This window comes from Oncorhynchus clarkii, chromosome 2 (genome assembly GCF_045791955.1).
Source record: "Oncorhynchus clarkii lewisi isolate Uvic-CL-2024 chromosome 2, UVic_Ocla_1.0, whole genome shotgun sequence".
Lineage (NCBI taxonomy): Eukaryota > Metazoa > Chordata > Actinopteri > Salmoniformes > Salmonidae > Oncorhynchus > Oncorhynchus clarkii.
This window is the reverse complement of record NC_092148.1, coordinates 71,973,818-72,034,765: the sequence shown is the minus strand read 5'-3', so window position 1 is coordinate 72,034,765 and position 60,948 is coordinate 71,973,818. Positions and strand designations below refer to the sequence as shown.

The 60,948-nt window shown below is 42.9% G+C and overlaps 1 protein-coding gene across 2 annotated transcripts; it reads right to left on the bottom strand.

Moving 5' to 3' along the window:
- Nucleotides 1–6,822: 6,822 nt before the first annotated feature.
- Nucleotides 6,823–55,512, bottom strand: LOC139373271 (inactive serine protease PAMR1-like). 2 transcript variants are annotated; one of them, XM_071113597.1, is made up of 14 exons: nt 55,257–55,512; nt 37,459–37,635; nt 35,299–35,424; nt 27,727–27,841; nt 20,533–20,750; nt 19,760–19,867; nt 16,398–16,568; nt 15,958–16,149; nt 14,268–15,722; nt 13,937–14,113; nt 13,650–13,716; nt 12,172–12,404; nt 11,480–11,856; nt 6,823–7,890 (listed from the first exon to the last, which is right to left on the bottom strand). In XM_071113597.1, the coding sequence occupies exons 1-14, from the start codon at nt 55,417–55,419 to the stop codon at nt 7,321–7,323; spliced, it is 4,149 nt and encodes a 1,382-aa protein (XP_070969698.1). In that variant the 5' UTR covers nt 55,420–55,512; the 3' UTR covers nt 6,823–7,320. The 2 variants fall into 2 exon arrangements, with proteins under 2 accessions (XP_070969698.1, XP_070969708.1); XM_071113607.1 differs by having other exon boundaries at nt 15,964–16,149; nt 55,257–55,505.
- Nucleotides 55,513–60,948: the final 5,436 nt, after the last annotated feature.

Genomic DNA, 60,948 nt, shown 5'->3' with positions numbered 1-60,948 from the left:
TTCCTCGGCGTCAGATCCTTGATGACGACCTGCTTCGTGACTTCTACCGCCTCCACCCTGGCGCTCCAGGTACTCCGCCCGGTGGCGTTCGTCGGAGGGGGGGTACTGTCACGAATCCTGCTTCCTGAGTCTGTGTTTGCCTGTGTTTCTGTCCTGGAGTGTGTTTCCGGTGTCCTGGAACGCACCCTGTCTGGTTGCCGGGCGAATTAGCTTGTTGGGAGATCGATGTTCACCCGCACCTGTATCCCATCAGTAATCTGCACACCTGTCCTGATCATCACCTCTCCCCTTCAAAAGCTCTGACCTGACGTCCATTCCCTGCCGGATCGTTAGCCATGAACAGTATGTTGTGCCATAGTATCAGCCTCAAGTTGGATAGAATTTGTTTTGTTGTTTTTTACGTATTGCTTGCCTTAAACTTACCTCCGTTTGTTCTGTCTTCAGTTACTCACCCGGATCATTTACCCCATTCCCGCCTGGTCGTCGGAGGATTCCGCTACCCCATTGGATCCACCTATTTACTCCCATCAACTCACCACCGCTGCCCGCTACGCCACCTGGATATATCTACCCATTCACATTCACTTGTAAATAAATACTCACCTTCTTCCTACTCTCCTTGTCCTGGTCTGCTTCTGGGTTCGATTTTGAAAGAACGTGACACTACCTTTTATACACAAGTGTAAAGGAATGAATAAGAATATGTGGATATAAATATATGGCCAAACGGCATAGGCAAGATTCTGTAGATGGGATAGAGTACAGCATATACATGTGAAATTAGTAATGTAGGGTATGTAAACATTATTTAAAGTGGAACTGTTTAAAGTGACTAGTGATACATATATTACATCCAATTTTTTATTATTAAAGTGGCTCGAGGATTGAGTCAGTGTGTTGGCAGCAGCCACTCAATGTTAGTGATGGCTGTTTAACAGTCTGATATTTGTTTTTCAGTCTCTCTGTCCCAGCTTTGATGCACCTGTACTGACCTCGCCTTCTGGATGATAGCGAGGTGAACAGGCAGTGGCTCGGGTGGTTGTTGTCTTTGATCTTTATGGCCTTCCTGTGACATCCGGTGGTGTAGGTGTCCCTGGTGATGCGTTGTGCAGTACTCACTACCCTCTGGAGAGCCTTATGGTTGTGGACGGAGCAGTTACCGTACCAGGTGGTGATACAGCCCGACAGGATGCTCTCGATTGTGCATCTGTAAAAGTTTGAGTGTTTTTGGTGACATGCCAAATTGCTTCAGCCTCCTGAGGTTGAAGTGGTGCTGTTACGCCTTCTTCACCACGCTGTCTGTATGGGTGGACCATTTCAGTTTGTCCATGAAGTGTACGTCGAGGAACTTAAAACTTTTCACCTTCTCCACTACTGTCCCGTCGATGTGGATAGGGGGGGGGGGGGGGGGGGGTGCTCCCTCTGCTGTTTCCTGAAGTCCACGATCGTCTCCTTTGTTTTTTTGACATTGAGTGTGAGGTTATTTTCCTGACACCACACTCCGAGGGCCCTCACCTCCTCCCTGTAGACAGTCTCGTTGTTGTTGGTAATCAAGCCTACCACTGTAATATCGTCTGCAAACTTGATTGAGTTGGAGGCGTGCATGGCCACGCAGTCATGGGTGGAGAGGGAGTACAGGAGAGGGTTGAGAACGCACCCTTGTGGGGCCCCAGCGGTGAGGATCAGCGAGGTGGAGATGTTGTTTCCTACCCTCACCACCTGGGGGCGTCCCGTCATAAAGTCCAGGACCCAGTTGCACAGAGTGGGGTCGAGACCCAGGGTCTCAAGCTTAATGACGAGTTTGGATGATACTATGGTGTTAAATGCTGAGCTGTAGTCAATGAACAGCATTCTTACATAGGTATTCCTCTTGTCCAGATGGGTTAGGGTGCAGTGTGATTGTGTCGTCTATGGACCTATTGAGGCGGTAAGCAAATTGGAGTTGGTCTAGAGTGTCAGGTAGGGTGGAGGTGATATGATCCTTGACTAGTCTCTCAAAGCACTTCACGATGACGGAAGTGAGTGCTACGGGGCGATAGTCGTTTAGCTCAGTTACGTTAGCTTTCTTGGGAACAGGAACAATGTTGGCCCTCTTGAAGCATGTGTGAACAGCAGTCTGGGATAGGGATTGATTGAATATATCCGTAAACACACCAGCCAGCTGGTCTGCGCATGCTCTGAGGACGTGGCTAGGGATGCTGTCTGGGCCGGCAGCCTTGTGATGGTTAATGCGTTTAAATGTTTTACTCACGTTGGCTGCGGTGAAGGAGAGCCTGCAGGGTTTGGTAGGTGGCCGTGTTGGTGGCACTGTATTGTCCTCAAAGCGAGCAAAGAAGTTGTTTAGTTTGTCTGAGGGCTGGTTTTCTTTTTGTAGTCCATGATTGACTGTAGACCCTGCCACATACCACTCGTGTCTGAGCCATTGAACTGCGACTCTACTTTGTCTCTATACTGAAGCTTAGCTTGTTTGATTGCCTTACGGAGGGAATAACTACACTGTTTGTATTCATGGTCATGTTTCCGGCCGGCTTGCCCTGATTAAAAGCAGTGGTTTGCGCTTTCAGTTTCGCATGAATGCTGCCATCAATCAACAAGGAGGCTCAAATGGGGACACCTACTACAGAGAGAAGCTCTCTGCCCCCCTGACACATCCCCACACACTCCTCCATGTACACAGGCCCTGTGTACCCCAGCCACAGACCATGAACGCACTAATCTGGTAAAACCCACTGAGTTGGCCATCCTCATTGACTCAAATGGGAAATTCATCCAAGAAGATAAACTCTTCCCCCACCACAAGGTGTGCAAAATATGGTGCCCATGGGCAACTACTTTGGTAACACAGGATCTAGACACGGTTGCGTTTGTGTCCCTGTCCATTGATGCGTCCAATCATGGACATGTAAAGCTGTTGCCAATAATAGTCAGATATTGTAAGATATATGATGGCAGCACATCTGTGGAAACAAAACTGCTTGATTTTGTTGAATTGAAAGGAGAAACAGCAGAGGAATTTGCAGCTGAGGTCCTGGTGGTCATCCAAAAATGTAACCTGGAAAACAAAGTTGTGGCATTCTCTGCCGACAACACAAATACCAACTTTGGTGGACTGAATAGGCTGGGGAGGGTCAATGTCCATACCAAAGTTAAAAATGCTCTGCAGCGGGAGGTGATTGGCTTAGGTTGTCCTGCCCACATCATTCATAACATGGCCAGAACAGCTTTGGATATGATTCCCCATGATGTTGAGAACCTGCTCACAAAGATATTTGGATATTTTTACCGTCAGAGTAGAAAGACTGAAGAGCTTTTGTGATTTTGTTGGCCAAGAGTACCATAACATTTTAGGACACAGCAATGTTCGCTGGCTGTCCATGCTCCCTGCTCTAGAAATAGTGCTGAAAATGTATCTGCCGTTGAAATCCTTTTTTATTTCTAAAGACAAATGCCCTGTTGTCCTGCGAACAATGTTCAAAGATCCACTGACTGAACTTTGGCTGGCCTTTTTCCATGGAAACCTGACCGTATTCAGTGACACGATCGAGATGCTTGAAGGCCAGGACCGCTGTGCTGTGGAGTCCGCAGCAATTCTGAGAAACATTGAGGCAAAATTGGATGCAAGACGTGATGACAACTTCATTCCAGTTTTGGTCAGAGGACTTCTGAGAGAGCTAGAGGACAATGGAGCCATGTCTAAAGAGAGCTTTCTCAAAACATCCCAATCATTCTTCACTACGGCTGTGAACCACTTGCAAGCATGGGGAAAGCACACAGATAATCTAAAAGATTTACATTGTCTCATTTTAAAAAGGCAACCTCAGCGTGAAGAGATCCAGAAGGCAGCAGGCACACTGCAGGAAAAATGCCCCAATGTGACCATCAATGAGGATGCATTGTTTGACGAGGTTACTGGCCTGCAAGAGTTCCTAAAGGGGGGATCGCTTGAAGAATGGAAAACATCTGAGACACAGCTCAGTCAGAGATGGAGCACGGTGGTTACCCACTTCAAAGAGAACGACATCCCACACACTAACATGGCTAGATTTGCGTCTGTTGTCATGTGCTTACCTGGAAGTAATGCACCAGTCGAGAGAGTGTTCTCCCAAATGAATGATCTATGGACAGCAGCAAGAAATAGGTTCACTGTTCCTACCATCAAGGCCATGCTTATTGTGAAGACAAACTTCAACCTCCCCTGCCAGGAGTTCATGTAGAAGCTGGCCAAAGACAGAGCAATCCTGAAGAAGATACATTCTTCTGAGAAATATACAGATTAGGTATACAATGTAGGTACCAACGTCATCATTGTCTTATTTCTTTATTATGTTGTTAAGTATTTCACATATACTTTTGTCTGTTTTTTCAATTTCGCTAATGTTCTCTTCTCCCTTTTTTATTTCATAGATAATAACATTGGATATTTTAATGATATATTGACCGCCGAGCTGGAAATGTCCCCGGTTTTAATTTCAGAAATCTGGTCACCTTAATATAGGTGCTTATGTGTGCAAGTACTCTATATGTGTCTGCACATGTATAGGACTGAATAATATGTGTTCTGTTTGCTGCCTAAAGCCCCTCATAGCTATGCATGGGGTGGACATGGAGATGGAAAGGGGAGAAAGAGAGGATGGGGTGGCAGGCAGGCAGGCAGGGTGAGTAGATCAGGGGCTAGGAGGGTGGGGGTGGTGGTGGTGTGGGTGTGTATGTGGGCTGTGTGGTAGGGATATCGAGGGGACGTAAACACGTCACCGAACACCACTGGGGAGGTTAAAAGTAAATGCACGGTCTCCATGGACACAGCAGAACCCTGAGAACATCACAAGACTAGTCCTATGTCTCTCTCATGTCGACAGGAAGGAAGGCGATCTCTTTGTTGTCTAATTCCCTCTCCCTGGAGTCTCCAACGAGTGAGTCAAGGCAGATCTCTTTTCTTTGCTCTAAAGAACACACAGCACTAGTGACATCCGTAGTACAGCTTGGTTTGACTGTGAAACTGGACTGTGATCGGCCATTTTGTCAGGTGTCAAGTGCCTTGCCCCTCTGCCTCTTCAGTGCAAACACTCTATAGCGCCCTCATCGCAGCACTTTTCTCAGCATTGTCAGGTGCTTTCCACTGGGCTCAGGGTCATACTCTAGTTCCCAGCAGAACAGTCAAGTTGTGGTGAAGTGTTGGCCGGCTATACTGATGTTGACCTGTGAACTAATAGGGGCCTGAGAATACGTCTGCTTTCAGCCGGGGTAGAAAAGCTCCCTACCCAGGGGAATTAAGGGCCTAAATGAGGACCTTGTCCATTTCCAGTAAACAGGAGGAGAAAGGGGACAGAAAAGCTTTCATAAATCTTGTTCCTGTGCGAAAGAGAAAGTATACTGTCTCTAGGATGACGTCCATCAAAAGATTTTATTGAACTTCGATCTCCCTCCACGTATCCTTTGTACAGACTATTCCTACCAGGGCAGTGAGTGTCCAAGGGAAGGCTATGGTCAGATTGTAATTGTTGCCAAGAGCAGATTTTCTACAATGTGATGTCTCTCAGCTTGCTAAGGCAATCTTGTAGATGTCATCGAAACACCTCCCAAGATGCTTCCTATTCCTGTACAATGAAAGATGGACATCTCACTGCCATTTTCCATTTCACATTGCCATGAGGCCACTATTGTATTTGAATCAGTATATATATATACAGTATATGCAATGATTGGTTGTTTACTCTTCATAAGCTTTGAAGTGCTATCACAATGATGGCACCCCAGCCTAAGCATCACCAGTAACACCAGCTCATTCTCCTTCCCAGAATCATCATGACACATAACCCAAGCGCCTATAACACAATCACAGACACAGCAGTTCCCCCAATGTGGTAGAAATACCCCTTCATCTGTTCATCTTTCAGACACTGTGTGTGTGTGTGTGTGTGTGCAAGAGAGAGAGTGTGAGAAGAAATAGCAAGGTGGGCTACAGTAGATGTGCTGCAATGTATAGCAGAGAACAATGGACACACACAGTACATCACACACATCACACAAATATGGTCATGATAAGTACAAGCTGATCAAAAACTGTGCTGGGCTTGTGGGCTTGTTCTGACTTCATATTTTGTAGATGTTGTGGACATTGTAAGAGATAAAGTGGAATTAGTACCATTTTGGTGTGTATAAATACCCAATCCCTCTGGTTGTGAGATTTGGGCTGAGCCTGTATCCTATATTTGACTTAGATAGTTTGTGTGTATGTATTGATATGTAGGCTACGTGTGCCTTTTTTAAATTGATTTAGTTCTTGTCTATTCATCTTCTGTATTATGTCATGTTTCATGTTTTGTGTGGACCCCAGGAAGAGTTGCTGCTGCTATTGCAAAAGCTAATGGGGATCCTAATAAAATACCAAAATACCAATACCAGAGCATCCCTCCACATAAATCCATATAAATTGACGTTTTAAAACTGCCACCCTGTGGCTAAATGTTCACACTACACTTTCTCCATTGATTACTTACCAATTGTTCTCTTTAGATGCTTGCAGAGGGGTCAACACTTAAATTATTATCTGCGTTATACACACATTATTAACTGTGTAGGCACATCAATTATTTTGTTAATGATTTCAATTTGCAGGTGTTCGATTGCAGCCCTTATACTTGATCTGGATTAATTCATAGGCTTTCTCTGGACCTGGCCAAATGGCTGTCTGGTTTACATAGCAAGCACCAGGTTCTCTCTCTCTCAACTCTGTTTAGTAGAATCACATGGGTATCCTTTGAATTAATGCTGGATGAAAGCTCACAGAACCACACTCAATGAACAACTCTAACCAGACCCCCATTTCTTTACACACAACCACATATCTTTAATTAAAAACAACATTACATTTATGTCCTTCTATACAATATGTACATCCCTTGAACCACGTGCAGAGCCATAATAATAATTCATTACATTATATATACATATCAAAGAATACAATGAAAACCAGCTTTTCCCAGGGAACTGGTTTTCGTTTTCAAGTCTAAGACCAAATTTAAGGTAAAACCTGAACACTGAAGTATTGTGCTGAGTGGAGGGCAGCTCTATCTGATCCGTTTGTGTTAGGGCCCCCTAAAGTAAGCTCAGAGCACTGTACAGTCCAGTGTTGCTCTGCTCTTTTGTGATCACACTCCCTGCTTGGGTATGACAAGAAGCAGGTAGATGGAAGGAGGGAGAATGGAGAAAGATGTCGGCAAATAAAAGTAAGAGGGGGAATAATGAGGAAGCAAAAGAGGGAGTTGTTGGTTGAAGAGAGGGAGGAAAAAGAGATACAGGGCGAGTCACATCCTGGTGATGTCACTTCATATGGCTCTCTATCCAGTCTTTGAAGTTGGCCACATGTGTGTACACTGTAAACAGGTCTGGGTCACACTCTCCCTGGTCATACCCGAAACTTACCAACCCCAGCAGCCGCCACTCCCCTTTGGATGTGTCCCGCCCCTCTGGAGAGGCAAGAGAGGGGTCCTGGGGGGAGCCTGTCTGGGCAGGAAGGATCAGGATACCCCCTGTGTCTGCGGGACAGATGTTAGATGGGCTGTAGTCGGGTCGCTGGCGGCCACAGAGCATGTTGTCCGTGACGCTCACGGGCACCCCTTTACGGGCATACTGCTGCTCGCAGGGCACCACGTCGGCCAGGTGCTGCACACCCACCCTGGCCTGCTCCTCTTCCCCGATCCGGGGATCTGGCAGGGGGGCCCAGCCCGTCACCAACCCTTCTCTGGAGGTCACCTCTCCCCCCTGGATGTCAGGTAGGCAGAGGGGCAGGACCTTCTCCCCGATACGAGCCTTGTCCAGGAGCTTGATCACTGCCAGGTCTGAGTCAAGAACCAGGGGGTCATAGTTGGGGTGGATAGAGATGGAGGCCACCTGAAGGAAAAGAGGAGGGATGGGAAGAGAGACAGAAAGAAATGATTATCAGGGAGTGAGAGAAAATAGACTGGTCAGAGAAAGAAACAGTACAGGTGGGAAGGTCAGAAAGCGAAGGGGTAGTCAGAATGAAGAAGGAATTGTCAGAGATATGGAGGAGGGATGGTAAGAGAAAGAATTGAGAGAGAAATGCGGTGTCAAAAAGGAAAAGCTGTAGAGAGAAGAGAGATCCTGTGCCAAACATAACAGCAGGGTGACAGCTTGGCTGTCAGTGGAATGACGTTAGCTTTGCTTGTTACCTGGCAACTCACTCACACTCCTCAATCATGTGCACATACACTATATACAGTGCCTTGCGAAAGTATTCGGCCCCCTTGAACTTTGCGACCTTTTGCCACATTTCAGGCTTCAAACATAAAGATATAAAACTGTATTTTTTTGTGAAGAATCAACAACAAGTGGGACACAATCATGAAGTGGAACGACATTTATTGGATATTTCAAACTTTTTCAACAAATTTAAAAACTGAACAATTGGGCGTGCAAAATGATTCAGCCCCTTTACTTTCAGTGCAGCAAACTCTCTCCAGAAGTTCAGTGAGGATCTCTGAATGATCCAATGTTGACCTAAATGACTAATGATGATAAATACAATCCACCTGTGTGTAATCAAGTCTCCGTATAAATGCACCTGCACTGTGATAGTCTCAGAGGTCTGTTAAAAGCGCAGAGAGCATCATGAAGAACAAGGAACACACCAGGCAGGTCCGAGATACTGTTGTGAAGAAGTTTAAAGCTGGATTTGGATACAAAAAGATTTCCCAAGCTTTAAACATCCCAAGGAGCACTGTGCAAGCGATAATATTGAAATGGAAGGAGTATCAGACCACTGCAAATCTACCAAGACCTGGCCGTCCTTCTAAACTTTCAGCTCATACAAGGAGAAGACTGATCAGAGATGCAGCCAAGAGGACCATGATCACTCTGGATGAACTGCAGAGATTTACAGCTGAGGTGGGAGACTCTGTCCATAGGACAACAATCAGTCGTATATTGCACAAATCTGGCCTTTATGGAAGAGTGGCAAGAAGAAAGCCATTTCTTAAAGATATCCATAAAAGGTGTCGTTTAAAGTTTGCCACAAGCCACCTGGGAGACACACCAAACATGTGGAAGAAGGTGCTCTGGTCAGATGAAACCAAAATTGAACTTTTTGGCAACAATGCAAAACGTTATGTTTGGCGTAAAAGCAACACAGCTCATCACCCTGAACACACCATCCCCACTGTCAAACATGGTGGTGGCAGCATCATGGTTTGGGCCTGCTTTTCTTCAGCAGGGACAGGGAAGATGGTTAAAATTGATGGGAAGATGGATGGAGCCAAATACAGGACCATTCTGGAAGAAAACCTCATGGAGTCTGCAAAAGACCTGAGACTGGGACGGAGATTTGTCTTCCAACAAGACAATGATCCAAAACATAAAGCAAAATCTACAATGGAATGGTTCAAAAATAAACATATCCAGGTGTTAGAATGGCCAAGTCAAAGTCCAGACCTGAATCCAATCGAGAATCTGTGGAAAGAACTGAATACTGCTGTTCACAAATGCTCTCCATCCAACCTCACTGAGCTCGAGCTGTTTTGCAAGGAGGAATGGGAAAAAATGTCAGTCTCTCGATGTGCAAAACTGATAGAGACATACCCCAAGCGACTTACAGCTGTAATCGCAGTAAAAGGTGGCGCTACAAAGTATTAACTTAAGGGGGCTGAATAATTTTGCACGCCCAATTTTTCAGTTTTTGATTTGTTAAAAAAGTTTGAAATATCCAATAAATGTCGTTCCACTTCATGATTGTGTCCCACTTGTTGTTGATTCTTCACAAAAAAATACAGTTTTATATCTTTATGTTTGAAGCCTGAAATGTGGCAAAAGGTCGCAAAGTTCAAGGGGGCCGAATACTTTCGCAAGGCACTGTATACACAAAATAATGTGGGCACCCCTTCAAATTAGTGGATATGGCTATTTCAGCAACATCCGTTGTTGACAGATATAAAATTGAGCACACAGCCATGCAATTTCCATAGACAAACATTGGCAGCAGAATGGCCTTACTGAAGAGCTCAGTGACTTTCAACGTGCCACCTTCCCAACAAGTCTGTTCATCTGTTCATCATTTCTGCCCTTCTAGAACTGCCCCGGTCAACTGTAAATGCTTTTATTGTGAAGTGGAAATGTCTAGGAGCAACAACGGCTCATTCGCAAAGTGGTAGACCACACAAGCTCAAAGAACGGTACCGCCGAGTGCTGAAGCATGTAGCGGGTACAAATTTTCTGTCCTCGGTTGTAATACTTACTAACGAGTTGCAAACTGCCTCTGGAAGCAACATAAGCACAATAACTGTTTGTCGGGATCTTAGTGAAATGGGTTTCCATGGCTGAGCAGCCACACACAAGCCTAAGCTCACCATGCGTAATGCCAAGTGTCGGTTGGAGGGTTTAAAGCTCGCCGCCATTGGACTCCGGAGCAGTAGAAACACGTTCTCTGGAGTGATGAATCGCTGTTCACCATCTGGCAGTCTGACGGATATATATGAGTTTGGCGGATGCCAGGAGAACTCTACCTGCCCCAATACATAGTGCTAACTGTTAAGTTTGGTGGAGGAGGAATAATGATCTGGGGCTGTTTTTCATGGTTTGGGCTAGGCCCTTAGTTCCAGTGAAAGGAAATGCTACAGCATACAATGACATTCTTGATGATTCTGTGCTTCCAACTTAGTGGCAACATTTTGGGGAAGGCCCTTTCCTGTTTCAGCATGACAATGTCCATGTGCACAAAGTGAGGTCCTTACAGAAATGTTCCAATGTTCCAACATCTAGTGGAAAGCCTTCCCAGAAGAGAGGAGGCTGTTATAGCAGCAAAAAGGGGACCAACTCCATATTTATGCCTATGATTTTGGAATGAGATTTTCGATGAGCAGGTGTCCACATACTTTTGGTAATGTGGTGTATATTAATTGACAGCCCTTTATAAAGCGCATAATGCACCATTAGACCATATTATTTACAATATACTGCAAAATGGCAATACGCTACTGTATATGTTGGTTAGATCCAGACTAGCCATGTCGCACAACCACATTGGTGATTACTTACAGTCAAAGTAGCTCTCTGGCACTTATTCAATGATTGATTGTAAAAAAAAAACATGGGGCTGTTTTACATGGCTAGATGTAGTAGACATGATGTCATTGTTGTGAAATTATACATTTTAATTGGACACTGGTTCAAAACCACCCAGCCATTGGTATTATATAGATGTAGACCTTGAGCTTTTACCATCTCATAAGGCTTGAAAATGTACCTATAGTGTGTAAAATCATGTGTGGTGAACTGTACACCGTAGCTGTATTTCAGTCTAATCATTGCAGTGTGTGGCTAAATACAGGTGGTCTCAGCCAACCACATCATTCATCATTCCCTACTCCTCTCCAAACTCACTCTCACTGCCCACCCCCACCCACTAACCCATTTAGCCACTCTCACGCTCTACTCCCCACCCTTAAGCCCTCTCCATCCCCTCTCTTACCCTGAGATGCTGCAGGCCCTTGGTCTCCCGAAGGTCACTGCGGTAATGTTTTCCCATCACCACCTTGACCGTGGCTGCATCCAGAGGGTACAGCTTCCCCAGCTCTGTCACACAGTGGGCTGCCAACACCACACTCCGCTGATTCACCAGGGCCCCGCTACACACCAGCTGCCAGCCTGAGGCCTCATCCTGCCCCTGGGATCCAACCCCAGCACCTAATTCAGCTCCAGTCCCCTTCTTTAGTGACCCCGCAAGGCTGGCCTTCTTGCCCAGCTTGGTCCCTGCTCCGTTGGTGGGGCGTTGGTAGATGGCGGCTAGCCAGGGCCAGTGGGACTCTGCCGGGCTCTGGGGGTCAAAGGTAGGGTGCTTCCCACACACTGGGAAAAGAGAAGGATGGAGAGACAAGTGTGGAAGAGAAGAAAGTGTGGCCAGGCGTGAGAAGGGTGGGAAAGAAGTGGAAGGAAGATGTTAAACCTCAGATCTGCCAGAGTGATAAAACAACACTTGATTATGTATGGAAACCTTATTCCACATCACACCCAACCTGGAATATTACTTTTTCAATCCAATTTTCTTGATTGCTTAGTGTCTAAGTGTGGTTTGAAAGTGCAATTCTAGCATGCCTAGGTGGCAAGACAAACCTTCCCCTATATTAAGACATACATCAAGTAATGTGGCTCTGCTGCCCTCACCTGGTGAACAGGAGACATGACGCCCGCTCCACTTGCCAGTCTTGAGGCAGGTGCGGCGTGCACTGCCTGAGTGCTGGTAAAAGGGAGAGGCACACTCGTACGCTATGTGAGTGTGGAGGTGGTGGAACCCCTGGGGCAGCTGGGATAGCATTGGGGGAACTTTGGTGGGGCCGACAGACTGGAACATCTTCACAAACCCAGAGGATGAGTAGAGCTTATGCACAGGGGTCTTCCTGAGAGATGAGAGGGTTCCATTGAGATTCCTTTACAGAAACAAACTAGTGTATAATATACCTAAAGAGGCTAGCAGTATGTATAACTCCTTTTAGGTTTTTAAACGTTTAATTTATAGGCAGAGGCTGTGGATCTGTAAGTAACCGCCCCATTCCAATCCCGTCCGCCTCCCCTGGAATCCCGGAAAGATCTGTAATCACGTTCTGCGCATGTGTTTCTTTACCTCTACTTAACGCCCCCAAAAATGTGTGGTCACTCTCCCTTCACATTTCTCACTGTCAATTGTGAACGATCTTCTTAGTTATGTACAGTGTTGTTTTGAATGAATTACAGTGAGCAAATTGTAGAGCAGGTAGTGTTAACAAACTGTAGTACATCCTACCTGTCTTGTTTCAATCAATGCACATATTTTGCCTAGTGGCACACTGTTTAGTTACGCGCGCATGAGAGAAAAATGCGACCATTCGCACAATCATCCTAAAATGTCATTGGAAATGAGGTGCTGTTTTTTGTCTTAAAGTAACGTTACACTACAGTATGCTATTATATTCAGTTCTGTTATGTACAATACTATCATTATGTGATCTTGCAGATATTGATTCAACTTTGATCGAGCACCATTTGCCAGAATAGAGAGTAGGGACTGTGCCTAAAGTAGAGAATCCTGCACATGCACAGAAGCTGTGTGACCTTTAGCTGTTGGGAAGAAAGATCCAGGAAAAGTCAGATCCGCAGCCGCTTCGTAATTTATATGTGGGCTTCACATGGTAAAGTGGTTCTGTCACACACAAAAAAGAGCTAAGTCATCTGTTGTGATGTGTGCATTATTCAGGGTCATACATTGTGTTTATGGTCTCTCTCGTGTGGTGTGCCAATGATGTTGATATATGATTATGCACATATACTATAAGTTTTATGTTGGACTAGTAAGAGTGTTGGACTAGTAACCGAAAGGTTGCAAGTTCAAATCCCCGAGCTGACAAGGAACAAATCTGTTGTTCTGCCCCTGAACAGGCAGTTAACCCACTGTTCCTAGGCCGTCATTGAAAATAAGAATTTGTTCCTAACTGACTTGCCTAGTTACATAAAGGTCAAATAAATAAAAAATATGATGATTTCGATGGCAATGTGGATATACAGTATAGTGTTGGTTAATGCTTACGTCTCGAATTAAATATAGACTATATAATGTGTATTATTATGTGTGCTCTCTAACATAATATATTATACATCGTTAGACATACCTGGATGGAGCTTGTGGAGGCAGAACTCTCTGTCTGACCAGCTCTGAGACCTTGGACTCTCTGCAGGCTGCAGACAAACACACACAGGGTTCCCATTAATACCTACTGACAGGCTGGCAGCTGCTTTCATTCTCAATGTTGGGTTGATTAGAGGCTGCTAAAAATAGTGCTCAACTGGCAGGTGCTCCAGTGTGTCCCTTGTTGATAATCACAAAGTTGAGGCACACACGCTCGCATGCACTCACACACACACACATACACAAACTCGCACACACATCAGTGCCTACCTCTCACACAAAGGGGTTGAGTGCCCCCCCAGGTTCCGCCAGGCTGGCAGGTGCGTCTGGCGTCACCACTCAGAGCGTAGGAGTGATTACAAAATAAATCCACTGTCTCTGGCACCAGCCCTGGCACTACCTGCTGGTACCCATGGTAGAGCTGTGGGAGAGGGGGACAGCTCTCCTCTGGAAGGAGAGACGAAGGGAAGAGAGGGCAAAGAGAGGAGGTGCAGAATGTAAGATAGATAGGTGGAGAGCTAGCGAGAGATTGAAGAACAAAATGTAAGATGCTGAGGGTCATTATAATATCTGTTTCAATAATGCAGTGTATTAGTCTTACCACTGATGCTTTGGTTTTCTCTCTTCTCATCATCAGACTCATCATCAGTTTTTTTGTCAGAATCTTTTCCAGTATTTTCCTCTTCAAGTTTGCTTGTACTTGCCATTGTATCTTTAGTTGAGCCTATATCTTTAGTTGCTCCTATATCTTTGTGTGGCTTTTCCACCAGCCTCTCGGTTTCCTGACCTCCTGATGAATATGGGGTGAACTGTGTGTTGTTGTTTCTAGTTGGAATAAAAATCTTCACAATGTCTTTAGACATTGTTGTATTCATACCCTGCTCTATGTCATTGGTGCCAAACACATCCGTAACAGTGTACTCTACAGCAAATGTGTCTCCCCTTGGTTTTAACTCGGTGTAATCTATGGCAAATGTGTCTCCCCTAGGTTTTAACTCAGTGTAATCTATGGCAAATGTGTCTCCCCTAGGTTTTAAGTCATTAGGATCAACTATGTTTGGATCACTGCTTTTATCTACTGGATCCTCTTTCTTCTTCTCTTCCTCCTGTCCTTTATCTTCCACCACCACCACTATCTCAGGGATCTCTGTTGTCTTTCCTATCTCCCGTACCACGTCTGTGTCTCCCCCAGTATCTGGACTGCCATCTATGTCTGCGATGGTTTTCCCCACGTCATTTTCTCTCTCTCCCTCCACTGTGTTTACAATGTCATCCGTTTCTTTACTGTCCACTTTATCCTTGGTACCTCCAGAAGGTTTATCTAGCCCAGTTTCTTTTTCTTTGTCACTTGTTTTATCCTCGTTTCGTCCTGGGATGTTAACCAGAGTAATGTCAATGTTTTTGTCTTTACCATCTGTTTTACCATCCACTGTTGTGTTCCCCAGGCCTGCGTCTGGATCTTTACCATCCACTGTTGTGTTCCTCAGGCCTGCGTCTGGATCTTTACCATCCACTGTTGTGTTCCTCAGGCCTGCGTCTGGATCTTTACCATCCACTGTTGTGTTCCTCAGGCCTGCGTCTGGATCTTTACCATCCACTGTTGTGTTGCTCAGGCCTGCGTCTGGATCTTTACCATCCACTGTTGTGTTCCTCAGGCCTGCGTCTGGATCTTTACCATCCACTGTTGTGTTCCTCAGGCCTGCGTCTGGATCTTTACCATCCACTGTTGTGTTCCTCAGGCCTGCGTCTGGATCTTTACCATCCACTGTTGTGTTCCTCAGGCCTGCGTCTGGATCTTTACCATCCACTGTTGTGTTCCTCAGGCCTGCGTCTGGATCTTTACCATCCACTGTTGTGTTCCTCAGGCCTGCGTCTGGATCTTTACAAGCTACGTCCTCTTTGATACCTGTATTATAGTCTTTCTCTTTGTCTTTGGGTTTTTCAATGTCTTTGTCAGTGTCTTTCTCTTTTTCTGCATGCTTTTCTTTGTCCTTTTCTGTATCTCTTGCTTTGTCATTTCCTTTGTCTTTGCCTGGTTCAGCAAGTGTATTATTCACTGTAAAAAAAAGAGAGAAAACAAGTGAATTTCTAGATTGAAATAAGTGTTGTTATACAGTTGGCTAACCATTCTGAATGGTTGTACACATTCTACTAGTGAAATATTATCAATTGTCTGGTCATGTAGAACATAGTCATTCCTAATAATAGTAGGTCCACCTTTGATGTCTATCAAAACCTGTTCCCACTGTCTCCAAACTCTGATTCCCATCATGCCTTGCTCCCATCCTAACCTTTACCACATGTGGGGGGTGTTCTGCTCCAGGTGTTGTTGGGCAAACAGGTCCTCTGGTGCGTCCCGCTCAGCTTGTAGGGCCGGTAGCACAGGTACTGCAGGGCTATGATGATATCATTGGGCCCGTACACTAGGAAGTGGTCTCCATGCACAGGCTTGGCTGGGATGGCACATAATTTCACCATAGGCACTGCAGAGGAACACAGATAACATGTAGGATCAGTGATGCTGCGATTCAGATTGTCAGACATAATTGAATTTGCAGATGAGTTGTAAATATGTTTATTCCTTAGAGGAGCTGTTGTGTTAACATGTCTCAAATGGTATTGTATAAAACAAACCTACAGTGTCAATGTCTCTAAGGTCAATCAGGTTGGATTTTTCACCAAGCATCTAAATTGTTCGTTGTGCTGTGCCCCTCTCTCTCTGGCCTCTTACCACACTGGGGGGCAGAGGTGCTCCAGGTGCCATCCTGGAGGCAGATGGCGGTGCGGATCCCCCTCAGCTCGAACCCAGGGTCACAGCGGAATGTGACTCGCGCCCCTGAGTGATGGAATATCCCCTCTGTGGAGCCATGGACAGGTACTGGGGGCCTCCTGCACCCTACAACTGGAAGGACACAAAAACATATGTACAAAGATATTAGGAGACCTCAGAATGTAGTGCTACACACAAACACTGAAATATAAACAACCCTCCTCACACATTCTTATTTAATTGGATATCACAATTTCGTGATATCCAATTGCGATCCAATTACGATCTTGTCTCATCACTGCAACTACCGAACAGGCTCGAGAGAGACATAGGACCACACAGCTACTGCTCACATAACATAAGTGCGTTTACTGCTGTGCGGTATTAGTACAATATTATCTAGTGTTAACACACCTCCTTCTGAACAGCCACCTACAGCTTCAGGGCTCTCAGAACCCAGTTCACAGCTCACAAACCCATTCTTCCTCCTCAGCATTACTTCTTTGAGTAGCTAGAAGTTATAAATACAGCCTCCACATCTTACCGCCTTATTAATAGATCATTTCAGCAGGCTTGGTAAGAGTGAGAACAGCTCAGAAGGGAATGTTAACACATTGTCTGTAACGGAGGAATAAATAGAAAACTCCCAGTAAAAAGAAGCTTTAGTTAAACTGTTCCATTTTTCAAGGTAGTGGGTGTTTTTATGATGTGGGTTAGTAGCATGCGTCTTGGGTTAGTCGACTGGAATGGAATAGTGTGTAAATGTTCAGACAATGCCCGACTGTGAAATAGAGAACTTGATTGACACAAATAGCACACATCAACTTGTAATTCACCATTGGGTCCCTTCTCTCTGATCTGGAACCAAGCTAAATACCAATCACACACATGTCTGCACAAACACATGCACACACCTACACACACCTACACAGACTTATTATGTTCATTCTATATCACTCTGGCCTTACTGTGGCTATTGGGGCATAGCATTGCAGGACCCGCCCCATGCCTCTCTCCCTCTCTCTGGCCGTGGTCTGATAGCAGTGTAGTCCAAAACCATCAGAGGAACCCTCCCTATAATCACTGTCTCCCTGCCTTCCAGTGTTTCCACCATTCAGTTGAGCCGCACGTGGGACGGGACAGGGGAAATTCGCTTGGAATTCGCTTGGAAAAACGTGCACAACCCTATTGAGTCATTTTCTTATTGGAAAAACAGCTCAAATGTATAGGGATGTTTAATTGAGAACCAATCATGTCCTCTGTTTGCCCACACCCAAGTCCTCCCATCCCAGTGTCTGTCTGTCTGTCTGTCTGTCTGTCTGTCTGTCTGTCTGTCTGTCTCCACCACCACCACCACCACCAGTATATCTCACACTGGGCTCTCTCTACTTGGATGAGTCATAGTGCCATTATGAAGGAATGCTAACAGAGGATGTTATGATTAAAGAAGCACAATTAATTCACCACTAAGTCCTGTCAACGTCTTGGAAACTATGGTTCAATATTCTTAGTCTAAAATGAAGACTGCATCGGAGATATACAGAGAGTTAGGAAAGAATCCTTTCTTGAAATCATGTCATTCTGACAAAGGTTGTATACGACATTAGTGTTATCCTAAATCTACCTCACAAACGAGCAGTCCATCCCTCCTCACGGGAATACCAGATGGACGAGATTCCATCCCTCCTCACGGAATACCAGATGGACGAGATTCCATGATGTTGGGTAAGGAAACCTAGGCCAGGCCAGGCGGCCATAAAGAAGCAGGGTTGTGGTGGAGCTGTGGACAGAAGGAGCTCCAGCTATACAGGGCCCTGTTGGAGCCCTCTCAGGACGAGGTAGAAGGCTGCCTGGCATGGTTTGGTTGGCAGGCAGGTGACTGACCCAGATTCAGATGGGCTGAGGGAAGCTTAGCCAAGCTTAGTCTTGCTTACTTATTTTCCACTTGCCCATATCTGTCATTCTCTCTCTCACTCTCTCTTCCTCTGCCTCTCTCTATCGCTCTCATCATTCGCTCTGGGTCGATATTTCTCTCCAAGATGTTTACAATCCATACATACAGTAAACTCAGATGGTGAGCTGCAGTTTCATGAAGTCAGAATTCTGTCAGGTGGTCATAGTGGTTTATGGTCCATCTGTCGACATGGGACACAGTTTCCCCAGATGCTGATTGCACAGGGCTAGAGAGGGAGATGACATCAGGGAATAGGGAGATGACCAGTAGGAAATAGGGAGGTGACCAGTAGGGAATAGGGAGGTGACCAGTCGGGAATAGGGATGTGACCAGTAGGGGATAGGCAGATGACCAGTAGGGAATAGGGAGATGACAGCAAGGAATAGGGAGATGACCAGTATGGAATAGGGAGGTGACCAGTATGGAATAGGGAGATGACCAGTAGGGAATAGGGAGATGACCAGTAGGGAATAGGGAGGTGACCAGTAGGGAATAGGGAGATGACCAGTAGGGAATAGGGAGATGACCAGTAGGGAATAGGGAGATGACCAGTAGGGAATACAGAGATGACCAGTAGGGAATAGGGAGGTGACCAGTAGGGAATAGGGAGATGACCCGTAGGGAATAGGGAGGTGACCAGTAGGGAATAGGGAGGTGACCATTGGGAAATAGGGAGGTGACCAATAGGGAATAGGGAGAGGACCAGTAGGGAATAGGGAGGTGACCATTAGGGAATAGGGAGGTGACCCGTAGGGAATAGGGAGGTGACCAGTAGGGAATAGGGAGGTGACCAGTAGGGAATCGGGAGGTGACCATTGGAGAATAGGGAGGTGACCAGTAGGGAATAGGGAGGTGACCATTGGGGAATAGGGAGGTGACCATTGGGGAATAGGGAGATGACCATTGGGGAATAGGGAGGTGACCAGTAGGGAATAGGGAGGTGACCAGTAGGGAATGGGGAGGTGACCAGTAGGGAATGGGGAGGTGACCATTGGGGAATGGGGAGGTGACCAGTAGGTAATCGGGAGGTGACCATTAGGGAATAGGGAGGTGACCATTAGGGAATAGGGAGGTGACCCGTAGGGAATAGGGAGGTGACCAGTAGGGAATAGGGAGGTGACCAGTAGGGAATAGGGAAATGACAGCAGGGAATAGGGAGAGATCAGTGAATGTGACTTCCTCATTGTTGTAAGCACTATTTGGACTCTCTGAAGAGATTGTCATGGGAGAATTCTAACTTACAATAGAACATTCTACATGCTTGTTGTCTGAGGTCTTTGTTTTAACTGTTCTGTACAGCTGGAAGACACCAGTAACACAAGTCACATCACCTCTGTGAATAGTTTGACCCAAAGTTTAGTGTACTCACCATTCTCACACCGCTGTCCAGTGTAGCCAGCCAGACAGCCACAGTGGTAGGACTGGGACGTGTCCAGGATACAGGTTCCATCATGGAGACAGGGGGAGGAGCTGCATGCTGAAAACACAAGGAGCAGGAAGGATGCTTAGACACGTTACATGGGCTACATAACAGTAATTAAAAAATATACAAATAATTGCAGGCTTTCCTCGCTCCCACCCTTCATCTGCACTAATCAAAGGAGACCAGGAGAGGAACCATTGATCTCTCCTGAGTATTGATCTGAAATACAGTCAAAGTTTGTAGTGGATTGTTTATTTTGGGGATATGGCAAAAAATGTATGAACTGTATATAGGTGAGAAAATACTTTGGTGTTTAAATTCACGCCTACTCTCCAACACCCATCCCCAAAATGTACAGTATCCTGTGGTAAGTATTTGTGGCTTGAGTAGAGTGCTTGGAGTACTATGTTACCATGTGTGTTCATGGTGATTGGGTTTGAATGAGGAGCTGAGTGACAGGTTAAGTTGGTACTTATGTGGTTTCTCTCTTAGGCTGCCAAGCAGGGATTCCCTGGAATGAGTTTGATAAGGGTGTGCTCTGCTTAGTTATCATAACAGCCATAAGTTAACATTCAGGTTGCTACCGAAGCCCTCAAGTATTTTTCTAAACTTTCTCAACTTATGATGGGATATTTGCAAACCACAATATATTTCCAGATCTTATTCATGAATTTGCCAACTTTCGGTACAAAATCTACTCTGGGAGGTACTGTTCCTACCTGAGCTTTCTTGGAAGGTGGCGAAGAAGCCGTCAAAGTTCTTATAGCCATCGGCTACAAACAGGACGTGTAGGGAGTTGCCAGAGCTCTGGATTGGAGCAGGCCTGTTGTTCCCACAGAACCGACCAATCACACGAGAGTTGATACTGTCACCATCACGCACCTCGATGTAGTCGTAGCGACAGGAATGGTCAAACTCCAGGCTCAGCATCATAAACCTGTGGGTGGAGAGGGAGGGAGGGAGGGAGGGAGGGAGGGAGGGATGGAGGGAGCTGGTTAGAAGTATCTTGGGGAGACTGTTCTAAATGATTTTATTACTGAGTTTATTTAGTGGTATTGACAGTTTACCTCAATGTGAAGTACTAATGGGAGTATAGGGTTTGGGGGGTTGGTTTGCGACACAAATCCACATAAATTGATCTCCACACCTTGAATTAACCTGGAAATATATGTGTCTACAGCTAAAATATTGCAAGTGAAAAAAGTATGTATTTTGAGAACGTACCTATTCTCTTGCAGTGACATTTAAAAGGTGTGTATACGGAAGCCAATTGGCACGGTTTGTTTCAGCTAGTCACTTATACCATTCACTCATCCTGTCACTCCTCTGTTTATTCCAGCCAGAAAGTTTTCATTGCAGTAGCCAGGCCTGGATTTTCCATTTAAAACCAATTAAGAGGTTTCTCACGTGGTATACATAGTAAACATGATGTAAATGGTGTGTTATTGCACCTCGTTGCCCCCCTTGACTCTGAGTAGGGAGACTTCTCTTTTTTTCCTGCTAGAGCCCTTGTTTTTACTGGAGCGCTCTGAAAGGGGTCGCCTACCTGGCTTTACTGGTGCTGCCATCCTGGCTGGCACCATCTCACACCCCTGACTTTTACTACAGCCAGCAGTAGTGATTGGAACAGTTATTCCACTACTTTGCACAACTCATTTCCTTTTAAATGGAGGTGAGAATTGAATGTTTAAATTCCTCCCATTGTGGTGAAAGCGAAATCTATTACGGATATGGAATCTTTTCACGAAGGCAACACTGATGAGTACTTTTTCATACAGTCATCTTTTTTTAAGCTTCCCTCGCCTGCGAAAGAGATCAATGCTAAAAAAAACAATTGACTCAGTCGTTATAAAAAATGTATCTGCAAGGCTTTCAGCTGAGATCATGTCTAATGCTATCCAATTTGAGGCAACAAAGCTACAATTGTTACTAATGGGACAATAATGCACAAATATATAATGATCAAAAATGTAAAATATGACGATACAATTGTTAGTGACACGGGCTGCGAAAACGGAACATATTTTAGACATACATTTTACAACGACGGATGTTTGAGTTAACACATGTCCAGTTATAGAAAACATACGCTATATTAGTAGTCAAGCTTCAGTACTATTAGAAACATCTTAGGGATACTTGATGTGTTCACCCTAACTTTAACTTTAAGAGTAAATTTGCACATAACACTCAATACGGATCCCCACAGTTTTCCATCAGAGTTGTATATTTTGAACACAGTGACAAATGTATGGCATGTGTGTTTGATGCCTGTAAATATCTGATCTCATTCTTCAGAATCAGTCATCAAATCAAACATGTGTGACTGACTGTATTAACACTGGTCTGATTGTAAGTGATTGATTGTAAGTTGTTGAAGTGTCATTGATGTATGATTGCTTATTAACTCAAAATGTCACACTGCCAAGCTAAATAGTATGATTGGTGAATACACTGATGTCAACTCCCACCATGCTTCGTCAGCTTTCCCTGTGAATATAAGGTCATCCAGAGGTCTGTGTGGCTTTGGGACCTATTTTAATTGGAGTTTAAGGGAATAGGATACTTGGTGAGAGAAACATATTGGTATATCCTTTTAATGAACAAGCTTGGATTTTTGTTGGGACAGAACAGTGAGTGATGCCAGCTGGAAACAGTACAGGGAATACAGAAAACAAGGATTTGGATGGAGTGTGAGTTTACAATCTATATTGGTAGATTTAAGATCTTTGGCTCAACATATAAAGGACGATTTTACTTCATATTTTAAATCAGACTTTGTCACAATGCCAAGTTTCCCTAAGTGTTATCAAAGTCTCGGACCGGAGACCGTCGCTGGGGGCCCCGGACCGGAGACCGTCGCTGGGGGCCCCGGACTGGAGACCGTCGCTGGGGGCCCCAGACCGGAGACCGTCGCTTTGGGCCCCGGACCGGAGACAGTCGCTGGGGGCTCCGGACCGGGGACCGTCGCTGGAGACTCAGGACTGGGGACTGTCATTGTAGGCGTCGTGCCATAACTCCTCACTGGAGGCTTCGTGCCATGACTCCTCACTGGAGGCTTCCTGCCAAGAATCATCACTTGAAAGTTCTTGCCTTGGATCATCACTGGAATGGAGAGACACACAGGAGGCCTGGCTCTGGGAGCAGGCACAGGACTCACCAGGCTGGGGAGACATACAGGAGGCTTAGTTCTTGGTAGAGGCACCGGATACACTGGGCCGTGGAGGCGCACTGGCGGTCTCGAGCGCAGAGCTGGCACAACCCGTTCTTGCTGGATGCCCACTTCCACCCGGCAAATGCGGGACGCTGGCACAGAGCACGCCGGCCTGTGAATGCTCACTTGAGACACCGTGTGCATCACCCCATAGCACGGTGGGTGATCAGTCACATGCTCGCCACGGTAAGCACGGGGTCTGAATCCTGACTCTGCCACACTCCCCGTGCACCCCTCCCAAAAATTATTTTGGGGCTGCCTCTCATGCCTGCTTCGATGGTTAGCCTCCTCATATCACCACCGCTCAGCTTTAGCTGCTTCCAGTTCCTCTTTCGGATGGCAATATTCCCCAGCCTGCCTCCAGGGTCCTTTCCCGTCCAGGATTTACTCCCAAGTCCATGAATCCTGAACACGCTGCTCTTCCTTACCACGCTGCTTGGTCCGTTTGTGGTGGGAAGTTCTGACACGGCCGTTGAATGAAGAGGACCAAGGTGAAGCGTGGTGTGAGTACATGTTTTCTTTATTGGAAAAAGATGCCAAACAAAACAATAAACACTACAAAACAAACCGCGATGCTTAAGGAAAAGTGCCATAAACAAAGTCAACTTCTCACAAAGACAGGTGGGAAATAGGGCTACCTAAGTATGGTTCTCAATCAGAGACAACGATAGACAGCTGTCCCTGATTGAGAACCCTACCCGGCAGAAAACATAGAAATACAAATAATAGAACATACAGTGCCTTGCGAAAGTATTCGGCCCCCTTGAACTTTGCGACCTTTTGCCACATTTCAGGCTTCAAACATAAAGATATAAAACTGTATTTTTTTGTGAAGAATCAACAACAAGTGGGACACAATCATGAAGTGGAACGACATTTATTGGATATTTCAAACTTTTTTAACAAATCAAAAACTGAAAAATTGGGCGTGCAAAATTATTCAGCCCCGTTACTTTCAGTGCAGCAAACTCTCTCCAGAAGTTCAGTGAGGATCTCTGAATGATCCAATGTTGACCTAAATGACTAATGATGATAAATACAATCCACCTGTGTGTAATCAAGTCTCCGTATAAATGCACCTGCACTGTGATAGTCTCAGAGGTCCGTCAAAAGCGCAGAGAGCATCATGAAGAACAAGGAACACACCAGGCAGGTCCGAGATACTGTTGTGAAGAAGTTTAAAGCCGGATTTGGATACAAAAAGATTTCCCAAGCTTTAAACATCCCAAGGAGCACTGTGCAAGCGATAATATTGAAATGGAAGGAGTATCAGACCACTGCAAATCTACCAAGACCTGGCCGTCCCTCTAAACTTTCAGCTCATACAAGGAGAAGACTGATCAGAGATGCAGCCAAGAGGCCCATGATCACTCTGGATGAACTGCAGAGATCTACAGCTGAGGTGGGAGACTCTGTCCATAGGACAACAATCAGTCGTATATTGCACAAATCTGGCCTTTATGGAAGAGTGGCAAGAAGAAAGCCATTTCTTAAAGATATCCATAAAAAGTGTTGTTTAAAGTTTGCCACAAGTCACCTGGGAGACACACCAAACATGTGGAAGAAGGTGCTCTGGTCAGATGAAACCAAAATGTAACTTTTTGGCAACAATGCAAAACGTTATGTTTGGCGTAAAAGCAACACAGCTGAACACACCATCCCCACTGTCAAACATGGTGGTGGCAGCATCATGGTTTGGGCCTGCTTTTCTTCAGCAGGGACAGGGAAGATGGTTAAAATTGATGGGAAGATGGATGGAGCCAAATACAGGACCATTCTGGAAGAAAACCTGATGGAGTCTGCAAAAGACCTGAGACTGGGATGGAGATTTGTCTTCCAACAAGACAATGATCTAAAACATAAAACAAAATCTACAATGGAATGGTTCAAAAACAAACATATCCAGGTGTTAGAATGGCCAAGTCAAAGTCCAGACCTGAATCCAATCGAGAATCTGTGGAAAGAACAGAAAACTGCTGTTCACAAATGCTCTCCATCCAACCTCACTGAGCTCGAGCTGTTTTGCAAGGAGGAATGGAAAAAAATGTCAGTCTCTCAATGTGCAAAACTGATAGAGACATACCCCAAGCGACTTACAGCTGTAATCGCAGCAAAAGGTGGCGCTACAAAGTATTAACTTAAGGGGGCTGAATAATTTTGCACGCCCAATTTTTCAGTTTTTGATTTGTTAAAAAAGTTTGAAATATCCAATAAATGTCGTTCCACTTCATGATTGTGTCCCACTTGTTGCTGATTCTTCACAAAAAAATACAGTTTTATATCTTTATGTTTGAAGCCTGAAATGTGGCAAAAGGTCGCAAAGTTCAAGGGGGCCGAATACTTTCGCAAGGCACTGTAGAATACCCACCCCAAATCACACCCTGACCAAACCAAATAGAGATAAACAGGATCTCTAAGGTCAGGACGTGACAGTCTCTTAGGTCAAGGGCGGCAGGGTAGCCTAGTGGTTAGAGTGTTGGACTAGTAACCAAAAGGTTGAAAGTTTGAATCCCCTAGCTGAAAAGATACAAATCTGTTGTTCTGCCCCTGAACAACGCAGTTAACCCACTGTTCCTAGGCTGTCTTTGAAAATAAGAATTTGTTCTTAAACTGACTTTCCTAGTTAAAAAAAGAAAAAAGGGGCTTGTGCTAATTGGCCCTGGGTTTTAGTTTTCGGGAATATCTTAGGGCCTTAAAAGTATTGGCGTGCAGCGTGTGTTGCTGTGTAACTCGCTGAGTGTGTTGTTGTCCGTCATTAGTACAGCAATAAATAAGCGTGATGTAGCCAAGAGTAGTGAGTAATAAATAGAAGATGGCCCTGCCAGTAAGGTTTAGCTGGCTGATGCAAAAACTCATAACTTTCCATTAGTCCAACTATGAGCAGAGCAACATGAAACAGAGAAGAGCACTATTTCATTCATGGTTTCTGTGGCTTGTATGTCATATAATACATAAAACAGCAGTATGAGGCCCTATTTCTTCACTTGGAGATTTTTCATCAATCTCTTCCTGTCGATAGACCATGTCGTGTGACGATAGCCCAAGCGGGCCTGGAAACCTGTTTTATGTCTTTACTGTACTTGCAGACACATTTGTCATCTGATCATGGAGCTTGTCTGAGCTTGGCATGGTTGTGTAGTTTAACCTGGAACTTTATGTGTATGTGAAGAATGCTATTTTTTTTTACTAGGGATCTCTTTATTTTAACACTCAAAGCTATTACTGTATGTACTACGTATTGTGCCAACAGACTGAATGCAGCTCAATATTCAATGTGGCTTTTTTTATCATAAAAGCCCTCAAATATATGCTTGCCTGTCAAAAAGTTTTATGTATTTTGGAAAAAATACATCACATAAAAAAATACATCACATAAATGAAATGCAATTACTTTTATTCAAGACTTTGTGTGGTTCCAACCTTCGTCTAGACATTGGTTCATGAAATACCTCTCATAGAACTGTGAAAACTGAAATTAAATTAGTCTTAAATGGGTCAAGTATTAATAACTATTACAGATGGTCACCAGAGAGGCCAAAGTCTAGCCTTTTCATGTCAGAGGAAAATCTGACTAAGTGACACTGATTGTTTCACAATGCTTGACTAGCCAGAACTAGCTTTCATTTAGCAACACCAGGCTTAAATGAATTAAACCTCCTAAGGATCTGACCCTTTTTTCAATTTCGCCAAAAATGACATACCCAAATCTAACTGCCTGTAGCTCAGGACCTGAAGCAAGGATATGCATATGCTTGATACCATTTGAAAGGAAACACTTTGAAGTTTGTGGAAATGTGAAATGACTGTAGGAGAATATAACACATTAGATCTGGTAAAAGATAATACAAACAAAAAAAACATGAGTTTTCAAAATATTTTTTGTTCCATCATCTTTGAAATGCAAGAGAAAGGCCATAATATATTATTGCAGTTTTGGCGCAATTTAGATTTTGTCCACTAGATGACAGCAGTGTGGGTGCAAAGTTTCAGATTGATCCAGTAATACTGGACAATATTTTGTATCAAGTCTGCCCAAAGGTGTCGAATTGGTAAATTGATACATTTTTAAGTACTATAACTATAGAGAAAATACAAAAATGATATGGTAATATAACATTTAAATTTACACGCTCCCACGAATGTCATACTTGATGGATCATTAACTTTTACACTAACTTTCACACATCTAGATGGCTAGGCGTGATGGGTGTGGAGCCGGAGGCAGCAGGGGTTCAAATTGTAGGACCCAGATCTTACATTTGAATATACAAATGGATTTTATCAAACAAAACTGTGGTACATTTTATCAGTGGGACCCTCAGGATTCAAATCAGAGCAAGATTACTGAATGTAAGTACATTATTTACCTTCAGAGGTGAATGTACCAATTGATTAAAAAAATGTTGTTGTGCACTATCCTCAAACAATAGTATGGTATTTTTTCACTGTAATAGCTACTGTAAATTAGACAGTGCAGTTAAATTAACAAGAATTTAAGCTTTCTGCTCGTATAAGACATGTCTATGTTCTGGAAAGTTTGCTGTTACTGACAACATCATGCTAATCACATTAGCGCACATTAGCTCAACCGTCCCGGTGTGGGGACACCAATCCCGTAGAGGTTTTTAAGTTCAGTGAACTAACTCGGTCTTGAAGTTCAGAGACAACCCAGGTCAAATACATGGTTGGTCACACCCACCTGAAATCGATGGTGAATGCTCGGTCCACCTGAACAGTCCACTCACAACGAGCGTTGGTGGGGTAACTCTCCAGGACTATGTGGCCCTGACGTTTACGGATCACTCCTCCACACTCTGTAAACAGGAAAATAACCACTCAGAGCTCACACTTTACATAATTATGCAATGCAATAGGCTTTTCATTTCTTGATGTAATTGTATGTTACTGTAAAACAGCATACTAGTTGATCATTTGAATCAGAATTTGGCCAGTTTCTAGTCATTATAAGTAAATCATTGTGTTGTGTAGCTCATACAGTGCCTTCAGAAAGTATTCACACCCCGTGACTTTTTCCACATTTGTGACTCATTTCAGTGAACTATGTGTATGTCGCGCCTCACTACTTCACAGGAGAGGCATTTGAACATACACTTTTTTAGAGTATGATAGCTAAGGGTATGAAGGAAATTCTGCCGTTTGATTGCAAATACGCAGAGTGAGTTGAAAAGAGAACACAGAGAAGGCTGTTGTCTAAAACACCTGGCTCTGGATTACATCTTCAAACTAAGAGCAACCATGGCATTCGTGACAGAGAGGGAGAAGGGTCCATCCATATATACGATTCATATAGTCTAGCTAGCTACATTGTCAGATATTATACGTTTCTAATTTAGTCAGAAAGTCATTTTCATTTGAAGCTAAAAACCTACTGTTAGCTAGCTAGCTATTTGATATAGTATGTGGTTACCAGAGACGGTAATGTGAAGAATGTCACCTGCACCATGGCTAATGGCTGGCTCATTAGCTAATGTTATGTGTATGATCTGTATAGTAATATTATTTGTATCCCAGAGCCATTTGCATTGCTAGTTATTGCCTAATGTTAGCTAGCCAAAATTGAACCTGAATGGTTAGAAACCTGAAGATTCATTGAGGGTAGTAACGTTATGAGTTGGGATTATGGTTAATTATTTAGCTAGCTAGCTACATGTTTAAACAAAATACTCTACTATGCAAGTAACAATTTCACTACATTTTCTGTAACCTGTGCATGTGACAATTCAACTTAGATTTTATTTGATATAGTATGTGTTTACCAGAGACGGTAATGTGAAGAATGTGACCTGCACCAAAGTCAAATTAGGATATAACGTTAGGTCAATGAGACAGTGTCCAAGTTCTAAAATTCTCCTGAAGAAAGCCCTGCTTTTATTTCGTCACACTAAGCTATTTTCTGTAATTGGCTCGCAATTAACTTGTAAATAATGATTTTGTTGTGAGTTTATTTTTCTGTAATAATGAAGACAAATGAGCTAAAGTGAAGACGTTGTCAGCTATATGGCATGGTCATTATTGGAACTGGCTTACCAGCTAACTTAAAATTAGCTAGCTAGCTAACAAGCTAAAAACAAACCAAAACAGTGTTTAGAAAAGTTGCTTTTAGTTGCCTGGTTTGCTAGATTGACATACACTAAATACATATTTTAAACGGGTATATTTATTGGTGTTAAAATACACTACAGTAGTTATGCTATTTTGTACGATCAGGCTGCTGATGTCATGAAGCCTGTAGTTTTTGTGTTTATACTTTTTCAAATTTACAAACGACAAGTTTGATGTTGTACGACAATAGCATGTTCATGATTTCACTGCAACAACTGTCAATAGACATAGTATAAACCAGCCTTTAGTCTTGAAATCTTTGGTTGTTCAGTACTTGGCCTCATATGTGAATCCTTAAAGAGATGGGTGGGACTAAGGCTTAAGAGGGTGTGAACAATGCTGAATGGGTGTAGACACAGGAGAGCTCTCCAGTAGTGTCACGCCCTGGTCGACGTATTTTGTGTTTATCTTTATTTATTTGGTCAGGCCAGGGTGTGGCATGGGTTTTTGTATGTGGTGTGTATGTATGGGGATTGTAGCTAGTGGGGTGTTCTAGTTAAGTCTATGGCTGTCTGAAGTGGTTCTCAATCAGAGGCAGGTGTTTATCGTTGTCTCTGATTGGGAACCATATTTAGGCAGCCATATTCTTTGAGTTTGTCTTGGGTGATTGTCCTGAGTGTCTTAATGTCCTTGTTTGATGTTAGTTGACACAAGTATAGGCTGTTTTCGGTTTTCGTTTATTGTTTTGTAGTGTTCGTGTTTAGATTCGTGTTTCGTTTGTTTAAATAAACATGGATCACAATCGACAAGCTGCAGTTTGGTCCGACTCTCCTTCACTATATGAAAACCGTTGCAAGTAGGTTTACCAAAACATTCAAGTAAGGTTACAAATGTATCAACTTTTAAAGAATTACTTTTCCATTGTTCCTCAACTGTAGTGTATGATATAACATTGTCTAGTTCTGAGTCTCTACTTTTATCCAATGTAAAAAACATAGTTTCAAATTTTGCGACATAAGACCGAATCAAGCAGGTCGGTCACATTTTGTTGTTACTGCCTGAACTTAAAATTGATTATGTTGAGATTTTGTGACACAAATCTGCACACAAAACCCCATAATGTCAAAGTGGAATTATGTTTTAAGAATGTTTGCCAATTAATTAAAAATTAATAGCTAAAATGTATTGAGTCAGTAAGTATTCAACCCTTTTGTTACGGCAGGCTTAAATAAGTTCAGGAGGAAAGTAACAAGTCTCATAATATGTTGTATGGACTCACTCTGTGTGCAATAATAGTGTTTTAACATGATTTGTAAAAGACTACCCTATCTCTGTACCCAAAACATCCAATTATTTGTAACTTCCCTCAGTCAAGCAGTGTATTTCACAACAAAGAGCAGGGCGGTATTACAAGGCCTCACAAAGAAAGGCACCTATTGGTAGATGGGTAAAAATAAGATAAAGGAGACACTGAATATCCCTTTGAGCATGGTGAAGGTATTAATTACATTTTGGATGGTGTATCTATATACACAGTTACTACAAAGATACAGACGCCCTTCCTAACTAAGTTGCCAGGGGGAAAGGAAACCGCTCAGGGATTTCACCATGAGGCCATTGGTGATATTAAAACAGTTACAGAGTTTAATGGCTGTGATAGGAGAAAACTGAGGATGGATCAAAAACATTGTAATTACTAACATAAATGACAGAGTGGAAAGAAGGAAGCCTGTGCACAATAAAAATATTCCAAAACATGCATCCTTTTTGCAATAAGGCACTAAAGTAATACTGAATACAAGGTGTTATGTTTTGGGCAAATCCAACACATGACTGAGTACGTGTTTTCACACATGGTGGTGGCTGCATCATATTATGGGTGTGCTAGTCATTGGCAAGGCCTATGTAGTTTAGTTTTGGGTAAAAATAAACAGAAGAGAGCTAAGCACAGATAAGATCCAAGAGGAAAACCTGGTTCAGTCTGCTTTCCATCTTTTCACCTTTCCACCTTGGTTCAGTCTGCAAATCCCTTAAATATTTACCCAGAAAGACTCACAGCTGTAATCGATGCCAAAGGTGATTCTAACATGTATTGACGCAGGGGGATGAATACTTACAGTATCTAATCAATATATTTAAATGTAAAAATGAATGTAAAAAAATATACTGTTGTTGTCGGAAGTTTACATAAACTTAGGTTGGAGTCATTAAAACATGTTTTTCAACCACTCCACAAATGTCTTGTTATAGTCTTGGCAAGTCAGTTAGGACATCTACTTTCTGCATGACACAAGTCATTTTTCCAACAATTGTTTAGAGATTATTTAATTTATAATTCACTGTATCACAATTCCAGTGGGTCAGAAGTTTACATACACTAAGTTGACTGTGCCTTTAAACAGCTTGGAAAATTCCAGAAAATTTTGTCATGGCTTTAGAAGATTCTGATAGGCTAATTGACATAATTTGAGTCAATTGGAGGTGTACCTGTGGATGTATTTCAAGGCCTACCTTAAAACTCAGTGCCTTTTTGATTGACATCATGGGAAAATCAAAAGAAATCAGCCAAGACCTCAGAAAAAAAATTGCGGACATCCACATGTCTGGCTCATCCTTGGGAGCAATTTACAAATGCCTGAAGGTACCACGTTTATCTGTACAAACAATAGTACGCAAGTATAAACACCATACACCAAACACCAACACGCAGCCGTCATACCGCTCAGGAAGGAGACACGTTCTGTCTCTTAGAGATTAACGTACTTTGGTGCGAAAAGTGCAAATAAATCCCAGAACAACAGCAAAGGACCTTGTGAATATGCTGGAGGAAACCTATATCGGCATAACCTGAAAGGCCGTTCAGCAAGGAAGAAGCAACTGCTCCAAAACAGCCATTTTATTTTTTTATTTATTTTTTATTTCACCTTTATTTAACCAGGTAGGCAAGTTGAGAACAAGTTCTCATTTACAATTGCGACCTGGCCAAGATAAAGCAAAGCAGTTCGACACGTACAACGACACAGAGTTACACATGGAGTAAAACAAACATACAGTCAATAATACAGTATAAACAAGTCTATATACGATGTGAGCAAATGAGGTGAGATAAGGGAGGTAAAGGCAAAAAAAGGCCATGGTGGCAAAGTAAATACAATATGGCAAGTAAAACACTGGAATGGTAGATTTGCAATGGAAGAAAGTGCAAATTAGAAATAAAAATAATGGGGTGCAAAGGAGCAAAATAAATAAGTTAAATACAGTAGGGAAAGAGGTAGTTGTTTGGGCTAAATTATAGGTGGGCTATGTACAGGGGCAGTAATCTGTGAGCTGCTCTGACAGTTGGTGCTTAAAGCTAGTGAGGGAGATAAGTGTTTCCAGTTTCAGAGATTTTTGTAGTTCGTTCCAGTCATTGGCAGCAGAGAACTGGAAGGAGAGGCGGCCAAAGAAATAATTGGTTTTGGGGGTGACTAGAGAGATATACCTGCTGGAGCGTGTGCTACAGGTGGGAGATGCTATGGTGACCAGCGAGCTGAGATAAGGGGGGACTTTACCTAGCAGGGTCTTGTAGATGACATGGAGCCAGTGGGTTTGGCGACGAGTATGAAGCCAGGGCCAGCCAACGAGAGCGTACAGGTCGCAATGGTGGGTAGTATATGGGGCTTTGGTGACAAAACAGATTGCACTGTGATAGACTGCATCCAATTTGTTGAGTAGGGTATTGGAGGCTATTTTGTAAATGACATCGCCAAAGTCGAGGATTGGTAGGGTGGTCAGTTTTACAAGGGTATGTTTGGCAGCATGAGTGAAGGATGCTTTGTTGTGAAATAGGAAGCCAATTCTAGATTTAACGTTGGATTGGAGATGTTTGATATGGGTCTGGAAGGAGAGTTTACAGTCTAACCAGACACCTAAGTATTTGTAGTTGTCCACGTATTCTAAGTCAGAGCGGTCCAAAGTAGTGATGTTGGACAGGCGGGCAGGTGCAGGTAGCGATCAGTTGAAGAGCATGCATTTAGTTTTACTTGTATTTAAGAGCAATTGGAGGCCACGGAAGGAGAGTTGTATGGCATTGAAGCTTGCCTGGAGGGTTGTTCCAAAGAAGGGCCAGAAGTATACAGAATGGTGTCGTCTGCATAGAGGTGGATCAGAGACTCACCAGCAGCAAGAGTGACCTCATTGACGTATACAGAGAAGAGAGTCGGTCCAATAATTGAACCCTGTGGCACCCCCATAGAGACTGCCAGAGGTCTGGACAGCAGACCCTCCGATTTGACACACTGATCTCTATCAGAGAAGTAGTTGGTGAACCAGGCGAGGCAATCATTTGAGAAACCAAGGCTGTCGAGTCTGCCGATGAGGATGTGCTGATTGACAGAGTCGAAAGCCTTGGCCAGATCAATGAATACGGCTGCACAGTAATGTTTCTTATCGATGGCGGTTAAGATATCGTTTAGGACCTTGAGCGTGGCTGAGTTGCACCCATGACTAGCTCTGAAACCAGATTGCATAGCAGAGAAGGTATGGTGAGATTCGAAATGGTCGGTAATCTGTTTGTTGACTTGGCTTTCGAAGACCTTAGAAAGGCATGGTAAAAAGCCAGACTACAGTTTGCAACTGCACATGGGGACGAAGATCATACTTTTGGAGAAATGTCCTCTGGTCTGATGAAACAAAAATAGAACAGTTTGGCCAAAATGACCATCGTTAAATTGGAATTATGTTTTTAGAAATGTTTACAAATTACACAATGTTATTGCCTTCTAGAGTTGAGGTATTGCATGTTGGTTACCAGTTACATAGTAAGAAAATGGTATACACTCGTAGAAAAAAGTGTTCCAAAAGGGTTCTTCGGCTGTCCCCATAGGAGAACCATTTTTGGTTCCAGGTAGAACACTTTTGGGTTCAATGTAGAACCCTCTGTGTAAAGGGTTCTAGCTGGAACCAAAAAGGGTTCTCCTATGGGCTCAGCCGAAGAACCGTTTAGTTTCTAGATAGCCACATAAAAAATACATGAAAAAAAGAATACATTTCCAGTGGGAGACAAATTAAAGCTGCAGGCTGGAAAAATATATACAAAATACGCAGAAACCACAGGCCTGCGGCCTAGAGCCGCAAATACATGCCAAGTTTCTGCTGTTGATGAAAAGTCTTTCTACCTGTGCCTCACAGCACATTTTATTATTTGCATATTGTTAAAGCTATACTCCAGACATGACATATCAAATGGTATTGTGAGATTCCAGGATGTTGATTAACAGTGTCTTGACTTGTTGTTTCAGCTCATTGAATGATAAAACCCAGAGGCATTTAACTTTCATCCACCAAACATACGGTTGTGCCAGACGTCTCTCCTATAGTACACTTTAACAAAAATATAAACACAACGTGGAAGGTCACAGAAATTTTCCATTCGCATAAAAAGCTTATTTTTCTAATATTTTGTGCACACATTTGTTTACATCCATGTTAATTGAGCATTTATCATTTGCCAAGATAATCCATCCACCTGACAGTTGTGGCATATCAAGAAGATGATTAAACAGCATGATCGTTACACAGGTGAACCTTGTGTAATGATCAACACAATGCTACAGATGTCACAAGTTTTGAGGGAGAGTGAAATTGGCATGCTGACTGCAGGAATGTCCACCAAAGCTGTTGCCAGAGAATATAATGTACATTTCTCTACCATAAGCAGCCTACAATGTTGTTTTAGAGAAATTGGCAGTACGTCCAACCGGCCTCACAACCACAGACCAAGTCACACCAGATCCTGACTGTTTTTCTGATCCACACCTCTACCTCTTTTTTAATTATCTGTGAACAACAAATTCGTATCTGTATTCCTATTCATATGAAATCCATAGATTAGGGCCTAATGAATGTATTTCAATTGACAGATGTTTTTATATGAACTATAATTCAGTACAATCTTAGAAATTGTTGCATGTTGCATTTCTATTTTTGTTCAGTTTAACTGGGTTGAAGGTAGAAGGTTCCATGCCTATAGGCATGGAAGGGAAGCTAGTAGAAGTTGCCTATAAACTTGATACAGGGTCATATATTATTTAATCCCCCTAATGGTTTTTGTTTGAACTGGGGGAATACGGTAAACTGATCCTAGATCTGTGGTTAAGGGTGAGTTTTACCCGTAACCATGCAGGGAGGTAATGTGGGTAGAGGTATATGGGAGAAGGAGTGAACTCACTCAAGCAGTCACCGCCTGACCAGCCGGGTCGACACTCAGCACAGTACTTCCCCTTGACGAAGAAATCATCTCTGGGCCCCCACGTCCCATTGTTACACCGCTTACAGTTCTCAAATATGCTGCAACCTAAGACAGAGAGAGGAGAGAAAAGAAAAGAAAGAGGGTGAATGTGAGGAGAAAGAGACAAAGAGTGAGAGGTTATATAGTGCTGATTGAACACTAAAACATCTAAAACCTCTTCACCATAAGGGTGATGCATTCAGTCACAGTCTTGGTCATACCTCTACTGTTTTCCACTCAGTGACTGTTTGCTTTTTAGCTCAGTCCTGCTAAACTCATCAGGCTCATCATCTACTGTACCAGGGTAACTAAACAACAAAAACACATGTATTCTTCCTGAAATAGAAATGTCCAGAAAACCCCCAGAAGGACTTAGTTTCAGATGTATTTTCACTTTGGGGGTTCTGTGGTGCTCTGCAGTGCAGACATCCTGAGGACAGGCTGGGAGTCAGGGATATGGGAGTCAGGGATATGGGAGTCAGGGATATGGGAGTCAGGGATATGGGAGTCAGGGATATGGGAGTCAGGGATATGGGTGTCAGGGATATGGGTGTCAGGGATATGGGTGTCAGGGATATGGGTGTCAGGGATATGGGTGTCAGGGATGCAGCAGCAGGACATGTAAACACCAACAGGTATCAGTGTAAACATCACATGACTTTACCATGTCTCCTCCTCCATACAGTATCCTCAGAGTGGAAAGGGATGCGCGTGCATGTGTATGTGTCAATAATGTGTGGGTGTCTGGTCAATAGTTCAGGCCGAGGAGTACATATGATTTGAAGATGAAGCAGATTAAGAATATATGTTGATAAAGAGAAAGTATTAGGATATTCCCATAGGTCAATAATTCATGCAACAACTTGTGGTGAAATATTATATCTACTCATTGTGCTTTTTCAGCAATACGTTTTCACTTAGGTTATTTATGCTGTATTAAAAATTGTTGGTCTTTTAAAAACACATTTCATACGTCATTTTACTTTAGACTTTGGCAGAATCTTTTTCAATACTTCACAAATGATGGAAATGGCACTGACAATCTCAGAATCTGAGATCAATAAAAACGACCTTGTCTTGAATCCATCAATAGCCTAAGCCTAAGTGTGTGGAGACGTTATATTGTAGGCTACAATATGAGGATGAAATTATAGTCCTAAAAATACTTTCCAGTTTCACTGGCAATTGTTGATGCGCTCATGCCAAAAGCCTTTGGCATCTTTTGTAAAACAATATTTGGAAGTTGATCAAATATTTCGGTATCCTTCCAGTTGTCTTCTCTTTTTAGCAGAAGTCATTGCTTTCCAACCTGTGATTTCCCTCGACTGTATTTGAAATATTGCGAAAGGCCTGTTTTGTCTGCGTGCTGTATTTTCACTGACAGATTTGCAGCATGTTTCCGACAAAGGCTATTTTTTAAAAGAAGATGTTGATCCTCTGTGGCTAAATTACAGTGATTCTCATGGTGTAGTAGGCTATTCTGAATGATTTCATTCTGAACAGACAGCAATTCTGAACAGACAGCAATACTTCTATAACTTTGGCAAATGTATTTGAATTTAACAGGGGGTGCTGCAGTTCCTCCAGAACCTTTCGCGCAGCTTTGATTATATAAGGAAATAAATGATGAAGTGCAACATGCTGGAGAGATGAGAGTTGCAGGCAATGTTTCGCAAACCATAAACCCGGGCCGGCTCAACCCAAACGAAGAGGCACCACAACTTGAACTTTGGTCTTGTACATTGCAAAAAGTGATAGTAATTTTTCATGCCACAAGTGGTACCGGATCCGGCCAATTAGGTTCCCGAATAAAACAGTCCAAAATGAACAGGTGCCGGATCTTGTTCCGGCAGTATCCAACTCAAATTAAGCACTGCTGATGAGGTATTGGTCGGTCACATGCATGAACCAAATGTTAATGATTAATTCATGATGAATAATGAATAATGTATCTGACCATGTTGTTGTCAATATAATTGAGTACACAGCATGCAGGAATGCATTCAACCAGTCCTCCACGGGTTTACCAGATAAAAAAAACCTAAATGGATAGACATTCCAGGTTTTGAGCCAGCATGGTGGTGTGTTGGACATGTTTACCTGGGTGGATGATGCAGGGGTCACACTCGTTGAGGGCGTTGCGGCAGCAAGGCACAGCGTAGCCAACGGGGGTGCCTTGGAGGGGACACTTACAGCGGATCACGTCGTACTCACAGCAGCCCCGACACATGACGTTCCACTCTGGGCCCGGACACTGGTTATATAGGTACCTGTAGTCTGGGAACCAACCAGTACATCAGGGTCAAATACATAAGTCAGACACTTTCAAATACTTTAAAGTATTAGCTTGGAGTTTTTGGAACTATTCCATTATCCTGGCAGCCTATAGCTGGTATTTATTAAAGTGAGGGTGATGGAGAAGACTGGATCCGGAGTTCTATTTACAAAATTAATTTACTTAATGGGGAAATCCTATCCATATTTTCCTCCTCTGCCTGCTCATCTGTGTATGTTTTGTCATTTTCTTTTACATCAGACATCATTAATTTGGTAATAACAGCTAGTTTTCAGTCCCCCCCCCCACACTCAGACCACTCCCAGACAGCCCTAGCAAATTATTGCTTGAGAAATTGCTCTTTGCTAAGAAGATATTACATTTTTTTTCTAAACCTTTTAATTGAAAACAATCACAGTAAGAAACTTCATTGTTACCCAGAAATGATGAGGAACATTCATTTAGTAAGACAATTCTCTCTCTCTCTCTTGCTCTCTGTCTCTCTTGCTCTCTCTCTCTCTCTCTCGCTCTTCAGGTTTTATTGGCATTGGAAACATATGTTATCATTGCCAAATCAAGTGAAATAAACAATCACAAATTAACAGTAAACATTAAACACACAAAAGTCTCAAAAGAGAAAAACATTTAAAATGTTAAATGATTAACTATGTTTAAAAATAAATAAAAAACGAGTGCATCAGTCAGGACCTGTACAGGCTGTCCGTCGATCGATACACCCTAAATACATTATCAAATAGCCTATAAATGAAGATAAAATAGCTCACAGACTTATTCAACTAATCGCACCTTACACAACTTGCTGGCTCCACTAGGGCCCGCTCAGTAAGCCCGCGTGTGTGCAAGAGCGTGTGCTGTGTGTGGAAAAAGTAGAAGTACACATGAGAGGGCAATAGGGGGGACCCACGCCTCAACCTCTCCCAAGAGAGGCTTTTGGACCAGGACATGAGGAGGGAGAGGTCGCCTGGCCGGGGTTTCGAGGAGCAGCAGCCTGGATTAAAGACTTCAACATACATGTTTCCAGTTTTCATATGAGGTGTAAATTCAGGCAATGAGGCCTGAACTGTTCAATTTATTAAGAAGCTCTCTGGCTCCTCTTTTTGACCCGAAGTCCTGTTGCTGTGCAGGTCTGTCATGGTAACAACCTCAGCAGTATGTTATTATGCTTTAGCCCACACATACACACACACCAATACACACGCAGAGTATGTGACTTAGTGTTGAGGCTTTGATTCATCTGTGAGAGTCTGTTTGAGGACAGTCAGCTGGACAGGATGTACAGATGTCCTGGAATGCCGTTAGATATCACTCCTAACAGTTCCCACATCTCTCTGGCCCTGTAACATTAATGAACTCATAAATTATATTCTACTCCTGGGAAGATCTGCACTTCTCCTTAAGAATCTAATCTCTGCCATCCAAGAACAGTTTAGGAATGGCATACTATTCTATATTAATCACTCTGAGAATGGATTACATAAGAGGCCAGGTCAAATGTATTATCAGTGCTAAGTGAAGACAGTTAATGGCGCTGCTTTCATACTTTGTTTGGAAAAATCAATGAGTGATTTTGCAATTCTCTTTGTTTTGGATCCGTTGTTCTTTGGCTGACGTATTATTGCTGTGGTAACCCTGAAAAGAAGGGTTACGGCAAATGTAAAACAACAAAACAATATGTTCTACTCAGTGAGAACAGGGAGGGATGTCTAAACAGGGCGTAGTCTACACAGGGCATGCATTATTAACATAATGTCTATGACCTCAGGATTCCAGTATAATTCCAGTATGATGCTATTACTCATGTAAACACCAGCCCCTTGCTCAACAAGCCTGTCCCTCCCCTTCAATAACCCCCAGATGGTTTTATGTGTTCAAAACACATGTGGCCTAGTACTCTTGTTCTCATCCATACTTGTCTCTTCTGTATTGTATGATGTCTTCAGATTTGACCGGTTGTCTGCTTCTCCCTGACTAAAAATGAGTAACTCATAGTGTCTACTTATATTGACATTTTTGTGGATTTCCTAGTCTTAAAACCACAAGCATCCTCCTCGGCATGGCCTCGTTTGGAGGGACGGGGGGCAGAGACAGGGAGAGCAACTGAGAGAGATAGCATAAGAGAAGTACAAATGAGAGGGGGGGGTGACCCACGGGAGAGGTTGCCTGGGCCAGGTTTTCGAGGAGCAGAAGCATGGAGTTCGCAAGAGACTCTACACAAGCTCTGGTCGCATGACCCTCACCATAGTCACACCTTGTCTCTCTCTCCCTCTTTCTCTCTTGCTCTCTCTTCTTAACTTATCTTTTCTCCCTGTCTCTCCCTGCATTTAAGACTTCAGCATAAATGGTTAAAGAGCATGTAGGGATATTTGAGAAAGCTCCACATTCAGCCTGCCTCACCAGCATTGTTACTGCAGGCCATAAACTCATACATTTAACCAGACTGCATCAGAAGCATGCTCACTATAAATGACCACATTCCACAGAATGAACATAATAACCGTGTTAAATGTATTTGTCTCTGACCTGTTTGTGTATTTTGTTTAAGCCAACACGTCTCAGCCTTACAGCATTCCGTTTTGACCAACTTCCATTTATCCTCCAGCAGTGGCTGAATACCTTTTCACGTATCCAGTCGTTTTTTCTATTCACGCATCTAGGTTAGACGGCAAGGTAGCAACAATGAACCCTAGGCTTTTATAAGAACTACAATAGAAGGTCTACTTTGTCCTTGTCTCATATTCTGCAGAGCTTGGTACTAAGTGCACTACCAGCAGCAGTCTGGAGGGGATCCATGGTGGAGGCGACAGTGACTGGAGCCTGTGATTTCTATGGCATCTTTTAAGTGTCTGTGTAGACTAATCTAGCCCCCGTGGTTATGGACCTGGACTCCACCCAGACTCACGTCTGCTACACTCACTGATCTACAGCAATGTACAGCAGTATAGACGCTAGGGCGGTAAAAACTGTCAAATAGTCATCCTCGTTGATATGATTAAAGAATATAGTGGATTACACAAGATTATAAAACGGGTTGTTTGGATCCTGGACACAAAGTACCATGAAGTGTTAAGGCTGGTTAACAGTCCATCTAGTTAGCTACTTGGCTAGCCATTTCAAATAATGAGCATAGCTGACAATGTCTTAACTTTAGCTACTTTTATTAATTATTAGAGGAAAATAAACCCACAACATCATCATTATTTACAAGGTTATGTCGAGCTTCCTGAAAATAACTCACACTGTGATGAAATAAAAGTGGACAATTATATCTGAGAATATTAGGCCACCTGCACAGGAGGATTTGGTCTGGTTGCAGTGGCTGTTCGATAACACAACAATATACTTTTTTTATGTCTGTGTGACAAGGAAGATCATCGCAGTGACGGTCTACAGACATTCCGGAGTATAAATTAAATGCGTTTTGACCAGTGACACTTGTCATATTCTAATTGTCTACAGACATGTCATTAGACCAATTAATCTCATAATTCCACTGTCCCGCAGTCCAGGCAGGAAATTCATCAACTTCCTCTTCCTTGGGGAAAAAAGCTTGTACACATTATTTTTCCATGCTACTGCTTGGTTTACAACAGTTGTGGGTTGTATAAACCTACCTGTCTGCCTTTATGACCTGTGCAGCAAAGTATCATTTTACAAATGTCAGTAGGATAGCTATCCCAACAATGAACATGAAACAAATAATTCACCATGGAAACAGTAAACTCTCAGAATTTCCTTAATTCATTTACCAGCGTAGTGCGGCCCATGTACGCCTATTGGATATGTATTCAATTATTTATTGAAGTTCTTGTCTCTCATCATCATTGAATCTCTGCTAGCAAGCTACATGCCAAAGACTTGTTCAGCGTAGCAACGTCGAATGAATAGAACGTGTATATATATATAAAACGTCCCACAGTTAACAGTGCTCCATCAACTACTACCCCTTCTGATATGTTAGTTAGATGGTGAGAAGCCGAACTTGTGAATTGTTGGTCTCTATCCAGCCACATCACCTGTGATACAAGTTAGTATTCGACGTCCATCCATGTCTGAGGACGTCGGGAGATGACGTGGAAACCGGCCTCTAGGGGCAACAGTGAGCGCTGTTACCTTCAAGTAGGTTTTGGTTTTGGTAGGGCGTTGTAGATGGGCATAAGCATCTGCCTCTGATTCCAAAGGTTGCAAATTGGAATCGAGTGATAGAATGTTGTTTTTGAGATTTTTATTTTAAGCCTATTCCAAAACTTAACCCTTACCTTAACCATTTGGAGTTAACGCTTAACCTTAAGATGTCATAGTTAATGCCTAAATTTAAACTTAAACACTTCGACGTTTGCAGCCATTTTGAAATTTGCTGTTTGAGAAACTAGAGCTAGTTGCTCTATCTCCTTTATATTGTGTTTATACTGTGTAAAGAGACAGACTGTGTTTACTGAGACAGAGTTTTGCTGATAAATGTGTTGTGTTTTCTCAGAGTGTGACTAAAAGAGTTCTCTCTGTCAGTGCTGGACCATGCAGGAATGCACAACACATATCTCTGAGGGGAGCCCAACCCCTTCCTCTACTAATGACTGTTTGCCAGGCCTTAGTGGCAGCACATCTGCTGGTTGGTGCATTGGCATGTGCCTGAAGAGCAGGTATTATGCAAAGCAGAGAGATATGGCTTACTGCCCTATAAACACATATCCGTGAGGCATGAAGCTCAACACCTGCAAAGAGCATACATTGGATAGTAGCCTAACAATTTTGTGGGTTTTACAAGGGGAGACATTAGGGCTGGTGTGAATTCACTGTGTGTGTGTGTGTGTGTGTGTGTGTGTGTGTGTGTGTTCTTGTGTGTGTGTGTGTTCTTGTGTGTGTGTGCGTTCTTGTGTGTGTGTTCTTGTGTGTGTGTTCTTGTGTGTGCGTTCTTGTGTGTGTGTTCTTGTGTGTGCGTTCTTGTGTGTGCACCAAATATGAAAAGTAAAGCTTCCAAGTGAAATGAACACAATGCGCAACTCGGGAGCCCGGTTGTGCTGCATTTCGGCTTCAGCTGAGCTCCTTTAGCATAGATTTTCATTGCAATTACTAATTTCCGACAGTTGTTTGCCATGTGTTTGATAAAAATAGCCTATGCCTTTATTCCAATGCATAAGATTAATCCATTGATTTGTTTGCTTTTGTCAGTGTAACAGAGTGCGCAACTGGCTGCAAGGAAGTCAGGCGCAGGAGAGCAGAAATGCGTAGAAAACGGAGCCCTTTATTGAGGCGAGCAAAACACGGCACTCAGAAAACTAAACACACACGGGTTACAATAACCCAGCTCAAACCAGCCTGGAGTACACATACATTTACACATAACAATTCCACACACAGACATGGGGGGAAACAGAGGGTTATATGCAAGACGAGTAATGAGGGAATGCAAACCAGGTGTGCGGGAAAACAAGACAAAACAAATGGAAAATGAAAGGTGGATCAGTGAAGGCTAGAAGACTGGTGATGTCGACCGCCGTACGCCACACGGACAATGAGAAGAACCGACCTCTGCGGAAGTCGTGACAGTCAGTCAACTGTTTAGAGAGCTCATTGTTTTGTTTTTCATTTTGGAGCACGGATACTGGTGCTCTCTGTGTCATCTATGGCCCGAAGTACACTGAACAAAAATATAATAGAAAGATGTAAAGAGTTGGTCCCATATTTCATGATCTGAAATAAAAGATCACAGAAATAATCCCATATGCACAAAAAAAGTATTTATCTCTAATTTGTCAACATCTGTTAGTGAGCATTTCTCTTTTGCCAAGATAATCCATCCACCTCACAGGTGTGGCATATCAAGAAGCTGATTAAACAGCATGATCATTACACAGGTGCACTTTGTGCTGGGGATAATGAAAGGCCACTATAAAATGTGCAGTTTGGCACACAACACAATGCCAGCAGCATACCACCCTGCATACCACTGCTGGCTTGCTTCTGAAGCTAAGCAGGGTTGGTACTGGTCAGTTCCTGGATGGGAGACCAGATGTTGCTGGAAGGGGTGTTGGAGGGCCAGTAGGAGGCACTCTTTCCTCTGGTCTAAAAAAATATTCAATTGGGGACACTGCCATGTGTAGGGGGACGTTACACGGGTGTCCTGACTCTCTGAGGTCATTAAAGATCCGATGGCACTTATCGTAAGAGTAGGGGTGTTAACCCTGGTGTCCTGGCTAAATTCCCAATCTGGCCCTCAAACCATCACGGTCACCTAATAATCCCCAGTTTACAATTGGCTCATTCATCCCCCTCCTCTCCCCTGTAACTATTCCCCAGGTTGTTGCTGCAAATGAGAACTTGTTCTCAGTCAACTTACCTGGTAAAATAACGAATAAATAAATGTACAGATGTCTCAAGTTTTGAGGGATCGTACAAATGGTATTCTGACTGCAGAAAATATACTGTTCATTTCTCTACCATAAGCCGCCTCCAACTTAATTTTATAGATTCGGCAGCAAGTCCAACTGGCCTCACAACCTCAGACTATGTGTAGCCATGCCAGCTCAGGACATCCACATCCGGACTTGTTCACCTGTGGGATCGTCTGAGACCAGCACACCTGGACAGCGGATGAATCTGTGGGTTTGCACAAGCAAAGTATTTCTGCACAAACTGAGAAAGCGTCTCATCTGCGTGCTTGTCATTCTCACCAGGGTCTTGACGTGACTACAGTTCAGCGTCGTAACTGACTTCAGTGGGCAAATGCTCACCTTCGATGGCCACTGGCACACTGGAGAAATGTGCTCTTCACAGATTAATCATGGTTTCAACTGTACCAGGCAGATGGCAGACAGTGTCTATGGAGTCGTGTGGGTGAGTGGTTTGCTGATGTCAATGGTGGCAGTGGGGTTACGGTATGGGCAGGCATAAGCTATGGACAACAAACACAATTGCATTTTATCAATGCCAATTTTAATGCACAGAGATGCTGTGATGAGATCCTGAGGCCCATTGTTGTGCCATTCATCTGCTGCCATCAACTCATGTTTCAGCATGATAATGCACAAACCCATGTCGCAAGAATCTGTACACAATTGATGGAAGCTGAACATGTTACAGTTCTTCCATGGCCTGCATACTCGTCATACATGTCACCAATTGAGCACTGTTGGGAAGACATTGGTCAACTGCAAAACATACAGAATGCTGCAGCATGGGTACTGACCAAGACCAGATGGAGAGCACACGTTACACTAGTTTTAAGGTCTCTGCACTCTGGCTGTCTGTAAGTTTTAGAATTCATTTTAATATGTTCTATTGTTTTTTCCATACACGATTGGGCACCCCAATATGTCAGACATGCTTTTAAGTTATATAGCAAGTAGGTCCCTCAGGTCCTCTGGCACTGGCCTATTAACTATCCCAAAGAACCAAGGGGCATGGAGAGGCAGCCTTTAGTAATTATGTCCCCAGCCTCTGCAATAGCCTGCCAGAGACCCTGAGGGGGGCTGAAAATGTGGACACATTTAAAAGAGATCTTAAAACACATCTTTTTTGCTTTGCTTTCCTTAGGATGCTTTTTATTTGTTAAGTTCTTTTGTCATTCTTTAGTTTTTTTTATGTTAAGTTTGTTGTGTAGTAAATATTTCAGCTATTATTTTCATAGTTTTTAATGAATTTTTTCCTGTAAAAAGCACATGGAGTTGCATTCGAAGTCTGAAATGTGCTGTATAAATAAAGCTTGATTTGATTTTGCTTTTCACTGGATTGACTTGTATAATAGCGTGTTCCAGTTTCTGCCAATATCCTGCAACTTCGCACAGCCATTGAAGAGGCGTGGTACAACATTCCACAGGCCACAATCAAGAGCCTGATCGACTCTATGCGAAGGAAATGAGTGGTCACACCAGATGCTGACTGGTTCTGATCCACACCCCTACCTTTTGTGACCAACATATGTATAGTGGGGAGAACAAGTATTTGATACACTGCCGATTTTGCAGGTTTTCCTACTTACAAAGCATGTAGAGGTCTGTAATATTTATCATAGGTACACTTCAACTGTGAGAGACGGAATCTAAAACAAAAATCCAGAAAATCACATTGTATGATTTTTAAGTAATTAATGTGCATTTTATTGCATGACATAAGTATTTGATAAATCAGAAAAGCAGGTACAGAAACCTTTGTTTGCAATTACAGAGATCACACGTTTCCTATAGTTCTTGACCAGTACGCCACCTGTTCTGCCTGTTCTGCGTGTGTTCATGTGTGTAAACTTTCCTCGGCTGAGAGGGTAGGCTACCTGTAGTGGTGTAGGCCTAGTGGAGGGTAAATGCAAGTAAACGCCATTTACCCACGTTTTTCTGAAAAATGCATTGAAAGTATAGCGAGCAAACCTTTTTTTTTTACCACTGTGAAAACGTTCCAACATGTTTTTTTTATTGGCCTATATTTTCATCTATTTGTCAAACAAATCACTTTAAAAATGTGGCTAACTTGTGCATGTTGGTCCACTCCAACATAATTCCAGCATTCACGTAGAGTAGGCCAGATGGCTAAACTGGATAACCTAACCTCTATAAAAATAAAAAAGATGGCGGAACCGCAAAAGTTCTTCTGTGCAAAGGTGTTTATTTACAAGTGATTCCGGAACAGAAAACAACAGTACTGCCATCAACGTCTACCGTATGGGACAGCTTAAAAACAATGCTGCCCCATCCACAGCTCAATCCAAAAAATCCCCCTTAGAGACTGGAGAGAGGCTCCTTTTATAGGGCTAGCCCCTCCCCTCAGAACAATTAACCCTAATTAATTAATCAATTAACAATACAAACCTACATTTTCCATGAACTAAACATACTAAAGGATATACATTGCAACACGGTTTTAAACAATATCACAACATAACATTTACAACATTACATCACTACTGACAATATCTTTCAATATGCCCATATGCATTAGTGAGCCATTTGGGACAGGCACTATAAAGCCAACCCAATTCCCTTAGCTCGGGTCCTTTTCCAGCATACCCGGAAGCTACAGAGATGGAGAGAGAGGAACAGAACAAACAAACAATGCGCCCATCCACAACATTGATAAGTATAATAATTATTGTATCTCTCAAATATGAACATTGACAAGTGTGAAATGCATATAACAAGACAGAAGTTAAATTGTGTGTCGACCCACATTGTTAACTTATGGTATAATGGCGCAGGGAGGAGTGATGAATATGTGTGTGCGTTAAAGAACCAAATGCTGCCCGCGGCCAGTGACGGACTTCTACGTCACAAACTGCATGTCTCAATAGAGGCCCCTGAATGTTCATGGTGAAATTCACTCTCTGGAGTAAGTGTTGTGTAGCCTAAATGTGCAATTTCTTTCAGCGGCATAAAAGCTGAGAGTACTTCATTTTCAACCACAGAAAATACATACATTGATCATTCTATTGATTTATGGCAATATTCTGGTGAGCAAGGCTTTATTTACGTAGTATTCTAGACTAGCTTCAAGTAATAATGACAGAAGAGAAACTATAGGCCTACTGTAGGCCTACTGTATGTATCTAATTATAGGCAAGTTGACTAACAAATTGCCTACCAACTTATAAGCACAAAAACATCTAAATGAGCTTTAAATTTGGGGCAGCAGGTAGCCTAGTGGTTAGAGTGTTGGGCCAGTAACTGAAAGATTGCTAGATCGATTTCCCATGCAGACAAGGTAAAAATATGTTGTTCTGCCACTGAACAAGGCAGTTAACCAACTGTTCCTAGGCTGTCATTATAAATAATAATTTTTAAAAGATTTCAACTATATTTTGAACACACCTCTGTGCACGGGTATCCTACATGAGCCATTTGAAGGAATTCTTTGACAATCAGATGAGAACCTCATGAATGGTTGTGTTTATGACACATTAAAACCTGTTTGGGATAGGGGGCAGTATTTTCACGTTTGGATGAAAAGCGTTCCCAGAGTAAACTGCCTGCTACTCAGGCCCAGAAGCTAATATATGCATATTATTAGTAGATTTGGATAGAAAACATGCTGAAGTTTCTAAAACTGTTTGGATGATGTCTGTGAGTATAACAGAACTCATATGGCAGACAAAAACCTGAGAAAAATCCAACCAGGAAGTGGGAAATCTAAGGTTTGTAGTTTTTCAAGTCTTTGCCCATCCAATATACAGTGTAAATGGGGTCATATTGCACTTCCTAAGCCTTCCACTAGATGTCAACAGTCTTTATAACCTTCTTTCAGGCTTTTACTATGAAGGGGGAGCGAATAAGAGCTGTTTGAACCAGGTGTCTGGCAGAATGCCATGAGCTAAGTCACGCGTGCGGCCGTGAGAGCGAGCTGCGTTCCTTTTCATGTCTAAAGAAAAAAGAATTGTCCGGTTGAAACATTATTGAAGATTTACGATAAAAACATCCTAAAGATTGATTCTATGCATCGTTTGACATGTTTCTACAAACTGTAATATAAGTTTTTTGACTTTTTGTCTGGACTTTTGTCTGGACTTGCCCGCGCCTCGTGAATTTCGATTGGTGAACTAAACGCGCTAACAAAAAGGAGGTATTTGGACATAAAGATTAACTTTATCGAACAAAACAATTTTATTTTGTGGAACTGGGATTCCTGGGAGTGCATTCTGATGAAGATCATCAAAGGTAAGTGAATATTTATAACGCTATTTCTGACTCCACAACATGGCATGTACATCTGTATGGCTTGTTTTTGTGGCTTAGCTCTGTACTCAGATTATTGAATGGTGTGCTTTTTCCGTGAAGCTTTTTAGAAATCGGACACAGCGGTTGCATTAAGGAGAAGTATATCTATAATTCTATGCATAACACTTGAATCTTTTATCAAAGTTTATGATAAGTATTTCTGTAAATTGATGTGGCTCTCTGCAAATTCTCCGGGATGTTTTCAAGGCACAACCTTACTGAACATAACGCATCAATGTAAACGTAGATTTTTGGATATAAATATGAACTTTATCGAACAAAACATACATGTATTGTGTGACACAAAGTCTTATGTGTGCCATCTGATGAAGATCATCAAAGGTTAGTGATTCATTTTATCTCTATTTCTGCTTTTTGTGACTCCTCTCTTTGGCTGTATGTTTTTTTGTGACAAGGCAATGACCTAACATAATCGTATGGCGTACTTTCGCTGTAAAGCCTTTTTGAAATCGGACATGATGGCTAGATTAACAAGAAGTTAAAACTTCTTGCTCCTACTTGAGACGCAGATGTCTCAAGTAGACACCTGGAAATGCAAATGCGCTACGCTAAATGCTAAATGTACTCGTTAAAACTCAAACCTTCATCAAAATTCACATGCAGGGTATTGAATTAAAGCTACACTCGTTGTGAACCTAGCCAACAAGTCAGATTTTTAAAATGCTTTTCGGCGAAAGCATGAGAAGCTATTATCTGATAGCATGCAACACCCCAAAATTCCTGAATGCGATGTAAACAAAGATATAGCTTAGCCGGCGCTACACAAAACGCAGAAATAAAATATAAAACATTCATTACCTTTGACAAGCTTCTTTCTTGGCACTCCTATATGCCCCATAAACATCACTATTGGGTCTTTTTTTCGTTTAAATCGGTCCATATATACCCAAAATAGCTTTCTATGGAAGCTGTGTCATTCAGAAAAAAACATCGTTTTTAAACGCTGCGTCATTTTTTTAAATTAAAAAAGTCGACGATAAACTTTCACAAAACACTTCGAAATACTTTTGTAATCCAACTTTAGGTATTAGTAAACGTTTATAATCTATCAAAATGATTACAGGGCGATGTATATTCAATAGCTCCTCGTTTTCAAATCAATGGCTGCCAATGTGCACATTCAAAACATCCTGGTGGAGACCGGAAGAAATGGAATCCAGTTAGTTGGATTTACCAAGAAAAAAGTCCCTTGAAAATGACGACAATGGCGACATCGTGTGGAATCTGTAGGAATTGCATGCAGGTCGATAATTAATTTTGTGCCCTTTTAACAACTAATGAAAGTGACGCATGGAAATAATTTTTAGCTTTCAGAGAGCAGTTTTTCTTGCGCTTTTCAATGAAACACACGATCTGTTATAGTCACAGCCGTGATCTAACCAGTTTTAGAAACTTCAGAGTGTTTTCTATCTACACATACTAATCATATGCATATACTATATTCCTGGCATGAGTAGCAGGACACTGAAAAGTTGCGCGATTTTTAACAGAATGTTCGAAAAAGGAGGGGGTAGACTTAAGAGGTTTTAAGCTTTAATTTGGTGTATTGCACTTGTGAATGTATGAAAGTTAAATATTTAGACAAAACATTTTTGAATTCCGTGCTCTGCCATTTCAGCGGATGTTGTCGAGGGCTTAAGAAGTTTTAAAACATAGTCTAATACAAATCTTTACTTTAAGGTCCACAGAGTTCATAATTAATTAATAGGGTTCTATATAGCCTAATTCTATGATTAGGCCTATAAAAATGTTTCGTACACTTAGGAGGTCCTCGTACCGGGAAGAAATTAGATCTACTTTCACCCCTGCAAAAATATGTGCGAATTTCCTATGGCATGCATTTTTGTTACTAATTATCTTTAAGTTGTTTTCTGCAATTGCCAAGCCTGACAACATAATTGTGAGAGTGTGAGGGAAATAGCACAGACTTACCAAATCCTTTACTATACTCCTTTCTCTCCTGCCTCTTTTCTTTAGGCATTACATATTGAACCTGAGACTGTCTGTCTGGGCTTTTAATGTGTCAATCTTACCTTGTTTGCCCTCTTTTGAACTGAAGGCACAGGTTTCATGTTTGTGTTTGCATAATCTTGTATAGTCTCTTTGGCTCCCTTTCTATGTGCACAGGCAATCACAGTATGAGGCCATTATCTGTATGCAAATACTATGCAGATCTGCCCACAACCACACCGGTGCATTGTAACAACCTGATATGGATTGTGCATGCCTCAATCTCTCCTGCCCAGGGCACTGATAGTCTTACACAACCCCTTACCACACAAGAAGCTTGATTAAGAAATAAATGCTTGCATGTTTTGTGATATTGTATTTCTCTCTTTCCTCACATAGCCTACAGACTATTTCTGATTGGGTTGCTTGTGAACAGCTCTGCTAGCGCTACGCAATTGTGCTAACTGCTCACAGCTTAGAACAGAAAACAGAAAAACACACCAACAAATAGAAAACTCCCCGGTAAGTTATTTTTCCAGGCTTTTGGCTAGGCATGCAGATCTCTGTGCTGTTTGTGTGGCTACTCTTGCCTTATGTAATTGGTATCTGTTTTTTCCATCCCAGATGTTGTGGGAGATATGCTCCGACAAGAATGTCAAGGAGCCAGGGAAACCAAAAAAGCAATAATCTGAGCCTCTTCAAAGAAACCCTGTCACCTGGTGGATGGTGGGGAGAGGAGACCCCATTTCCCCCTTTAAAACACCATCCCCCACCCCATCCCATTGCTTGGTTTAGACACAGGTTGTAAGGTTGTTAACATGTGCCATCCGGCTTTGATGTGGATCCAGATGCTGACATCATTGTTTTTGGGAGCAGAACATACATTCAGACAGTCCTCCTACAAAGATGCTCATATGTCTGTATCTGAGCCCTGTCCTATTGCCCTGCTACCCTGCTGCCTTACTGCCCCCTCAATGCCACATGGCTCACACAGTAATAAGACCTTCAGAAAGGTCATACACTATCAGACAAACACAAGCAGCATATAAAGGACAAACCATATGGACTGATATACCACTTCCAATACGTAGCTGCTCTGACTGATACACCACTTCCAATATGTAGCTGCTCTGACTGATACACCACTTCCAATATGTAGCTGCTCTGACTGATACACCACTTCCAATATGTAGCTGCTCTGACTGATACACCACTTCCAATATGTAGCTGCTCTGACTGATACACCACTTCCAATATGTAGCTGCTCTGACTGATACACCACTTCCAATATGTAGCTGCTCTGACTGATACACCACTTCCAATATGTAGCTGCTCTGACTGATACACCACTTCCAATACGTAGCTGCTCTGACTATAAACCACTTCCAATATGTAGCTGCTCTGACTGATACACCACTTCCAATATGTAGCTGCTCTGACTGATACACAACTTCCAATATGTAGCTGCTCTGACTGATACACCACTTCCAATATGTAGCTGCTCTGACTGATACACAAAATATGCCTATTGTGCAGAATTTTGTTGGCCAAAATCCTAATATTGACCATAAACCAGCTTGCACTCCAGCCCTGGCAGCATGCCAACTCATATCAACTCATGGCAGTCCCCCTATAAATGTATATTTTTGGGTCAAGCTGAAGGTTGCTCTACAGTCTCTTTTATTTGTTGTGTATAAAAAGTCCACACACTTCTTTTCATTCCTTTCATCTCTGATTTCACATCCAAATGCTTTGAGGCACAGCTGTGAGTACTGTACTCACCCCCCCACACCCCCCAAAAAACGATTCCCTGTCCTCTGCTCTAAAAATGGCACAATACCGTAGACTGCCTCTTTAAATAAAGCCTGCTACCCCAACTGAGGACCATTAAGATCACAATAGAGTCAGAAACCACAGAGAGCTAGTGCGCGGGCATGCGTGTGTTCATGCATGTGTTAATGCGTGTGTTCATGCGTATGGGCGAGCGAGATAACTGATGCGCTGAGCATTGCTGAGCAGTGAGTTAACGTCGTATCAGAGATTAATGCCGTCTGCATTCAGGGCTCTGTCATAGCTGTTAAAAATCGACATTTTTCTCTGTTGCCGCTTGTTGATGGCTACATGTGTTTATGTCACAGGAAGTGTTGTGATTCAGGAGCTGTGTGTCTTGTGGCCTCGCCACTGTTGTGTCAGGCTCTTTCTCTGGGTTGTAAATGAAAGAAACAGTTGCGTCAGGAAACATTGACTATCAATAAGATGACACATTGCATCTGCTACCAAAGAAATTGTCCCCGTACGCAGAGCAGAATAGCTGTAGTGTGTTCGTGTGTGCACTTTTGTGTGCATGCTGACTCTCTGTGCTCCCTGGCTGCAGATGTCTAATATTTTTAGGTCTGAGCGATTTAGCGGCCGTGGAACAGGAAACTCCTCTGGGGGTTGTGGTGTACCAGTGGAGGCTGCTGAGGGGAGGACAGCTCATTATAATGGCTGGAACGGAGGAAATAGAATGGTATCAAACCATGAATTTGATGCCATTCAACTCATTCCGCTCCAGTCATTACCACAAGTCCATCCTCCCCAATTAAGGTGCCACCAACCTCCTGTGTGGTGTACAGTATGTGGGATGGAGTGTGTTGGGGATACTGTAGCTCTGTTCACACAAATGGATCCTGATCCCAAATAATGGTCTCCATGGACAACCTCTGCAATGCTTTTAAGTAAACATCTGTCTGATAAGAAACCACAAGCCCATTTCAGTACATACACCCGTTTCTCTATTATAAACTTTTGTTAAATTGTATATCGTGTGTAAAAAAGTTTTACTGAAATCTAGGTCAAACAGGAGCCTGAAATTTGCACATTTGTTTTATACATTTGGTCTGTTAACTTGAGACTTGAACTGAACTCTTTCAGACAATATGATATTCAATTTTCCAAACGCTCAATTTCGCCAACATTTGCTCATCAATGGCCGACTCTCCATACCCTTCCCCTGTCACTCTCTCTTTGTCACGGATCCCTCCAGAACTTTCATTACGCACACCTGTCCCCTATTCCCACTGATTAGTACTTGTATAAGTGTGCCCTTTGGTTTCCATTGTGTGGTCGATTATTGTTACAATGTCCATGGTGCGTATGAGTACCTGTGCTGTGTGTTTTGGCTTTCGTGCCATTGTGAATTGCACAGATGATTACGGATCTCGTCCTGTGTGTTAATCATTGTGCGCATGTGCTATTTATTCGAGGTACTCCTCGCTCTTTTGTTTTGGGTTTCTACCCTGGGTTTTGTCATGTGTTTGTTTGGTCTTCATCCCCGTGCCTTTACACGGCACGCTGTAATTTGGGTTTAATAAAAAAAACTATTATGCACTCTCCCGACCTATTTATGCCAACGTAACACTCTTCTCCTCTCACCTCTCCCACCTCCACTTTGCCCTTTCCCCTCATCCTTTCCCCTTTTTTTCTCTCCCCTATTCCCTCTTAATTCTCCCCTCTTCTTTCTCCTTTTATCCCTCTCCCCTCTCCCTCTCTTCTATCTGCCAGTGACCGTGGTCTCTATTTACGACTGCTAAATACCCATTAGCCTAAACCAGCCTCCTGGGGATTCTTAGCCAAATAAGCTGTGAGGAGACATCATTGACTGACTAGAGAGTAGGAAATTTGTAAGAAGCACAGAGGTCCTTTGGAAGCACAGTGGAGGGAGAACCCCACATTCAACAGGAAAGAATGTCCAGGCAGCCTGCAGCCTGTTGCTGACTGAACTCAGCTTGAGCCTCAGAGTTAAGGATTCTCACAAGATTTATCTGTCTGTCTTTGTTTTTAAATCTCTCTCCTGCCCCCCCCCCCCCCCCCCCGTCTCTCTTTGTCTCTCTCTTTGTCTCTCTCTCTCTTACGTTTCCTCTTTTGCACTGCCCTCATGCCAAGTACTTGGCTCCAGTGTGTAATCACTTAAGCTCTTTAAGAAAACCCATCAAACCCACAACCTTCCCTCTAGGCACAGTTCCATAGTGATTGCTGTTTTGCTCAACCGATTTCATCCTTCATCAACTGATTGTATAATGAATTTGAAGCAACTGGTACATTAATAGCCTGAGTCAGTCTCACTGCTGTAATTGCTGTTTATTCTCAGGTAAGTAGTAAACTCTGGCACATCTCTCATCGCCGAAGGGAGGTATCTTCGTTACAAGTGTTTAAAACGGTTGTAGTCTACCTCGTAAAACGTTTTACATTAGGCTTTATTGTACTGCCATAACACCTGGAGGTGTTAGTTATAGTTAGTAAGTCTCTGTGTAGTTCACTGGAAAGTTATGAGAGACACAGTATGGTAGACACATCAGCAGAGACTGCATTATTCAGTCCAATATCATACACACCCTGCAGCGGTTCAAATGGTCACGAGGGCCAATAGACGGATGCTTCTGAGCAGACCTCATCCACAACACTCTGTCAATAGACACATACTGCCAAATGTTTAACAGGATGATAAGCAGGCTCGGAACTGTTCCATCTATTTACAAGGAATGTGTGGCTTTGTTTGGGATCCAGCACATATCTCAGATAAGAGATGGTCAGTTGAAATTAAATCATTTAAAGTGCTCAGCAGATATGAAATCATGTTGCACGGTAAGTAAAGGGTGAAGAAAGAAAGAGCGTGATGACTCTTAAGTGGACAATAACAAGTTAAAACACCAAGAGGTTGACTCATGCAGGATCCCAAAGCAGGATCCCACAGCAGGTTCTTTAAGTCAAACCAACAACAAACTCTGTTTCCTCCCTCTACAAAAGCTTCTACTTAACATCTCACTGTATGGCTCTTCTTTCACAAGGCACTCTGAAAGCCTTTCTGCCCTTTAAGAGAAAAAGAGAAGGAGAGATAAAGACAGGAGGAAGGGTGGAGAGACTGAGAGAGACATATCTGATTTTGCAGGGGCTCTTACCGTAGGGCCATGCTAGCCCCTGGTACAGGGAGATGAGGATGAAGAGAGTGATGAAGAGGGAAGATCCACGGGTCCCGGGGGAGTGGTGGGTGCCTGTGTGAGGGAGCGTAGGGGTCCCCCCGTGGCTTTCCCCCAGCTGCAGTCCCCGTACCGCAGAAAGCATGCTGCAGTCTGGAGCTCTGTTTACTTTCTGAGCTCAGCTGGTTTGACATCACACTCTTTCTCTTTCTCTCTCCCTCTGTTGCTTTCTCTTTCTCCCTCCCTCTCTCTTTCCTTCCCTCACTCTCTGAATTTGTCTCTTCCCCCTCTCTCGTTTCCACCCTCTCTCTCTCTCTATCTCTCCCTCCCCCCTTTGCTTCAGGTTACAGCCCAGCTTGGTAAGGAGCTCTAGTCAGGAAGGGCTTCCAACAGCCCCACTCCTCTCTTCAGACGATGTCACTGCTCTTGAATTTAACCACAGGCTGTTTTAACCCATTATCCTCTCACTCAGCTGTATACAAAAACACACACAAACACACACACACACACACACACACACTCTCTTTTCAGAAAGAGAACTAACTCTAAGAGGTGTATTAATAAGGTGTGTAAGGTGTCTGGTCCAGGAAAATAAAATACCATTTTATTTGTCACATGCTTCATAAAACAACACGTGTAGACTAACAGTGAAATGCTTACTTACTGGTCCTATTCCAAAAATAAATACACAGTGAATAACAATAATCAGTCAAAAATAACATGGCTATCTATATACAGGGAGTACCAGCACTGAGTCGATGTGAACGGGTACGAAGAAATTGAGGTAGCTATGTACACTACTGTTCAAAGGTTTGGGGTCACTTAGAAATGTCCTTGTTTTACATGAAAACACATGTGAAGTTAGTTTCAAAATGAATAGGAAATGTAGTCAAGATGTTGACAAGGTTATAAATGATGATTTTTAATTGAAATATTAATTGTGTCCTTCAAACTTTGCTTTCGTCAAAGAATCCTCCATTTGCAGCAATTACAGCCTTGAAACCCTTTGGCATTCTAGTTGTCAATTTGTTGAGGTAATATGAAGAGATTTCACCCCATGCTTCTTGAAGCACCTCCCACAATTTAGATTGGCTTGATAGGCACCTCTTACTTACCATAGGGTCAAGCTGCTCCCACAACTGCTCAATAGGATTGAGATCTGGTGACTGTGCCAGCCACTCCATTATAGACTGAATAACAGCTGACTGCTCTTTACTAAATAGTTCTTGCATAGTTTTTATTTTTTTAACTAGGCAAATCCGTTAAGAACAAATTCTTATTTTCAATGACAGCCTAGGAACTTGTTCAGGGGCAGAACAACAGATTGTTTTTACTTTGTCAGCTTGGGGCTTTGATCTTCCAACCTTTCAGTTACTAGTCCAACACTTTAACCACTAGGCTATCTGCTCCCCAGCTGTGATTTGGGTCATTGTCCTGTCATAGGAGGAAATTGGCTCCAATTAAGCACCATCCACAGGGTATGGCATGGCGTTGCAAAATGGAGTGATAGCCTTCCTTCTTCAATATCCCTTTTACCCTGTACAAATCTCCCACTTTACCACCATCAAAGCACCCCCAGACCATCACATTGCCTCCACCATGCTTGGCAGATGGTGTCAAGCACTCCTCCAGCATATTTTTTTATTTCTTCTGCATCTCACAAATGTTCTTCTTTGTGATCCGAACACCTCAAATTTGGATTTGTCGGTCCATAACACTTTTTTCCAATCTTCCTCTGTCCAGTGTCTGTGTTATTTTGCCCATCTTAATCTTTTGGATTTTTCTTTGCAACTCTGCCTAGAAGGCCAGCATCTCGGAGTAGCCACCTTACTTTTGACGTTGAGACTGGTGTTTTGTGGGTACTATTTAATGAAGCTGCCAGTTTGAGGACTTGTGAGGCGTCTGTTTCTTAAACTAGACACTCTAATGTACTTGTCCTCTTGCTCAGTTGTGCACCGGAGCCTCCCACTCCTCTTTCTATTCTGGTTAGAACCAGTTTGTGCTGTTCTGTGAGGGGATTAGTACACAGCTTTGTACGAGATCTTCAGTTTCTTGGCAATATCTCGCATGGAATGGCCTTCATTTCTCAGAACAAGAATAGACTGATGAGTTTCAGAAGAAAGTTATTTGTTTCTGGCCATTTTGAGCCTGTAATTGAACCCACAAATGCTGATGATCCAGATACTCAACTAGTCTAAAAAAGGCCAGTTTTATTGCTTCTTTAATCAGAACAACAGTTTTCAGCTGTGCTAACATAATTACAAAAGGGTTTTCTAATGATCAATTAGCCTTTTAAAATGATAAACTTGGATTAGCTAACACAACACAGGAGTGATGGTTGCTAATAATAGACCTCTGTAAGCCGATGTAGATATTCCATTAAAAATCTGCCATTTCAAGTTACAATAGTCATTAACAGCATTAACAATGTCTACACTGTGTTTCGGATCAATTTTATATTATTTTAATGGACTTTTCTTCTTTTTTTCTCTTTCAAAAACAAGGACATTTCTAAGTGACAAACTTTTGAACGGGGGTGTACTTATAGGCATGGCTAAAGTGACTAACCAAGAGGATAGATAATAGACCATAGCAGCAGTGTGTGTGTGTGTGTGTGTGTGTGTGTGTGTGTGTGTGTGTGTGTGTGTGTGTGTGTGTGTGTGTGTGTGTGTGTGAGTGAGTGGTGTCAGTATGCATGTTATTGTGGCTTGGGGTAGAAGCTGTTCAGGGGAATGTTGGTTCCAGACTTTGTGTACTGGTACAACTTGCCGTGCATTAGCAGAGAGAACAGTCTATGGCTTGGGTGGCTGGAGTCTTTGACAATTGTTTGGGCCTTCCTCTGACCCCACATGGTAAATATATATTTGTTTGATTTATTTAATTTAACCTTTATTTATCGAGGCAAGTCAGTTAAGGACCAATTCTTATTTACAATAACGTCCTACCAAAGGCAGAAGGCTGGGATTAAATAGAATAAATTAAATAAAAATATACACACAGGACAGGAGAGACAACACAACACTACGTAAAGAGAGACCTAAGACAACAACATAGAAAGGCAGCAACATATGACAACATAGCATGGTAGCAACACAACATGACAACAAAATGGTACTGTAGCAACACAACATGGCAGCAGCACAACATGGTAGCAGCACAAAACATGGACAAACATTATTGGCACAGACAAAGCACAAAGGGCAAGAAGGCAGAGACAACAATACATCATGCAAAGCAGCCACAACTGCCAGTAAGAGTGTCCATGATTGAGTCTTTGAATGAAGAGATTGAGATAAAACTGTCCAGTTTGAGTGTTTGTTGCAGCTTGTTCCAGTCGCTAGCTGCAGCGAACGTAAAAGACGAGCGACCAATTGATGTGTGTGCTTTGGGGACCTTTAACAGAATGTGACTAACAGAACAGGTGTTGTATGTGGAGGATGAGGGCTGCAGTAGATATCTCAGATAAGGGGGAGTGAGGCCTCAACCAGTGGGTCTTGCGATGGGTATACAGAGACGACCAGTTAACAGAGGAGTATAGAGTGCAGTGATGTGTACTATAAGGAGCATTGGTGGCAAATCTGATGGCCCAATGGTAAAGAACATCTAGCTCTTTGAGGGCACCCTTATAGTGGTCCTGAATGGCAGAGAGCTCAGGCCCAGTGATGTACTGGGCTCTCAATGGTGTAGTTGTTGAGCTTTTTTAGGATCTGAGCGCCCATGTCAAATCTTTTCAACCTCCTGAGGGTGAAGAAGTGCTGGCATGACCTCTTCACCACTGTTTGGCTGCGTGTGTACCATGTTAATTCCTTAGTGATGAGGACACTGACGAACTTGAAGCACTCAACCCGCTCCACTACAGCCCCATCAATGTGGATGGGGCATGCTCACCCCTCCATTTCCTGTAGTCCACGATCAGCTCCTTTGTCTTGCTGACATTGAGGGAGAGGTAGTTGTCCTGGCACCACATTTCCAGGTTTCTGACCTCCTCCCTATAGGTTGCCTCATCGTCATTGGTGATCAGTCTTACCACCGTCGTGTCATCAGCAAACTTCAAGATGGTATTGGAGTCATGCACGCCCACGCAGTCGTGGGTGAACAGGGAGTACAACAAGAGGGAACTAAGCACACACCCTGAGGGGCCCCCGTGTTGATGGTCAGCATGGCATATGTGTTGTTGCCTACACTCAACACCTGGGGCAGGCCCGTCAGGAGGTCCAGGATCCAGATTCAGATGGAGGTTTTCAGTTCCAGGGTCCTGAGCTTGGTGATGAGCTTGGAAGGGACTATGGTGTTGAGTGCTGAGCTGTAGTCAATGAATAGCATTCTTACATAAGTATTCCTTTTGTCCAGGTGGATGAGAGCAGTGTGAAGTTTAATAGAGATTGTATCATGTATGAATATGTTTGGGCGGTATGCAAATTGGAGTGGGTCCAGGGTGTCTGGAATGATAGAGTTAATATGAGCAATAACCAGCCTTTCAAAGCATTTCATGACTATAGATGTGAGTGCTACAAGGCGATAGTCATTTAGGCAGGTTACCTTGGCATTCTTGGGCGAGGGGACTATGGTGGTCTGCTTGAAACAAGTTGGTATTACAGACCGGGCCAGGGATAGGCTGAAAATGTCAGTGAAGACACTTATAGCTGGACAGTGCATGCTCTAAGTATGCATCCTGGTATTCCATCTGGCCCCATGGCCCTGTGAATGTCATCGGGAACAGATGGTGCTCTTATACATAGTTCAGTGTTGCTTGCCTCAAAGCAAGCATAGAAGGCATTTAGCTCATCTGCTAGGCTTGCAATGCTTGACAGCTCCCGGCTGGGTTCCCCTTGTAATTCATGACAGTTTGCAAGCCCTGGCACATCCATCGAGCGTCAGAACCGGCATAGTAGGATTTGATCTTAGTCCTGTATTGACACTTTGCCTGTTTGATTGCTCGTCGGAGGTTGTAACAAGATTTCTTATAAGCATGCAGACTACTGTCCAACTCCTTGAAAGCGGCAGCTCTAGACATTAGTTCAGTACGGATGTTGCCTGTAATCCATGGCGTCTGGTTGGGATATGTATGTATGGTCACAGTGGGGATAAACTCTTCAGTGTTATCGGATGAATCCTAGAACATGTTCCAGTCTGTGTTAGCGAAATAGTCCTGCAACTTAGCATCCACTTCATCGGACAACTTCTGTATTGAGCGCGTCACTGGTACTTCCTGTTTTGAGTTTTCCCTTGTAAGCAGGAAGTAGGAGGATAGAGTTACGGTCTGATTTACCAAAGGGAGAGTGAGGAAGGACCTTGTATGAGTTTCTGTGTGTGGAGTATTTGTATTTGTATTTGCCAAGGCAGCAGATACTCTTCCTGGGGTCCAGCCAAATTAAGGTAGTTTTATACAATTAAAAAAATATTACAAAACATTCACAGACCATGTGCCCTCAGGCAACTACTCCACCATTACAACATACAGTTGAAGTCTGAAGTTTACATACACCTTAGCAAAATACATTTAAACTCAGTTTTTCACAATTCCTGACATTTCCGTCTCAGGTCAGTTAGGATCACCACTTTATTTTAAGAACGTGTAATGTCAGAATAATAGTAGAGAGAATGATTTATTTAATATTTTATTTCTTTCATCACATTCCCAGTGGGTCAGAAGATTACATACACTCAATTAGTA

Excerpts from the sequence above, each read along its gene's own strand:
- LOC139373271 (XM_071113597.1), bottom strand. The coding sequence starts at position 55,419 with ATGCTTTCTGCGGTACGGGGACTGCAGCTGGGGGAAAGCCACGGGGGG. Across the intron at positions 19,868-20,532 it reads CACCTTCCAAGAAAGCTCAG|CATGCAGCTCCTCCCCCTGT; the intron begins GTAGGAACAGTA and ends TTGTGTTTTCAG. Across the intron at positions 7,891-11,479 it reads AGGGCCTGCAGCATCTCAGG|GTGGCCTCCATCTCTATCCA; the intron begins GTAAGAGAGGGG and ends CTTTTCCTTCAG.